The sequence below is a fragment of the Diadema setosum genome, chromosome 2 (assembly GCF_964275005.1).
Source record: "Diadema setosum chromosome 2, eeDiaSeto1, whole genome shotgun sequence".
In the NCBI taxonomy this organism is placed as follows: domain Eukaryota; kingdom Metazoa; phylum Echinodermata; class Echinoidea; order Diadematoida; family Diadematidae; genus Diadema; species Diadema setosum.
In genome coordinates this window covers 21,632,809-21,704,897 of record NC_092686.1, presented here as the reverse complement: position 1 = coordinate 21,704,897, position 72,089 = coordinate 21,632,809, and the positions used below count along the sequence as shown (strand labels likewise).

General features: G+C 37.8%; 1 protein-coding gene across 1 annotated transcript; it reads right to left on the bottom strand.

Annotated features, from left to right (window-relative positions):
* Positions 1-35,734: 35,734 nt before the first annotated feature.
* Positions 35,735-38,209, bottom strand: LOC140240753 (uncharacterized). Its single transcript, XM_072320527.1, has one exon. It carries the CDS (start codon positions 38,207-38,209, stop codon positions 35,735-35,737), a length of 2,475 nt encoding a protein of 824 aa, XP_072176628.1.
* Positions 38,210-72,089: the final 33,880 nt, after the last annotated feature.

The following is a 72,089-nucleotide window of genomic DNA, read 5'->3' as shown; positions in this document are numbered from 1 at the left end:
ACACACACACACACACACACATACACAGCATTACACACACATACACACACACACACACACACACAAACGATCATGACTCAAACCATTTCATTTCACAGAACCTCGCCACATTAACCGCATACAACAAAGACATGAAGAGTTGAAATGGCATGGTCTTGATTTTATTGGAATTTCATCTTTATTTTGTCTTCATTTTGTCGTTATTTTGTGTTTACTTTATGTTTACTTTGCCTTTATATTGTCACTGAACATGATCGGGGCTCAGCATCTGGTGGACGAGCCAAGTGCTTACACCACCGCCCTGGCACCGTGTTCTCATGTTGTTGATTGGTGTCAACCAGTATCTGACTGAGTCCTGCCTATATGTTGTTGCATTTGTGACCCTCTTCCCCAAAGGTCGACCAAGTTGATCCCAAAAATGTTCTATGGGGTTGAGGTCGGGGCTGCATGAAGGCCAGTCCATTTCTAATGATGCCTTCTCTCTCTCTCGAAAGTTGCGCACATGTCTTGCTCTATGTGGTTTTGCATTGTCATCTTTTTGAAGCATCTCAGCTTAAATTTGCCCTATGGCGCGGGGTTTTTGAACATTGCTTACAAGTGGCATGATGTACAACCATAAAACTTGATGAGCTATCAAAATTGCCTGGCATGCCACCACTGAAAACTTGAATGTGAAGTTAAGATGTCTATTGAAATTTGCTTTCATGGCCGACCAGTTGAGAACAAAAGATAACACAAAAGAACATGTTCTTTATGTACTCTTCACGACCATTCTCATTCATAAGGACAGCTTGTTCGTTTTGCAACTTTTCAATGCAGACCTTATCAGACACTTTTGAGTACAGTTCTTTACTTGATAGCATAATCATAATGAGTAGGATATCATTTTAAAGAAAATTTAATATTCTTTCCATTGATATCAAGCATGTATTGTATAGTGCTTACAAACTGGAGAAATTTACAACTGAAGTCAGATTTCCAAACTTTTTTTTGAAGGGTTTATATATAATTATACATAGAGAGAGAGAGAGAGAGAGAGAGAGAAAGAAAGATAAACACATGCACATACATATAATGATATTATATATATGTATATGTGTGTATGGAAGAAGAAGAAGAAGAAGAATATATTGAATTCTTCTTCTTCTTCTTCTTCTTCTTCTTCTTCTTCCTTTTCTTAACCTTAAAGCCTTAAAGCCCCATATGCATCTTTTTGATGGATTTTTGCGCTATAGAGGTATACACTATTATATATATATATATATATATATATATATATATATGTATATCCCAAATAAAGATGGATACACAGCAAATCAAAATGACATCTGACTCATATCGACGTGTGACACATATAACGTTTGACCCCTGGATCAAGGCTATAATCAGCTCACTCTCTGAGCTACAGCTCAATCTCTGAATTCCTTTAAGAATAAATTAAAATCATTTTTATTGAAACTTTATAACATCCAACAGAGTTAGTTTCCCTTTATCATCTCAGTCAAGTCATCATTCTTTTTTACATAAGTCCTTCTATTAAACTATGTCCCTGTTTGTGTTCTAAATATAACGATGTGTTTTTTTTTTTTCTCCTGCATTCTTACCAACATAACTACGTATAAAAAATGTTTTGCATTACATTCAATCCAGCTTGTATTTTATCACTTATTTTACATTATGAAATCCAGATTGCTTGCGTCCACGATGGCACATGCTGTAGTTCCCTCTTTTTTCTCCCTTTTTTTCCTCTTTTTTTCCTCTTTTGCTTTCCTTTCCTTTTCTCTCTTTTTCCTCTTCCCAATCATTTTGATGTCAGTTGACATCGGTTCGTTTATTGTGTTTTATATTGATGTTTTGTGTATTTTTCTGAGGGTCCCATATCGTACAAGCTTTGCTTCTTAGTGGGACCCTCCACTTCCATCCTCATCCTTAGTTGACTTGTATTATACGCTTTATGTATTTAACAAAGATGTAATCACATCTACTTTTCATTTTCATAATTTTCTTATGTACCTTTTCAAATTTTGTTCTATATCACAAATATCCCGTGTATATGCAATGTAAATAAATTTCTTTGTTCATTTTGATGGAGGTGAAAATAAAGTTGAAAGTTGAAAGTTGAAAAAAAAAAAAAAATCATGTCATCGGGGGAAGCATCTCCACGCCGACCGTGGCCGCGACACCTTTATAGTGACCACCCCGCTGTCATCAAGGAACTGACCTTATTTCGTGGTATGCTCAAAGCCCACAGGATGAATGGCCGGTTTGGAATTACTCGAGGGCCAGATGCTTGGTAGGGCGATTCGTCAAAAACGAGTAATGGGATTTTGGATGGGACTTGTGGTGAAGTATATAGAAGAAGGGCGAGTAGTAAGAAAGAGGAGCGTATATAAAAACTGGGGGAAAGATCAAGAGAGCATCTCATCTTCGTATTATTCATCAGAGTTTGTGTTCTTCATCCGCCGTTATTGCTCGACATTCTACATCCCAACCTTTACACCGTTTCTTCGTAATCTGTAATGTAAGCGGAATGTATTTCTGATAACATTTTCAAGAATACCACAAACATTGTAACTAATTCAGTAACGGTTGCAAGCCCATGGATTTGTCAAAGTTATTACATAATACTATATCTATGTCATACGTCGATTGTGTGAATACGTTTATAATAAGTTTTAATATGATGTTGGTAACTGTTTGATATCTGACCTGAAAGAGAAGCTTATTGTCACACAAAGCTGCACAAGAAAAGCAGTAGATGATGATTCAGCGCACTGAAATCTGATGAAGAAACAGTTATGGCGGTATGACAGTTTGTTAAGGGCACGAATTTCGAATGCCCTTCTGACGTGGGAAGTGGATGAAGAGAAATTTTCTTGGAGAAAACGTCCATTTCTTTTTCTTCTGCGCTATTTTCACGGAGAAGAATACATCTTTTGTGGAATGGACATGAAGTTTCACTTGTTACGTCGTTTCACTCATCAACTCTGCATCCTCTGAGAATTTTGATTACGCCTATAAGACTCCTGCCGACGTACACGTCATCATGTTAACATAATGCTCGTCATTTTCGATGATATATTCCTGATGACAATAACCATGGTGTGTAGGGTAAAATTGTTCTTGTAATAGACGGCCTTCAAACAGTGGAAGTCAAGTCTTCTTCTCCACAGTTTGCCGATGAAAAAGAAATAAATCATACCATCGTTTCTGTGTGTACAGAATACACTCAAGTGGTGTTAGTCATCTACCAAAGCATTGAGGTATTCGTTAAACTCTGTCGCACTGTGATTTACCAATATTCGAGTCACAGATCATGTAAACACACACACACACACACACACACACACACACACACACACACACAAACACATACCTACTACATGTATTTTTAACACAATCAATGTATTGCATCAATGTACCTATACGATATCAGCCACACTCTGAGCATATCCGCATCAATGAGTTTCTTGCATTCCATTTGTGATAAGTAATACTTTAATCAAGTAAAGCCAGCCTCTCTTGAATTTGATGCAGCCTTTCAGTGAGTATACTAGTACTACGATAAAGTACAAGTGCATTGTAATATCGTTAATTCAATCTGTATCATCCTCACTTAGGTGATACTCGTTCTCTTGGAAGGTACTGTGAGAGTGGACCCAAGAGTGTGAGACAATAATCATTGAACACTTAATCGTAAGAATCTTAAACGTAACAATACGTCAGACTATACAATGTTGTCCCGCTGTTGCGATAATAGCACCTAGGTGTCTTCACGATAGCTGATCGCTGTGAGGCCGAGGCCATGTCATTCCTTGTCGCCGAAATACTGGAAGCTCCAGTGGCTGTTCGAGTATCCATGCAGTTTTATAAATATCTCCGACCTCGGCCTGATGTTGTTATATGCGTATCAGGCGAGCGGTGCTTTGGTTGTTATAATTAGCGCGAGGCGGGAAATGATTAGCATGACAATCACGTGACAAATTAGCGGCGGCGATGGATCGATGGTGACAGACAATGACTGACGATGGAGAGACAGAGAGTGGGGGGGGAGGAGTGGAGGGGAAGGGGAGGGGAAAGGAGGGGAGAGGAGGGGAAGGAGGAGGAAGAGAACTCGGAGAGAAGATTTTCATACGGACACCGAATTACGATGACAGTTGCATGCATGTGTTAAAGATTAGATACAACCACAACCATCTCAAACTCTCTCTCGGCATTTTGAAAAAGAAACGAGATTTGAATATGGTATTTTTGGTATGAGGGTATAGCGTCATGTGTATTTTATTTCATTCTTGCTTTGAGTATGGTAACATATTCTTTTACATAAAGACATCAATCATATACATTTTCCCTGTGTTCACTGAAAATTTGATACTAGTAGGCCTATGTTGAAAGGCGATCAAACCAATTGAAGGAATGTGAAGAAATGATAATTTGATCGTGTCTTCTGTTGTAAGGTTCTCGTTGTCTGTCTATAAGTTCATGATAGCACCAGTCTTCAACGAAGTCCGGAAATTGGTTCATTTTATTCACTTTCACTAATATGTTTATGCATCATTACAAACAAGACGATATCTGGCAAGGCTTATCCTACAAATAGGAGCGTAAAAAGGAAGAAAGGCTACATAGGCATTTGCTGACTAACAATCCGACATTTCTTTGAAATAATGTCATAAATTGTATAAATTATACCGTCGTATGATTTCTTTTTTTGTTGTTGTTGCAAAGTAAGGATGCAAACCAGGAAGAGAGGTGCAGCCTTTAAGGAGTCTAGGTATGGTGATTAAGTACACATCTGCGTTAGATGTACTTTCCTGGTAGCACCGGATATTCATCAAGCCCCATTCAATGATGGCCTATGATTTGAGGAAGTGTAATGAACGAGGCTGTCTGCCTTTCGCATAGTGGTTGGGGAGATGGTCCGAGGAGAAAAATGGAGGAGGGGGGGGGGGGGGAGAAAGAGAGAAAAGAAATTCTGGTAAATAAGACACAGTGATGGATGAATACTTTTTTTAAAACAGTAGGAATATTGTTCGGTGTGGATACCAGCGACCGTAATAAGCCCATAGTGTGGAGAGTGAGTGGTTTCTTCAAAATACTCCTCCGTAATGTTATTCACAGACAGAGGGTGAAGGGCTGTGCTACGGTTTCAATTAAAAAGACTTATTACGATTTTTTTTAGATGATTTTTATACAGCATGGTCCTCTTTTAATGCAATTATAATGATAATGATCATAATAATGAGAGAGCAAACTTAAATAGAATATTTATAAATTATATTGATAAATATATTAAACCCATAAAATGCATTTTGTATGAAGGGCCTCGGCATCTAGACGGACCAAACCTGTGAAAAGTAATACACTACCCCCATCCTCTACGTGCATTTCGTCACTCTGAATTACAAGTGAAAAATTGATATAAACGAAAAGATACCAAGTAGTTTGAAGTGGACCATTAAAGTCGATGTTAAATTCCCTCCCTGTTGTGTGATCTCACGAGTCTCCTGTTATAAGAGAGAAATTTCGAATCATGTTACTGCCGAAAACCTGCTTGGGATGATTACCTATTGCCTCAGACGACTGACTTTCAAATATTGCGGCTGAATTGAAAATTATGCCTGCTACCACAGAGATACACGACAGTTTCAATGTTCTCTAGCTGTATAAAGTTTACTAGATGCAAACGAAATGAATGTTTAATTTCAACGAGGAGAATTGAGATAAACGGCACGTCTATAAACTTCTTTAGCCTTTGCCTCTTGGGGAGTAGAGCATCGGGTGTAATACATTGTCCCATAAGTAACATGAAAAATACAGGAATAGGACCTCATGTTGCGCATTCTTATACATAATGAAAGCGTTACAGAACGTACTAGGCGGCATTTTCCTTCTTTCCTTACCAAACGTTGGTCGTAAGGCTTCTATAGTGACATAAGAACCAAAAAAAAAAAGACTGAGAGATAGTGAGAGAGGAAGAGACGGCAAAAAAAAAAAAAAAAAAAAAAGAGTGGGCTGATGAGATGGAAGAAAAAGTAATGTATATAGTTTTAATAAAGGAAAAGGGGAGTGAGAGAAGGAGAAAGAGGGTGCGAGAGAGAAAGAGAGAGAGAGAGACAGACAGACAGACAGAGAAGGAAAGGATTTTTCTGACGAGGAAGTGGTGGCCGAGCCAGAGATGAGTAATAATTAAAAAGCAGCAGGAAAGTTTTGAAAACATGATCCATCTTCGGTTCTCCCGTGGCTAACATGGTGTCGTGGATGATTAAAAACGTGGTGACTCGCCTGTAAACAAACCACACCGAGGGCTCCTGGCGTTAAGATAAACGTCCTTTACTCTTTAAAGATGCACGGGTCCCCTCAGAGAATTGCTCTAGTCTCCGTGTCATGAATACACACAGGCAGGAGAAGGGAACCTCCTTGACTGATGTTTACTCCGCATTACATCTTGCCTTCCCCCCCCCACCTCCCACCCCCACCCCCACCTCCGCTGCCTTGTCGGTACTCTGCAACCATCTGTTTGATTTCACATTTCTGCAACAATTCATATAGTTATGATTCAAAACGCAGAAAATCGCCGACGCAGGACATGCTGACGGGAATGATAAAATCAAGAATTTCTCTTACACGAGGACACGCTATGTTATTGATTTTAAACAATCCGGGGAAAAGGGGAAAGAGACATATTGTAAGAATTTCAAAATCATCGGACTCTCGTGAAATAATGACAACATGAAGGACAAAACAACGGAGTGCTGCGTAATACTAGTCCCCATTTGTCTACAATATCCGTTACCAGATGCTGTTATCTCTTTGGCATACGATATTTGATTAGAAGTCTCTAGTAATTATAAATGTAATAGATTTACTAAGCGTTTTGCTTTGTCTTTGGGCAACCCACATTCAAAAATGTTGTTTCGCCACTCATCCCTAATCACTCCCTCTCATTAGACTTTGTTATTATTATTATTATTATTATTATTATTATTATTTATATTATTATTATTATCATTATTATTACTATTATTATCATCATCATCATCATTATCATCATCACCATCATCGTCATCATTATTATTATCATTCAGTTTATTTATTTGGTCAAATTAAATTGCAATATCACGTAGTCGTACAGACACATTGCACATAAAAATAAGATTTAAATGAGTGGCACATGGGCCATGGCTTATAAAAGTACAATTCTTTACTGTTGCATGGAGGCATTGAGATCCCATGACTGCGTCACTCCCTAACGCATTATAAAGGTGTTCATAAAACAAAGCTGATGATTCAAAATTATAAATTAAACCAAAGATAAGAAATTATCTTTGTAAATATCAATTCTCTACCTGTTCATATCGTCAATTGTTAATTATCATCGATGTTAATCTTTTGCTAGTTACAGACATCCTACAGCGTAGAAAGCTGTATTCCAATATTTTGTCTGTGATCCATTGACTTAAAGGTCTCCTATTTAAGACTATGTGACGTGTTATAAAAGTTCTGTTGAAATGGTGCGCAATGAAATTTATATCATCTTTCGTGGATATACTGTTTCGTCTGTTCTCCATGTGTGTAGATATTTCGAGAAATCCTTCATTGAAATGAGACGAAGTCAGTACGCATGACTGCTGACATTTCAGCTTCTCGCTCAGTTCCAGTTTAAGATGAGATCGATGGTAATGAAACTGTTTGTCACCGACGTTACCATAGCGTTCAGATGAAGTTAGAAAATAACGGTGCCAACGTGGAGTAAAAAGGAGAAACCTCGTGATGCCACCACCACTCGGAGAGTCCGGAAGCTTGGTGCGACATGCGACACGAAGGATGATGAAGCACACACCTGGTAAATCTTAATCAATATCACCTTGGTGCTGGATTGAGTGGAGAGAGGGTCTGATGGGAAGATGAGCCCAGGTGACAACCTCATCCCTAACCCGACCATCGCTTCTTGGAAACACACCTGGAACCAGCAACGCCTTAAAGTTGCACTAGCATCATAGTTCTACATAAAATTGTAGTGCTAAATTGGTGGCAGTGCCGACACGCGTGGCTTTACATGGTTGAATGTTCCCTCCCTCTCTAAATATGTATCCCTACTTCTGAGGTTTGATAATTGTTGCAAGTAGAACGGTCACCACGATACATGCAACAAATCATTGCTAACCACAGTCATATCACTGGATGTCAAAATGATATATTTTTCCGTGTACTACTACCATAATCATTTTCACGTCATGTTGAAGATAGATTTCACAACAAACATTTGTGGTTACTGAAATGAAAATTGTCTTTCTCAATATAACCTTTCCTGCAAGGGACTTTAATACTTGAAATTGTATACAACAATGTGACTTCATATCTACCTAAGATGTAACTGGCTTGCGAGAAAGTCGATAAGCATGGTTTGCCCGCCACATTAGTCAGATAGCTATATATACAGTTCTCGCTGCCTTTGCTCTTAGAAATCTGCTTTGGGGATTTTTTTGTTTTGTTTTGTTTAGTTTTGTTTGTTTTGTAGCGTTTGTTGTTGTTTATTTGTCTACTTAGATATGTATGTTGTTTTTTTTAGACGCTTAAGGACAACAAAAGTTTTGACACATCCCTTTTGGAATAAGCTTAGAAGCATAGTACAGAAGGTTAATGTCGTGTGTGCATTCAAATGATCATATGAATTCACACTGAAATTCAGACATCTTACATATGAATTCATTATGCTACCCGTCAATGATGTGCACCTTTAGCACAGTATGTGTTATTATTGCATGAGTTATCTGTGTCCCTCAAATTAGAAATTGTCAATCTGAGTCTGACTGGAGACTACGAATCCTTTCCTTCATTAGCCTTAGAACATGAGTCCTGTCCTCCCATGTTGAAGAGCTATAGGTCATTTGTGAACTTTGACCTCTCACCATGCCCCCCCCCCTTAACATATATATATATATATATATATATATATATATATAATGTTATATGTTGATTAGGTAATCCACGATAAAAAGATAAGTAACAAAACAGGAACAAAGTTCATGCTGTATCACCAACGGTTTATTTCTGCACACAAATTTTCGAGCGTCTCGCCGCCCTTTCTCAAGTGTTGTTGATTCAGCATGAACTTTGTTCCAGTTTTGTTACTTATATATATATATATATATATATATATATATATATATATATATATATATACATATATATATATATATATATATGTTATGTATGAATAGTTTGCTTGGTTTCCTGTGGCTTTCGGTTTGATGTAATTGGCTGACCACGCTGAGATTTCACCAAAAATTTGATTGTTGTGGAGCGAGGACGACTCCACAGCAATTTAAAGGTTAATCACCGCAATCAAGAGACAAAAGATTTGAATGACGTTACCGGTGCCCCAGTAGCAGGCTTTAGGTGCATCGCTAAAAACAGTTCGTAGCTCTGGCTATAAAAGGTCGACCGAGCTAAATTTAGTGTGGATTGTGTTAGGTATGAAAATAGACGGTTTTAGCAAACAACCATGTGTACATTGACTAGATAAAAAAAAAAATGATGAATACACCAATATACAAGGATACATTACACATCATCCCACGTGCATACGCTGTCAGGGAGAGAGATGCATGTTATGCCGCGTCATAGTTTCTAGGTTGAAAGAAACGCTCGTTCCTTGGCAAAAAAAATAACGACACAGGAATTTGGCTCAGAACCCTATTGTCTCTTAAGGCCTTTGTCGTCATATGAGTGTGTTTTCGGCTTTGATTTGCTTTGTTTGTTCTTTTATTATCTCAGTCATCTCGTATTGCTGATGGCAGTGTAAATTTGATGTACGTAACACACATTTTGTGTCTCTACTTTGTATCTCTATTATTTAAAAAGGGGGCCTTGAAATACCGAATACAGTACCAGGGGTAAATAAAAGACTTGCAGGATGAAATCTGATGATGACCATTCTGATGTAATACATCATATAGCTTCCATTTTGGATTAATTCAACCCCCACCCCCCCCCCACCCCACCCCTAAAAAAGGAGGGGGTCGTATCGAGGAGAAAAAAAGGTACGAGCGAGACAAATCCCGTCAAATTCCTAGTAGGATCATGTGAATTTGCAATGATTGTATCAATCCTTTAATTAGTTTTATGCTGATGAAATATTGGTGTGTGTGCCGGTGTGTGTTTTTCCCCGTTTCAGAAAAATGTTGATTTCCTCGCACGTGATAGATATAAGCTATGGTAATGTGCCTATTAATGGCTTAGGAGCGGATCCTTAAGGTTATCGCACAAGTCCGAAGTGATGTTTTTAATTGGGAGTATTAGGTAGCATGGGTAGTGTGGTGGCTTTTCTTTGTATCCAGTCGAAAAGATGCTCTAAAAATGTCTACTATTATTATTAGCAATGATCGATAGGTTTCATACTCATCTAAATTTTTGAACTTGAGCAGATATAGGCAATGAATATTGAAAGACGGATGTGATTATGAACATTAACATGATTAAGGTAACAGTTGCCGTGTTTTCATTTCCTTGGTCTTGCTGTCTTGTCTTCTTGTACTTTCTAAAGTATGAAAAAAGGATGTCTGAATGTTTCATTATTGCACACCGGATGGATTTGTTTTTTCTGTCACCGTCCTTTATGGACTTTATGATGCAGTAGTAGGAATGCGCGTATCTTCAGCCTGAAAAAAAAAAGAAAGCTGGTTCCGGGTCAGTGTAGTCACGTAGGGGCAAGATGGTTTCAATTCGCCCCTCAGTAGTTGGCTACAGCGGAACACGAGGTTACTCCGCCTGCATGGGAATTTAGCTCATCCAATTAAGCGTTTTGTCGCACCGTGCGGCACGCGACCTTGGTGGCCTGCACTTTTCTACTTGCGATCACCCTGCCATCGACCGCTACATCCACTTGGTAGTTGGGTCGTGCGTCTCAAGTGACATCTGTCCCAGACACAAGCGAGCTCGCTGGCAGAAAACTGTATATCAAGGGATGCGGTAAGTGATGCCCGATGAGGCATCGATTTTGTTGTCCAGGGGTAGCAGCGCCGACTATCTATAATACTTACCTCGTTATTTCCGTGAATTTGATCCACCTTTTCTTTCCGCTCAGTCAGCAAAGGTCTGTTCGTCGGGAAAGCTTTGTCTGCCATTTTGGTTTGATTGCAGATCAAGTGAGGGCTATTTTAATAGCCATTAAAGTGAAATAACAAAGTATACTACCCAAAAAAAAAAAGAAAAAAAAATCGCTTTGAGTTTTGGAAGACTGTGTCATGTGTTTTCGCAGAGGTATTATATTCCACACTAAATTCCAAATTTTAATTTCTCTCACGTTTTTATCTAATTTCATTAATCATATCTTTTTCCCTGGAATGGAAGTTTAGTTTTTTTTTTTGTTTTTTTTTTCATTCGGTTGGTAAGCAAACTTGTTCATCACTAACTTTATAAATTGTTCCTGCCGACGAGACAACGCGCTTTCTTTCGAACGAGAACAAATAATATGACATTATAGCTATGCCTTGTGTTGTTTTGGGAAAGAGAGAGAGCGGGGCTGGGGAGAGAGTCATAAACTCTGTGTCTTCCGTTTACGGTTCTGTAGACGGATGCATATTTCCTTCAGAAAAAGCTGGTCCTGAGATGACATGGGAGATAAAGACAGAGACCTTACAGCCCTACCCAACCTACATCCTCCTGTCCCCGCCTTCACTTCCTCCATCTCTTCCACCTGCTCTACCCTCAAGCACGCCATACATCCCCTCTCCTTTCCTTTCATTATTTAAATTTCTTTGATCCCCTTCTTTTAAATGTCCTTCGTGCATCCAATCCAATTCAAATCATTTATGGTCTCACTAAATCAGATAATCATGATTCAATATTGCAAGTCAGAAACTCAATTTATTTTAAGAATTAGTTTGCTCGCAGTTCTAGAACGCCTTTTGAAATGGCGCCGGACAAAACTGAATTTGAAGTAATTTGATGGGGCAATACTCGTCATTTTGTGTGTTCCAATTTCATTAGGTATTAACGACTTTGACCGATACACTGCTAGAACGTTACAACATTAGATAATTGAAATCATCACTTTGTAATAACATCTAGGAATAGCCTGAAGAAAAATACACCGAATCTGATGTGAAATATTTAGAAAAGACACATGGTAATTAGGCCTATCTTTGAGTTGAAAGTAGCATTCAAGGTTTGTGGGATGCATTTGCCGACGTACAGTATCAGTGGGGATGAGGGGATATTTTTGAGACATTTAGGCAGAAAGAGAGAGAGGGAGTTAATGATGGATAGACATTGCACCATGGAAAAAGGTAACTTCTAAAGTAGATGTAAAACAAAAAAAGTTATTGATATTTTAAACATTTAAATGTTTTCACCCCTCCCCCCCCCAAAAAAAAAAAAATGGGGAAAAATAATAGACGCTATACAGACATGCAAGTCAGCTGAAGTGTTGAACTCATAAGCTCATCACCTTATAACTCAAAGCTCAATAAAGTTGGACATCAATCTAATATGAATATTTTTATACCAATTACTCATGACAAATTAATCCTTGTTACCGGGCACGAAAGTTACATACATTTGTCGGAGCAGGAGCAGTAACATCAATGGGTAACATCAATGGTATGAGGTTCCTCACTTACTCGTTCGATATCAATGAGTATGAAATACAACACTTTTTACCTTTCCCGAGCGATATCTTTCTATGTTGTTGTTCTTTTTTTTTCCAATACGATCAGAGGATCAACACTGATTCCTCGAGACACACTTTCGTGCAAGCTGTCTCACGATTCAACATCCAGCAGACTCCAAGGGTGATCCCGCCGTCTTTAATTTTTGTCATCCGCTCTCCAGGAGCAGCACTATGCCAGAAATACCAATCATCTCCGTCAATAACCCTTAAAGAATAAGCGCTCTTCCTTTTTTTTTCTAACAAATGGCTGCCTGCGTGTCTCTTCTCTTAATATCTCTCCGTCGTACTCTCTCACTCTCTGTTTACTCCTTCCTACTTACTGCTGTCGAATGTGCATTCTTGGATGAATCTTTCCTCACACGAAGCGAGCTCATGTGTGGACACTGGGGGAAAGCGAGGTTTTAGCACTCGCTTACGAGCCCAGCATGAAATCCCATAATTCATGTAAAGAACCCAAGCCGACGCTCAGATCGCTTTTAAGTCTGCAGCTGTTGGCTGACTGGCATTCCTACACTACTGGTATTGCCATATTTTGCTGCCATTCGTCCATTATATCGTAACTCGGCGGTAAAACAAGATACCTGTCTGTCGTACAAATTTCAGTGATGTAATGACAGAGCTCTAATACAGAGGCCCAACGCATGTGCAAGGTTATTTATGTTATCATTAAGGGTTCTGTTGTTGCTTTAATAACGATACAGTTTTATACGAACTTCAATTGCAAACCTTCTTTTGACTTTCCCCTAATTTTCCATCCACCTTTTTTCCTCGTCTGTCAACTTCTTCTTTCGATATGATTATCGATATTGTCAATTCTGTTGCGTTGTTCTTCCACTTCATATATCTCCCTTTATCATATTACCTCCTGTTTCGCAGAGACTCTGCCATAATTGTATAACCATTCCTTGTTCTCCTTCACCTTTAACAAAGGCTTTTCTCCGTGCCGTCTTGTTTTCTTCTTGTCTTCTGGAGTTCTGTCACCTCTAAAGACAGCCACGGTTCTGAATTAGCGTTGACTGAAGACACCGTACCATTCAATCTAGATAAAAGCTGTCTTTCGAAGCTCGTTTGTAGCTGAATTGGCAGCTCATTTTTCTCCGATATTCGCCCCGTTTTTCAACCCTTTGTAATAGCAGCTCAAGTAAGACAAACAAATTCATTTACCACATCATGAAACGCTCGGGTGAAAAGAAATCGTCTGATGACCATGTTCGAAAACGATTATTTGTCTCACGAGTCCAAACGAGAAAAACTCATCGGGTAAAAGAGCACAGCGATAGCTCTGACGTCATTCGTACCAACTCGCTCGCTTTGACCTTCTAGATGACAATCAGTGTTTTATTAGTGAAAGAACATCGCTGGATTTTTTTTTCGCACAATTAGATTTCAAACAACCTTGAACAAATCGAAAAGACGGCATAGCAACAATTTCCAACACCAAAAGTTCCAACATATTAAGTTCAGTTCAGTTTAGTTCAGTATATTTCGAAAGAAGTTTATGTTTCGAAAGAGGATTGACAGAATGGACACAAAGCAAACGATTGCGTGATACAGCCCAGATATTTGAATTGCTTTCTGAGATAAGGAGAATCAGTTCATGTCTGAAAAACAGCGGCTACACTTTCGACAAAATGTCATCCATAGATTTCTTTTTAGCTAAAGGGTAGACTGAGAGAGTGATTAAAAAACATGAAAGACACGAACAGTGAAACGGAGAATAACCCTGTTGTTTGTTTGTTTGTTTGTTTGTTTGTGTCTTATATAGGGGTCTTGTTTGGGCTGCTTTGTTTGCTGTGTTCGTGCTCATTTTATAGCAAGGATATTCTTAGGCAGTAAAGACTTTTTTTTTTATTTTTTGCTACGGTTTGCAGGAAGAGCTGACGACATTAATAATTTTTACTCCTTGACCCTTGCAATGACTGCGGTCAGTGTCGAACCTCTCCGTGTCCCCTTTGCGTTTGACCTATAGGACAGGTTTTGACCGATGGCAGCGGTGTCCTGACGCCATGTTGACTCGTGGATAGTATGACGAGGGCGGCAGCTGCCTCTTCTTACTAGTGCTCAAAGTCTTCAGGTTTGGTGTACTTCTGTTATGCCTGTGTATTAACAAGTGACCCGTCTGTTTCTTTGTTGCCCGATTATCAGCTACGAGACAACATGAAGGCACGTTAAACTCTACGAAAAAGATTGTGCGAAATATTGTCCTTGATCATGTCTTTGCGTAGAGGAAGATTTTCAAAATTGAAACTGTTGTTACATGCACTACCAGGTTCACTTCTTCTTCAAAACAAGAAAAAAAAAACAACAACAACAACGAAAAAGGTGGAGAGATATAACAGTCTATGCACTAACCCGTGCCAATGCAAGAAAAAATATTTTCTGTATTGCTCAAATTGAAACGATAAATGCCAGGGACGATATTTTGAGGGATGTTAAAGTTATTTTCCAAAGTTTGACTCAAATTTGACAGATACAATCCATACGTGAGATGGAAGTCAATCATCATTTTGTTAAATTTAAAAAAAAAAGCATATATATTATTTTCACATTTTTTATGACCAGATATTTTTATTTTCCAAAGTTTACCTCAAACTTGACGCACACAATCCATACGTGAGATGGAAATCAAACATCATTTTGTTACATTCTAAAAAGGTTTATTATTTTCACATTATATGACCAGATTCACCATTGTACAAGCTGATTTTGAATGGAAAATAACCATTATTTCAGCGCAGAAGATGATTTATTCAAAGCCGAAGATTGCATCTAACATGGTCGAAGTTCTCATCCAACTAGGATCACTTTTGGAGTCAAGGAAACGTCCTCGTGCTGACACACTCTTCGAACGTGAAGTGTGTAATGCTTTATTATTATTATTATTATTATTATGCTCTAAATTAGTTCTATTTATGTTTGCATTTCACATGATTGTTTTCCTCTCGTCGAAGGGTCCTGAAGGAGGAAAGTTCATTTCCACTTTCGTATCCTCAGCATCTTGAACAGGAGCACTTTCGACGCACTTGTTCATGTGCTCTTAAGTGGGTAACACACAGCGGAGTATGAAATCTACGGGGAGACATAATTCATCCTGAAAACTGACATCGAAAACGTACAGAGAACAGGGAAGAGAATAAAGGGCGAGCTAGAGATAACGAGCGAGAGAGTGCGAGGAGATAAACCGTAGGAAAAAAAAGGGGAACAGAAAGGGTATGAGGATATAAGCACAAGAATAACCTCACTCTTTCCTGCCCGGCAGCTTGTCTCTTAGCGCAGTCAAGGAAGGAAGGAAGCACAACCAACTCTCTCCCCCTCTACCCCACCCCTCTCCCTACCTCTCTCTCCCTCTCTCTATCTCTATCTCTCTCTTTATCTCCCTCTCTGTCTATATATATGTCTCCCCCTCCATCTCACACACACTCTCACGTTTCATGTTCTCGACATTTAACAAACTGCAAACTTTATTGGATTTCTTTCAGTAACATGGAATCATGAATTTGTGTTCTACAGCAACACAGAGAGCAATATCTCTGTCATAAGCCTGGCAGATTTCACGCGTATAAAGGTCGTACCAATACTTGATGTATATCACACTTAAGCTATACAAATCTAATACAATGCTTTACATGATGAATTATGTGTATACAAGACCTAGGGAAAGTATGATCCGCTTACGGGAGATACTGTAGATTTTAAAAAGAAAGCATCATTATACATCATATTACCACACTTCATACAAAGTCTACCTACTCATATAATATTGGTAGATAGAATAGATTTAATCTCATTTGTTAAGTAGAAGATCAATGATATAGGATGTTATTATATGTTTGGGGGAATGCACCCTACAAGCTTTGCTTCTTCAGCATTCCTCCCCCATCTCCTGCATTTTCGCAATTTCAGATTTTTTTTTTGTGTGTGTGTGCTTATTTCTTTTTCACTTTGTTATTTGCATATCTATAAATTCCACTTGTCACACTTTGTAATATTCACATATATATGTATTTATATTTCATGTGGAAGGAAAAATGTACTTACAAGTTCTGTTGGAGATGGAAAAAAAAATAAATGAAATGAAATGAAATGAAATTGATATAGATCAGCAGTAGATGGATAGATACATGTATGTATGTGTGTGGGCTTGTGAACAATACCAGTATCTGTAGCGTGACATTTGCTAAAGGTTACAGTGACCGGAAATGTCCTTTTTATTAGGTCTGTAAAAAACGGTCTAATCACTATGTCCCCCCCCCCCACTCTCTCTCTCTCTCTCTCTAATCTTTCTCTCTCTGCAATGTTGTCAGCTAGTCTTTTCTCTTCCATTCTTTTCTCCCTAGCAGTCTCCACCTCCATCGATCATTATTTCTCTCTCTCTCTCTCTTTTTTTTTTTGCCACCATCATGTTTATTTCAGTAGGATAAATGTGAGTTCCATGGACTGACGTAGGTTGAAGGTATGACAGTATAAGTTGTGGCTTACCGGGATTCCTCGTTACCATTACGGGCGACTTAGCCACAGCTTTACATCTGTTGTCACACTTGCCGTACTTTGGCACATGCAGCAGTTTCATTTTTGATAAGGGTCCTTTCACCAGCAGTGTGCAGCTGATTTTTATAATGTCATCCGTAATATCCTCCCAACATTCATGCAACTATGACGTCGTTATGGCATAATTATATTTGCGGTATAGGTATAAGTGCCCAGAATGACGAGCGATTCATTCGTAGACAGAAATAATGATAAAAGAAAGGAAGACAGAACGTGACTTTGTCAGCCTGTGTTTCTTGCAAGGCATGTTATAAAATGAAGCTAATGGCGTTTTGTGTGCAACTGATTCGTGCTTTTGAGGCATGTGCCAAAACTTCGCAATAAGTTTTGTTGTTGTTGTTTTTGTTATTATTATCTCCTATCTTTGTTGGTAAGTACATGACTATAACAACCTCTTGAAATGTAATTTTAGGAAATGGCTGCATCAGTAGAAAGAGTAGTAGTATAGCAGTATCAGCACTAATCATAAAATACTAATATTTGTAGCAGTAAGACAGGGCCCGCGAACACTTTTGGCTCTTTAAAAAAATCGAATGAAGAAATCGAAACACACACACACACACTTTAAGATTCACAGCCAAACCCAATGCTCTCCTAGGAAATTCTTCCCGTCGACGTGGGGGTACCATTGACCCTTAATTCACACCCCTCTACCCACCCCCCCCCACACACACACATACACTCAAAAGCATTCCTCGGCCCCTGTGAAAATGACAAGCCTATTTGCTAAGTAAAAGGAGCGAATTTATCTGTTGTTAATGCAAAAACTGACAACGCTATAGTGGTTTTGGTTCTGATGTAACTTTCACTTTTAACAGCAAGAGACTCACCACATTATGCGGCAATGCGATATTTCTATCATTCTGGAACCGTCTGGTTCATAGCTTCACATTTTGAGTCTTTGCCGTAGTAGGCTGTATATGGCGTCCATAAGACACTTTACCAACATGCAGATTCCATTTTGATGGGTGTTCGTGGACGTGAATGAGTTTGATTTCATCGTCAGTCTGTCCTTTAAAATACGAACGTCTGAAAGACGCACAGGCAAGACTGCGAGTGACGCTGACATGGCGTTCTCGACCTTCGTTCTTATTTCTTTCATTAGTGATATTTTCTGAGTATTAATGTGACTTCGTACGACGGGCATTCTTCATTCGTTATCATTGCTTTGCTCTGTGGTAGGGCAGTTAACTAGCATGAAAGTTGTGGTACTCAGCAGTGTGTCTTTAACTAGATATTTGCTAGCGAGGATCTTTCGGGAGAGGGTCGAGCGAGTCAACCTGGGCTTCAGCGCCCAGCTAAAGCTCATGAATAAATCAGACTCAAACCGTTCGCTCAATAATACACGCGGCTGTGTGCCTGAATATCGTGTTCGATGAAGTCTTATGGGGGTACGGTAGGATAGTTCGAACATTCTAAATAGGGGTGGGGTGGGTTTGAGATAGAGGGAGTGAACGACAGGGGGGGGGGGGGGCAGCTAGCTGATAATTTGCCTTCGTCTTACTGTTGTTTCTGCCGTACGACCATGCTTTGTGGTATCGCGTATTGACTACCTGTGGGTGGTTTGTAGCTATTATTGTCATAAAGGGAATGAAAAAAAAAAAGATTGTTACAAACAGCCTTATTTTCCATGGGTTCTCTTCCTTCTCACCGAAACGTACAAGCTTGTTTACCTACTGAACGCAACACATCAGTGTATTGTCTTCACCTTAGATTGTATCGATTTCATAGGCAAGATAACTGAATTAAGTTTCTTTCTTATTGTCCTTTTTGGATTATTACGTTTAAGGTATTGTGTATACCACGACGTTGTATAATTCCATCTGTTTCGCGAACTGAATTGTTTTGCACGTAAGAGAGCCCCCCCCCCCCCGAACTTTTGTTATGCAACTCCAAAATAATCATGTTAGTGATGTATATACTAAATATAATCATAGTCCTAATCTTACGAAATATGTTATCTATATGATATCACATAAAATTCATTCTATAACAGGTTGCGTAAGCTCATTCTCTTATAGTTTCTTCTGTACATTTATGCTACCAACAAAAAAGGAAGCGGAGTTCAACATTAATCTTAACCCAGTTGACATGTTTCAGTATAGATCACAGAAATCGGACGGAATCTCCAGCTGGATAATTTGATAAAGACAAAAATGAATTTAATTGAATTGAATTGAATTGAATTGGACTGAATAATATCAAACTGCATAAAGTGTCCTTCGCCTGGTAGAGTAGCGGTAAAACTGAAGAGGATACCCGTGTAAAGAAGGCCATATTACTACTATCTTATGCGAAGTTACCTCCGAAAGATATCCCCATAGACTTCCTGCACAGCAGATACCCGGTTTCCCTATTAAGCAAAAGGTTTTTTAAAAAAAGTCGTCGGCGAGGCATATCACTGAAATAATTCTACCACCGTTTTTAGGTTTTACAATTCATTTTGGATATGGTTCAGAGCCAATAGAAATCGTCTGTGGTACAAAGTGAACAGTTTCTTTCCGTCTCTGACCTAGTTTCCATGGTAACGTCGGATATCGCGAGGCATGTCTCTATGCTCTCACTGTGGCGGCTGAACATTGATTTGAGAGGTACGTCGTTTCAGAATTGGAGCACCGGTGCGCGCAGCATTTCCTATATTTCAGCAAAGTTGAGGAGACGAGCTGACGAGAGGGGCCTTGAAAACTCAAAAGCCACAGTTGGACCTTTGAGGAGAAAGTGCAATTTTTGCCACAGCCTGCCCTCGAGAAGCCTTTATGGGCGACACATTTTCAGCAACATGCACAAACCAGGGGCCGTGAAACTGGGAAAGGGGCTGGGGACTGCTGCTTCCCCCCCCCCCCTTTTTTTTTTTTTTTGTTGCTAGAAAAAAAAAAAGACAATTGAAAAAAAAATCGAAAAAAATCACAACATCCATGAATTTCCAAAGGTTCTGTCTTTAATTGTTCCGTCCTTAGTTGGTCCGTCCTGAGGTTCTTAAGTGGTGGGGAGGGGGGGGGGTACCTTGGACCTTCAAAAAAGTAACTTGTTAGAATACTTCTTCCATTTTAGTTTCATTTTTCCGTGTTTTTTTTTCACAAGGAATATGTACATAGGGTCTACATGTGACGCACATACGTACTGTATATACACACATATAGAATATGTGTTATTCCAATATGTATGATACGATGCACTTTTTTCATGACATGTATTATATTATGTGTATGTGAATAATGCAAGCATATACATGAATACACATTCTGCGTTTAGGAAATACTCACACGCACACACGCACCCTCTCACACACCACACATTCACGTAAAACGCTTCATACTCTCGGTGAAGACTTCTGCTTGGCTTCATATCCGGTGAGATATAGTGTAGAGAAGGCACTTCCTGCTAACCGATAAAGGCGTGTTCACCAGTTGCCTTTATTCGCCCAGCGGCGCGAAAGCGATAGTGTTATACCCCAGGGAGAACATCCACTAGAGCGTAATATATTCACCATTCCGTTTCACGCACGATTGCGAACATTCGTTCGATTGAGCACAAGCCTAAGCTTGCATGTGTGTGTGTGTGTGTGTGTGTGTGCCCATATTGCTCATTTAGACATCCAAGTGGAATGTATACCAATGAATGTTTGTTTTAAGAGATACAAAAGAGGCATTTGTAGAATTTCTTGTACATTTCTCTCTTTTTAAAAATTTATCTCAGCCCTTATTATCACACTCAAATGTATTATGATCAGAAATCTTGCATGATTTCAGCAAGTTCTGATGTATAAAGAAGAAAAAGGAACAACAGTCATCGTCATCTGTTAAACGACTTAAGTGTATTTCGTATGTGAAGAGAAAAACACGAGGATCAGCAAAACCAACACATTGATAAGTCATGTCCGGTATATCACATTAAGATAGCCGGAGACATTTCCACTGCAGACACCGTTGTAAGGCATCCACATGCCCTCCGAGATAACGATTTTGACATTCCAGTAGAAGTTGGATCAGTTTTCCTTCAAAATAGGTTTCTAAACTAGGTCGACTTTGAGTTGTTATTGTTTGTCTTCCCAGCCAGGAAAATCTGGACGTTGACCATCTCAACGAAACATATACTATATATATATATATATATATATATATATATATATATATATATATATATATATATATATTGTATATATATATATATTCACTGTCAATTTTCATAAGCTCCTGTGCAAATGAAGATTTTGAATTACATTTTTTTATTTTCCAAAAGAGATGCAAGCAAAGCAATGGATTGCCGTCTTCTATAACTATGCTCCTCTAGGAGAGCGCGACATAGAAGGGGGAGGGGGTGATAAAAGGGAAAAAAAAAACAGTATAATGGCCCTTAGCTGCGAAACATCAAATTTCCTGTTATTTTACGTCGGCATTCTTTGGCTTTGAATCAACAGATTTGAATATTCTCGTTCATAGCACGCAGTCCACTACGTGTGTTCCGAAGTGTCCTTTTTACGCACTGCAAGCTCTGTAGACACTACTATATGGACCTCACTTTGGCAAAGAGACAACAAATCGTGATTAATTCTCCTCACAGTCTGTCTATTGTGTCAATTGCGTATTACCACAATGCTCAATGCAGATTTTAAATGTTTCTTCATATCTTTCAATTCATTCTACATATGTTTTTTTCATTCTTTTTTCCAACAAAGCATAACGTAGAATAAACAAGAATTGATAATGGGCATACATTGGACTGTGGAAAATAAATCATCGATAGTTAACAAATAAAGATGATATATGCATACCGGGAAAGTACAAAGTTATGTTTTAATAGAGAAGAAGAAGAAGAAGAAGAAGAACTGACAGGATCACTAAACAGCATGCTTGCATACTGTGACCCACTCAAAGAATTTCGAGAATACTTAATTACGGATACATAACACAAAAAATGACTCAAAACAGGAGAAACACAACCACATGATATGACTTGGAAAGAGAGGAAAGAAAGGAAGGGAATGCCTGCACGCTGATCAAGGGAAACCGAAGCAAGAAGTGAGAAGGTGCTTCGGACACTGGTGGCGGCACGCAACTGAGCAAGGATTATGCCGATAACATGGCGTATTTCATTTACTAAATGAATTAAAGATGTCTTCAATGATGATGATGAACCTTAAGAATGTTGTGACCAATCTAGTGAGAATGAATATCTCAGCGAGAATCTAACAGAAAACATTTCAACTTGCGCTTCAAGGAATATAACAATGGAGAGGTTTTGTTTTGTTTTGTTTTGCTTTTTGATTTTGCAGCTTAATGAATTCGCAGCTTAATGAATTCCAAAATCTGGGGTCGGTGCTCGGCTAAGAAGGAATGTTTTCATTTTGTCTGCTTAAGCTCTACTTCTTTTGTCGTCGTTGTTGATTATCATTATTTCATTTATACTTTTTTAGTGCTCAAAGTTTGAGTGTAGAGTGGTACAAGATTGTTGTTGTTCTTGTAGTTGTTCAATGTAACACAAAATATATTGAAAGTTACGAGTATAAAATGAGAATACGGAAAGGAATGACGGCTATGAGAGGGATATATATATATATATATATATATATATATATATATACATATAACTGTTGCTATTGTTTACTTATACAATACTGCTGCTAGTCCTGCTACTGTCCTATTACTTTCACCGCCGTGCATGCCAATGTATGTCACATTACTGTTCTGTTGTGGTGTATATATATATATATATATATATATATATATATATGGTATATATATATATATATATGCTGTCAATACCAACAATTTATTTTTGACACACAAATTTTCGGGCTCACTGCCCTTTGTCAAGTGATTTTGATTTTGAGAGAACAATAGCAGGTCACTATCATTATATTATACATTATACATATATATATATATATATATATATATATATATATATATATATATATATATAAGTAGCAAAGCTGCAACAAAGTTCATGCTGTATTCACCAACGGTTTATTTATTCACACAAATTTTCGAGCGTCTCGCCGCCCTTTCTCAAGTGTTGATACTGAGAGAACAATAACAAAATTAAGCCATAACAATATATTGCAACCGTGTTACCAAGGATGCGCGCTTTAACGCATCAATGCTAGGCATCCTAACACCCAGCGCGCATCCTGGCAACAGTGCAATGTTACGTCATAATGAAATGACAATGAGTATAAAGCATACATGAAAAAAACTTGGCACTACTGATACAGAAGTAATATTTCTCCCGCTTACCCCGCAGCAATAGATCTTATCATTGATGCTGACGCTCCTTTGAACCATTTCTTGGAACCAGTCTTTTTTCCGCTCCGAGACGTATTGTGACGTATCTATTTAATCAAAAGAAGAAAAATGTGAATTTTCACATATTTCATATTCATGCTATAGTCTCAGATTATTTAAAGACTATCTACTCACCAGAATTTGGAAGTTAATGTATGTGTATGCTGAAGTTTGAAAGGAATAGTAAACTGCTTGCACATATTTTGCATAACCATCAGTGTGACGATTCAGTTTGTTTAATCATGATAATTTCAGATTATGTGAAGATTATCTATACACTAGAATTAAAGTTAATTTATAGTGTATGTTGAATTTTGAAAGAAATAATACACTGCTTTTACATTACCACCGCAGTTGCGTATTCAGAGGAATATTACTTCTGTATCAGTAGTGCCAAGTTTTTTTTCATGTATGCTTTATACTCATTGTCATTTCATTATGACGTAACATTGCACTGTTGCCAGGATGCGCGCTGGGTGTTAGGATGCCTAGCATTGATGCGTTAAAGCGCGCATCCTTGGTAACACGGTTGCAATATATTGTTATGGCTTAATTTTGTTATTGTTCTCTCAGTATCAACACTTGAGAAAGGGCGGCGAGACGCTCGAAAATTTGTGTGAATAAATAAACCGTTGGTGAATACAGCATGAACTTTGTTGCAGCTTTGTTACTTATCTTTTTATCTTGCCAACACGTGGACTACCTTATCAACATATATATATATATATATATATATATATATATATATATATGTATACATGTATATTCAATTTTATATATGTACATATTATATATATATGTATGTATGTATATATACATATATATATATGTATATATATATATATGTATATATTTGAATTAGGGTAGAAATTACAGTTGAGCAATCAAATGTCGAATATCTGTTATTTTGTTGCGTTTCTTTGCAACCTGCTTAAATAGAGTAATCCCCTTACTTCTTTTTCTTTTGGAACAACAGAAAATAAGCAGCAAAGTCTCTTAAAACTCAGCGGACTACAAAATCTTCTTATGGAGATATCTAGAAAGAGAAAAGCAACACAAACATGACCAGAGATTCCAACGAGTTTGTAATCGCTGAACACTTGACATTCATTTCCTGCCGAAAAGTGTCATCAAATTCATAAACCCGCTTGGTGTTTCGTTCCAATTTCAGTCGACCCCATCTGCTTCCTGAACTTGCACGGTAAAGTTCAAAGAGAAGAACCATTGCTCTGTGTACACTAAACAGCGCGTTACAGACAGAGAAACTAACACTCACAAACGCACACGCACAACTTTGTTCATTTCCTGTAGTCTACTTTGTTCTCCATGAATCCCTCTCATGTAAATCCGCACTTTATGGTACGGCTGGAGGGGTTTTAAACTCGGAGAAGATGAGAAAATGATAGCGAGGATAACGCGAGTTGATGCAAACCTGTCTGCCTGGAATGTCAGGATTCTATATATAAAAACGTGCTCGCAATAAAGTCCCTGGGGAAAAATCGAGAGCGATTGAAATTTTGTACGGTCCTCGAGAAGAGAATGTTTTTTATGAAGCAGTAAAATGATTAAGGTTGTCACGCCTTGCATTTGACTATCTCTCCTTCTCCCCCCCCCCCCTCTCTCTCTCTCTCTCTCTCTCTCTCTTTACCTACCTACCAGCCTACCTTAAAGGGATGGTATAGTTTTGGTTGAGATGGGGATTCAGGTTTTAACTTTTTACGAGATGATTAGAAACCACTTTTTGACATTTAGAAGAGCATACAATCTAACAGGAATTCAAAGTTTATTTGATGAAAATCGGTTTTGAAAATAAATGACTGAGATATCAAGAAAACAAAGTAAAACAAAGTGGTCCTAATAAAAGGTGGGTCCCACCTTTTATTAGGACCTCTTTGTTTCTGGATATCTCAGTCATTTCAAAACCGATTTTGTTTTTCAAATAAGCTTTTAATTCCTCTTTGATAGAATTGTATGCTCCTTTATATTTCATATAAGAAGTTTCTAATTATCTCATAAAAACTGAAAACCTGAATTCTCATCTCAAATAAAACTATACCATCCCTTTGATGTTAACGAGTTATATTCATCTCTCGTGCTCTATTTCTCTTTCTCTCTCTTTACCTTTCTACCTCTCTTTTTCTCATATTCTCTTATTGATTTGTTTATATATATATATATATATATATATATCTTTAGTTAATCCTGAAAAATGTTAAAATAGGAATTATTGTACTGCTCTTTGGAATGATATCTTACATTAAGATATACATTTATATATATATAGAGAGAGCGTGTGTATAGAGAGACAGACACGCACACATACATACAGGCAGACAGACTCTTAAAAAGAGAGTCAGCGTGTGTTTATGTGAGTGCCTCTATGCGTATGTGGACAATGGTTGGCCCAGATAAAATTGTCATCTTCAATGGTGGCAAGAATGCCTTTTATTCGTATAGTTTACATCAGGCATTGGCGTATGGGCGCACAATATCGCTGCCGACGCGCGTGTAACACAGCTGTATCACATCGACTGCATTTACTTGCCAACGTGATCCCCCATCACCATGACATTCTTTAGCATAAAGAAACTGTATTTGCATCGTTTCGATTGGATGAGGCAGCGCGTTTTGAGGAAAACTACAAGGAAAGAAAGTTCGCTCGACTAAACCGCGTAGACACGCGATAATGTTTTTACTGGGGCTCTACTGATGAAGCAGAAGACTGTGTTTGTTCCTGTATTCTCTCTTTCTCTCTCCAGCAAATCCAGGGGCGGCAAGATTGACGTTTGAAGCTTGCAGAGAAATTAAAAAAAAAAGAAGAAGAAAGGAATTCTAATGTGGCTTGTCGGTTGTCTGACTCATGGCATGGGTAATGCAATCGAGTGCACGCGACTGTTGAAACTCAACGCTTGATGATGATAAAATGCCAGTTTGCGGTGAATTGCACCGGATATGCTGGTGTGCACCTCTCTCTAAAAACGCACTGCATGATTGTGTCTGCACTTTGATATGATTCAGGTTTTTGCTCACTCTAAGTACACAATGACTGATATCTATAACGTGTGGGAAAGTATATTAAAATAACACACACACACACACACACACACAGACATATGTATACATACATATATAAATATGTATATAAATCGTTCTCTCTCTCCCTCTCTGTCTCTGCTTGTCTCTCTCTCTCTCTCTCGTGAATATATATATATATATATATATATATATATATACATAAACATCAATATACATATATATATATATATATATATATATATATATATATATATATATATATATATATATATATACAAAATATATAGCTAGATAGATAGATAGAGGGAGACTTGCAAGAGCCATCAATCTCCCAACCATTTATCATTTATCAAAACAAAAACAAAAAAAAGCTCACGCCGTCATCCTCTGGTTTCCTTACAAAAAGCATGAGTTCTGATGATCCACGACCTTTTTTCTGTCATAGTTACTAGCTCAAGTTCAATACGTATACCCAGTTTGATTATTGTCATTTATTTACAATTACGTTTCTCACGGATTATTCACTAATAACCCGTCAAAGGAGTATCATTTCCCTCCATCCCCGCCCCCTTTCACACCAGTCATATCTCTTGCTAGATCGTAGAATTTTATGTATTTTCCTGGCCTCCCGCCAGTCCGATTCATCAGCCTAAGTTGGCTACAATCAGCCACTGAATAGGCGAGGAGGCCCCGTTTGTTTCCCCATAGGCACATCACATCCGAGCGAATCAGTGTGCCGCCATCTAATACTGCCGAGTGCGCGCCGTGTCCTTGTTCGCAAGCGTTTTCATTAGCTCCGCGGAGGAATTCAAATAGTGGTGGATTAAAGGGATGCTGTATCTTCGTGGAAAGGTTATTTTCGCGCCTTTCGTATCAACCAAAATATCGATGGATGACGGATTTCCCCTTTTCTTCCACTACCCGTTTCCTCTGTAGCACTTTTTTTTCAAACATTCAACTAAGAGTAGTACTTGTATGGTTCTGTGGCAAAATAAATAAATAAGAAAAAAATACATGTCGTATTCCTGCCGTACGATGTAAAAGCGTACACGTCATTTTTGTATCTCATGAATTTCATGGGTTTTTTTTTAAAGAATTTAGTTGACTTAATGTCAATGTAGATCAACTTCAAACTGTAAACAAATAAAAGAATGCGCTTGTCACTACTTACATCTTTATCACGGATTCCTTCCTTGAAATTGTACTCATCTTCCTTTATTGTTTTAACGCGTAATCTGTGCTAAGTTTATTCCAATCTTAAATTCTTTATGCTCAAGTAATGCTGCCTACATATTGTGATGCATCCATTCGTTTAAAGTATAGCTGGCATCATCCATACATGCGCACGAAGTAAACGGTCTTTAAATTTCAGCTACTCAATAAATAAACACGCACAAAAAAAAGTTGCTAATAAAGTTTATTATCAGAAACACATTTGAGTCGGCACATCCGGTCGGTGATAGTGAACCGTGCAGGCGCTGTAGGCATTTCATTTTATGATTAATCCTAGGGATAGATCAGACTGTGACTACTGCCCTGGATTAATGCAGTACAGTTTGCATCGCTGATATCAAATCAACGACTGGATGTGCAGTGAACACGTTATAAGGCATTACAGGGTGTCTCAAATAAAACTATACACTTTTGAAATGGCTGTCGAATAAGAAAGATATGATTATGGGGGAAAAGGTTTATAAATTATGTCTGGATAGCTTATGGACTCAACTTTCATATGGCATCAAAAAGTCTGGGAATTATACTTGAATAAGCACTGCTCACTTTTGTAAAGGGTATGAAAATTAGGCTTCACAGAAATTACCCTTTTAAAGTTGCGACAGGTGAGTCCGTTTGAGCTTACAAAACTGAAGTTGATATGATAAACTTATGGTCAATTGCGATCAGTTTGGGTTTGCTGAGTGCATTTTATGGTTTATTAAACCAAAGTTTTATGCATGAGTAAACCGCAGTTGCATCTATTTTATTGTAGCATTGCAAATTTTCCTGGTACACACAGTGGTGTGTTCATGTGAGTCAGCAAAATTTTTAACGAAATGTATTTGAATAATGAATTTACATAATCCTCATGTGGTTATTAAGTAAATCAATGAGCTATTCTAAAAATCTGAAAACAACTGCAATGTGGGGCGAAGGTCTTCATTCAAGTCACAGATGTAAAAAATAAGAGTGTGTAACATGGAACTTGCAACATGTACCATCACCTCATCCTTACTCACATGAACACACCACTGAGTCTACCAAGGAAATTTGCAATGCTGCAATAAAATAAATGCAACTGCGGCTTACTCATGCATAAAACTTCGGTTTAATAAACCATAAACTTCACTCAGCAAACCCAAACAGATCGCAATTGATCATAAATTTATCATATCAACTTCAGTTTTGTAAGCTCAAACGGACTCACCTGTCGCAAATTTAAAAGGCTAATTCATGCGCAGCATAATTTTCATACCCTTTACAAAAGTGAGCAGTGCTCATTCAAGCATAAATCATTTGTAAACTTTTTGGTGTCATATGAAAGTTGAGTCCGTAAGCTATCAATACATATAAGTCTTTTCCCCCAGAAATATATATTTCTTATTCGGCAGCCATTTCAAAAGTGTATAGTTTTATTTGAGACACCCTGTATAAGAGATGCCGAGAATCGTTGTTGTGCTTGCTAATGCTGTTGTTGTTGTTGTTGTAGTTGAAGTGTTACACATTATGTAATAGTTTGGCAACGCAATGGGATAATCACACACGAGGCGAATGCTATACGAATAAGAATCAGGTTTGTTTCTCTTTATATGTGTAACGGGCCGGCCATTTTTTCAAGCAAAGCTTACAATGGCGGCCCTCTGCATAATCGCTTCTTAACTACAATAAGTTTGTTATTGTAATCCCTGCTGCATAGACATGCATACTGTATATTATATCATTAATTTCCTATTATGTTGTTGTTTATGCAAGTCAAACGACTCTATTTTAAATTTGCTTTGTATATTTCCCACATGTTCATTATTATGTAACTTATGTATATTGATTTGCAGAAAATAAAGTACTTATCAAAACAAACAAACAAACAAACGGTACATACCACACGAAAAATATGACACAATATGATTATAAATCTTAATCAATATAATAACTTGTGCCCTTTGGTGCTTGTCATTGCCACTATTGAGGCAAAAGAAAATAAATGTGAAATCATGAAGCTCTGTGTTGCAAATAATAACTCAGCACTTAATATTATGAAACGGTTCATCCATTTAGGAGCACTAACCGGCTAGCTATCGCCAAAGATGTAGACATAATTACCCGGCGAAAAGCCATCCGGGTATACTACGGTTATTTTCTGGTTAATTTAACTGCAGATGATGAAATAATCATTCGGTGCCCTGGGACGTTTTTGTTTGAACATTGTGAAAAATGCAGAGACGTGTGATGAGGGCACAACTCATCCAAAAAAAAAAAAAAAAAAAAAAATGGTGGTGGTGCGTGGGTGCAATGTGTGTGCATGTGTGTATTTGCCTGTGAGATGTGTGTGGCACAATCCCATGCTTTTTAGAGGGTATGTGAGATGTGTTAAAAACGTTTGAGTGTAACGCGTGTGTTTGTTTATTTATCCATCAAGTGTGTGTGTGTTTTTTTTTTTGTTGTTGTTGTATATAGGCCTACACGTAATGGGCAAGAATGATAATATCATTGATGAGAAGATATAATTAATCTATGCATGGGCATAATGTGAGTTTGTCTGGATCTTCCCAACACTAGACATAATGATGCTGGGAATGTGGTTATTACTAGTGAGAGACGACAGGCGAGGTTGACATGGGAGTTTCCAAGGAGTATTCATGAATATTTCTGACGCTCTAAATAATTTTTATGCATTTGTAACATTAGAAAGCAATGCACCAAACGATGGAATGTCGAAGTGGTTATGTTTACCGTGTAGAAGTTTTCAATTCATCCATATATATATATATATATATATATATATATATATACATATTCTCACACACAAACAGGTACATTGTTGTTATGAAAATAGTCATATAGACTTTGTATAGGTATGATGTTTTTTAACTAGAAATAGGAGTCGATGTATAATGGTCTAATTTTAAATCCCTCCCACATAATGATGATTGTACTGAAAAAGACGATCTTCCATTATGTATTTCTAAGGGGATTTTCAAGGGCCTTGTCATGTGGAGACTTGTTATAATATAAGGAGAATTTAACAAGATAATGTTATATATATATATATATATATATATATATATATATAATTATAGGCGTGTTTGCTCCTGTGTGTCTGTGTGTCTGTTTGTACAAGGAATGGCACACGCATGTAGCCAGCATGTGCGCCCCGTGATTAATTGCTTATTTCAATCGCAACTGTTAACTTACCAAAAGGTAATAAAAATGCAGGATTGACTTTGGGTGTGCAAGCTACTGCTAGGTTTCGGATGACAGGATCAGGGTCTCAGTTCTGATTAGCCAGACTTGTTCAATTTTATGTAAAGTTAATTTGTGTCCGAAAAAAAAAAAAACCACCCCAAACAAACAACGAAATGTTCTCGAATAAGTTACGATACCTCAGGAGTAAAATGAGGGAACATTATCTTCAAGTAGCACTCCTCAACATCATGTTTCTCTACAAACCAGCTTAACTTAACCACAGTGAAATCTGTTCGACAAAGTCAAAGAGAATACAGTACTTTAAACAAGTACTGTTTATCATGCTTTTATATTACGATGTACCAGCATCTGATATATTAGCCATCAAATGCTCTAGCCGTACGTAGATAACATTTGGATAAATGCATGATTTGATTATTGCTTAACGAGTTATGTGCGTCATGCAAGCTCAGCTTTTTGGTAGATCACTCTTTTCCATCCCTATCTTACGTTTTGTCGTCCTTGCAAAGTATGCATTGTTTCTCTCATTGTACGTTTGTTAGTCCATACATTTTGTATTACACTTTATGCCCTGCGCTTCCTACAAATTGTTAGACAATATGATTTGCCACATGAAGACTTTGCATTATGCATTGCCTTTTGTTGGATGGAAATAAAGTTTAATTGAATAATAATTCATTTTAGAATAATCAAACCAGTGACAAAAGGCTCGTCATTTCATCGAAGAATGCCATGTGGTAATGAAGTGCGTCGTGGATAATGAAGTCCATTAGAAACCATTCTTTGATTTATTTATAATTGTTTAACCCTCTTCTGTATGCCACACTAATTACCTGTCCATAGGTCTGTATGTGAAATGTGTGCACAATTGGCAAAGAAAGAGTTAAAGGGGCATTCCATATAAATCGATGACGCCATGAATAGATTTGTGGAAATCTATCGTGATCCTCGAGCAGATAAACCCAGACTCTGAAAAACCCAAAACATAATACACTGAACAAGGATAATGACATAGGGGGTTCACACATTCTAGTAATGTAGCAATGTAATTCCACTACAAACACTTGCTTAACAGCTTCACCTGTCAATGCCTGTGTAGGACACATGCTTCCGTGAGCACACAATCATGTCTTCTTATGCAGTGTTATGTGAAGCTGATATGTCCTCATCCTTGTTTATTGTGATTTGTAATGAAGTTTGTAAATATTCTTATTCCTCATCAAATCACTACAAATTCTGAAACTCTGTACCAAGCATAACCAATTATTAGATGTTCAACTATGCAAATGTGTGAAAAATCATCCAAAAGTATCCTTTAAAGGGATGATATAGTGTTAATTGAGATGAGGGTTGAGCTTTTAACTTTTTGCGAGATACTGAGAAATCATTTAAGAAATGTTACAGAGCAAACAATTCCAATAGGAATTCAAAGTTTATTTGATGAAAATCGGTTTTGAAATGGCTGGGATATCCAAAAACAAAGTAAAACAAAGCGTTCCTAATAAAAGGTTGGGTCCCACCTCTTGTAAGGATCCCTTCGTTTTGGATATATCTCATCCATTCTAAAACCAATTTTTTTTTATCAAATAAACTTTGAAACTCTCCTATTTCATAAGAAGTTTCTCATGGCACACACAAAAAGTTGAAAACATGAAGCTCCATCTCAACCAAAACTACACCATCCCTTTAAGATTTGTCTACAATGCAGTCGATGCCATGAAGCGGTTAATTGCGAGTAGAGATCGTGTTCTTCCTTCCGGTACTTACATAAATCATCTCGAACAAAATAAATTAAGATTTTGATCGCAAACTGGGCTAAGTGTCATTTTTAAACATTTTAAAGTAAGTTTATCATCAGACAGAGCAAAATAAAACCTTTCCGGTGATACCTCACCTTTTAACATAAGAAGGACTGTTCTTGAAGTTATGATTAACAATATTCCATTATCTTCTCTTTATTTTCTGTTCAGCAGCTATAATCGCAAATATCTCAACTGAACAAGAATGGAGTTAAGTCGTTTTTCGAGCAAACTCTTCAAATGATAATTAACCCCCTTCGTGACGCATTGATTTCTTGTCCATAGGTATGTGTGTGAATTTTGTGCACATTTGATTCGTTGGTACAGAAGGAGTTAAACCGTAATATTGAGAAACACTCTCAACCCAAGGAGTTTGAACGGAATGCATTACAGTATATATGGCGTCCTATGTCTTCCACCTGCCCGCGGGTTCGGAAGACGCTCTATTAAACTGAGAAGTCAGTCGGTAATAGATACTTGCCGATCAGACAAAGACGACATCATTGTTCCAGACGACAGCGTGCCGGTCACCCACATAGCGGTGACCTTTACGTATTGATTATTACTTTTACACTGAACACTGAAGAGAGTGGCCTCTGCTGTGCACATATAGCACAAGAGACAATAGAAAGATGACCGCAGGACCTTGTCTTCTGCTGTGGCTCTGAGATCTTCCACCTTTTGAATACATCGACAAGAAACATACCCACGCATTCATGTACATGTACATGTACATATTATACCAGCAGATATCAGTAAAAAAGGGGCATATTATGAATGTAAATATATAAATGTATACACATATATGTTTATATCTACAAATGTGTATATACATGTATATCTATGCATTAAAACACATATTCAAACTTGTGCATAGCGACCTATCAAAGCTATTATAGTAGGTTTCAACTACACTTGCGGACAATCCGAGTCATCGCATAATCATATCCATAATAAACGTCAAAGCGTGTCTCCCGTAACTAGATATACATGCAAACGGTCATCAGACGTCAATTGACTTATCACAAACACACACACACACACACACACACACACAAACACACACACACACAGGTGCAAGTGTTTCTTTTTGTTTGTTTGTTTGTTTGTTTGTTTGCTTGCTTGCTTGTTTCGTTAACTCTACGTTAGCAAATTCGTTCGTCGTTTCATGTTGCGTTTTTGCTTTAAAGGGACCCAAGGTTATATGAAATGCAGAAACTCCTGCAGAATAAAGAGTATAGGTCAAGTCCAGCGTGCAGTATGTGGTCGCTGTACATAAACATCAAAGTAATGCCCATCTGAGACAAATAAGGGCGCTCGCAGCATTCATACACCTATTTATATATATATATATATATATATATATATATATATATATATATATATTTATTTATTTATTTATATTTATATTTATATATATGTATACATAGTATACATATATATATATATATGTATATATATATATACATTTATACATATTTTCTTTGATGTATTAAAAAAACGCGTATCTCATTTCACTTTTAGGACGATAAGAAATCGTGATTAATGTTCTTTGACTTTAATAAAACTAACGTCATTGCGTTCCATCCATGTATTGATTCGAGGAATTTTTGGTTCCTAAAGCACAGGTTGTATGTTACTCTCCTCATCTGCATATTCAGAAGGTTGCTACGGCAACCTACGAACTGCATCAAATAGCTTCAAGTGACCAAATTGTAATAATACACGCTTGTCATGTGTAGTATTCGTTTGTGTGAAATGAGTAAATTCTCCCTTCTGTTTCTATAGAGGAACATTGAACTCTCACAGACCCAAAATCCCCAGCAAGTCAGTTGAAATATGTATGCTATTGATTTGATTAATGAATTTGATAAATGAATACGATATTAGTCATGCTCCATCGTCCTGTACATAAACAATCCCGCTTTATAATAGATTTGTATCTTGTGGTATACGAAATAATTCTTGTAAATGTAAATGACAAAAGATACTGTAGAAGAAATAGCCATGAGTGATACATTTGTAGGTGGGTTCATAGCCATTTAATGGGTGAATTAGACAATGCGTTTGAAAAGTATGAAAAATCTACATCTTCTTGTATAAGATATGTAATATTTGTTTCTATATTTTATACTCTTTTCTGCGCATACACATGTACAACCAAAACCGTACGTATTAAAAAATCAGCTTCTTTTCAACAAAGCGTTATCAAAATATATAAACAATTTACGAAATACTTGCACAGTTATTGGAAAATATAGTTGGAGAAGAATTTATATTACTAGCATAGATAAGTAAGTTGAGAAATGACGCCCGTGTTCTGAAGATGTCCCCTGATGATTTAGGGCTCTTTGTCTTTGTTTTGTTTTTGTTTTTTTCGAAATCCAGGCATTTTAAACTCTTTTTTTTTTCGTTGAAACCTATTTTTGGCTTCTTAAATCACACATGGTTTTTCGATGCCGTCTGGACATTTTATAGATAGAGTGTAGTCTGTCCGAACAAAGAGGAGACTTGACATTTCATAGAAAGTGCACTCATTGCGTGAGCCAGTGTAATTTCATCACGCCAATCAACTCGTGTAGATCCTTGCGAATACGAGGATTACCCTCATAACATGGCAAAGAAAAAGAAAAGCAGCTTGTCTTCTTGAACACGAGCAAACATTGTAGTACGTTACTGAGAGAGCTGCACGTACACTCAAAGCATTTTGGAGAGATAATGTTTTTTTTTTCTTAAAACAATCAATAGTTGGTGCAGTTCTGTCCCTCTCTGTTTCTATCTCATTCCTAAAGCTGACAGAAAGACAGCTAACAGTTTACACACACTCTGAGGCAGTATTGACAAACTACACGGAGTATAAAGGAAAACAAGAGAGAGAGAGAGAGAGAGAGATTCGTTATAAATATGAGTTCTTTTATCCCTCTTCGTTTGAGCTCAGGTCATGTCAATATCCGACTGTAAATAATCCAGAGTTAAATCAACGACGGCGGTACGCTGCAGGGACGAGGAGAAATCTCCTCGCGGAAACAACACGCGCATATGACTCGGCGAAACGCCCTCTGGAATCTCAAGTTAAACATGGCGTAAAGAATGGGATTGAGGAAAGAGTGCGCGTACCCAAGATACACCGCGATCGTCATTGCCTTCGTATTGCCAATGTCGTACATGAACGAGTACAGCAGTACCTGGAAAAAATAGGGTGTCCAACACACAATGAGACAAGTTAGAATGATCCCCAATTGTTTTGCTGCCTTGTCTTGCTTCCGAAGCAGCATCATCGCCTTGCTTCCTCTTCCGCTCAGGGCCGAGAAAGAAGTACTGAATGAATGGCGAACACGGCTGCGAAATCCATTCATGGAAGCGACGTCCATGGGAAATGTGAAGGAAGTTCGCTGGTCACTCTTTGGGTATGATAAGCTCCTCATTGAAGGCCGCGTGTCTGCGATTGTGGCGTTGCAGCGACAGTGCGTGGTTTCATTGATGAGATCGAACGAGAAAGAAGTCCTGCGTTTGGATGGTGCCTGCAAGGCAGTTTCGCTGTCAACGTCGGACAGAATAGCGGGATCGCTCTCTGTAAGAGAGACCGATGCATCGTCTCGGGGGGAAGCTTCAATATTCTCACTTGACGTCGTAAAAGAACTCTCCTGCATCGTAGTAATAATTGATTCTGGAACTGATCGTTTGACTGTACCATTACAGTGGATGACATCCCCATTTTGGTGAGGGGGCATAACTTGATCCGGTTTAAGTGGCAAGCTTGGTACTTCCGATTCGCACTTTTCTGGCGAGGAAGGAAACACTGGGCTCGGATTTTTCCCTGGTGATCGAGTCAAATGATTCACACTTTCACACGCACTTTCCATGCTATTCCCCAGTCGCCTACTAGGACTCGAGCCGCGGCTAGACCCCCTGCTGCTTGGACTGCAGTTTGGGCACATGACCATCCCATTGGAAAATAAATCGCATTCGAGGCGTTCAGGCTTCAAGGATCGCGGTGAGAGATGAGGTCGAGGCTTACTCGTCGGAGAGTCGACGGACATACGGTCACTCCTTGGTCTCACTTGCAATCGTGGCGAGGTATTAAGGTCATCGTGGCCTTTAGATGACTCATTGTGCACCCTCCTCTCATTTTCAGCACTTTCATTGCGCGTCATCAGCGCTTCCCTCTCACTCCCTTGAATCTCGAAAGATTCTTCACTACATCCGTCATCGTGTTCCACATCGCTTGACTCAACATCTGCTAGCTTACCATCGCTCGACGGGGCCGAATTATCATTGACTCCTTCGTAAATACTACCGTTCTCTGCATCAGTGTCCTTGCGAAATTTCTCCTCACACTCCGCGCTCTCGTCTTCTTCGCACCGAGCCTCGTGGTCTTCCTCATCGATGCTGGCGTACCGTCGCACTTCACGTGCCCCCGTTCCATATCCTCGACTACGCCTTCTAATCATCGCCATCAGCTGGCGCTCGCCTCGCTCTCTGCGAACGGTCTTCTCGTATATTCCTTTCAAACGTTGCAACTCATGTTCTGTAATAAAGTTATGCTGCGACTCACTGTCACGACGCGAGCTGCCCGGTCGAGTCGACATAGCGCTGCTCGCGATGCTCGACCGGCCAACGTCCATCTTGGCTCGCCGGTGAATGGCTCGGTAGATTTGGGAGTAGATTGCACAGAGAACAAACAGTGGAATGATATAGGTAAAAACAGCTCCGGCGGCCATCAACCATGAGCCACCCTTGTAAAACACGAACATGGTACGCGACGGGACGGGGACAGACTTGAAGGCAAGTTTCCACGTGGTAGCAGGACCAAATATCAACACGACAGGCACGCCCCACACGCCCGCAATAAGCATCATGGCTCGTCGACGCGTGCGTTGTCGAATGTATTTGATAGGTGACGTGATCGACCAAAATCGATCGAGATTAAGGAGCACAAGGTTCATAATACTCGCCGTGGTGAAGAAGAAGTCCATGGTGACCCAGATCGACCGGGCCGAGTTCGGATGGTCCTGCCACCGTGTCACAGAAAGTATGTCAAAAATATTGAAGGGTATCACAAATACACCGACAAGGAGATCGGCCACAGCGAGACTAGCCGTGAACATGTTACCAACAGTGTGCAGCGTGCGATCAAGTCTTATGACGTGTAAAACGAGCACATTGGAAAGAGTCACGGTGAGGGAAAGTATCACGACCATGACGATCATCATCACCACCATGGTTTCAGAAGGTTCGACATACTGCTCGTGTTCGACAGAGGTGATTTTGCTTCCGGGTAGAAGTTTGTGACGTTCGATGTCGATGAGACTAACCACCAGTGAGGCGTTGCCATCGATCACCCTCTCGGGCAGTGTAGTAGACAACATGACCGCCGTCGAGCTGGCGATGGGGGACACGGACTCCCACCTGTCACTGTCCCCTGGATCCATGATCACAGCATGCATCGGAACTTCGCTGAGTGCTACAAGCTCGTCTTGCCGGCAAAATATACAGACAGCAGCACCCTGGTCACAAAGCGGCAGTACAGGAGCCGAGCGTGGCGCTCTTGCGAGCCGGTGAAATTGGGTACTTCAGCTCTCAGAAACCACCTCCGTCGCCTACCAGCACCGCTGCTGCTTATGAGCTGGAAGATGCTAGTGATGGTGGTATTCCACGAGCATCTCTTCTCTCCTCATTTTTGTTCGCTCTCTCTCGCTCTCAACTGTCAACTGCTCTGCGCCGTCCGCATTTCATCCTGAAAGGCAGCACCGCATCGTTGCCATGCCTGAGCTACTTTGCATTCATTGTCTCCGCCTCAGGGGGATTTCAGCCCCTTTTATTCTCTCTCCCTCTCTCTCTCTCTCTCTCTTCCGCTCTCTCTCTCTCTATCTCTCTCTCCATGCCGTGCATCCTGAGACAGGCAGATGACGAACCGCGGAGAAGGCACTGGTCTATGGCAATCGTGTTGAATTTCATTTGACCATACTATCATCGTTTAGCGTTTGCGAATGGTCATACGAAATTTAGTTCATTGGATTACTAGATACATTTCTTATTAATATTTTTTTCGCTTATATTTGCTTAGAATCGCATGCACATTGCCATGGTTTGTATCATTTTTTTTTCTTGTTCTCTGATGAGCACAATGTCAAAAGGTCTGAAATGAGATACTACGTTTCGGTCAGCCATTCAGCGCTCTCGTCCGTGGTTGGCCTTACAAATTGATGAGTTTGGAGCAGGCGCACTGTTACCCAGAGCACCGTTAATGAGATGATTAAATGTGCTACTCTTCAAACACAATTTCTACTATTCATTATGTAGTTGGATGAATTTGAGATCGTGCATGCACATGAGACACATCGTCCCCTCCGACTCCTCCCCCCTCCCCCTCTCTTCCTTCTCTGATATCTGTCACCAAGACTTCACAATACGAATATATAATGGAATGTATCTACAGACTGCAAGAGTGGTTCAGTCTATAAAAATTATGTTGTCCCCCAATTGCCTCTCTCATTATGATCATATGATTATGTATATGCATAATGCTCACATGTCTCAGTTCAATTTCAGTTTGATGTATTCCTCCACTTGTACACTTTTGACAAAATCAACAAGTTTCATATCAAAATATCACAGAAAACAGATATAAATAGACGTATGATTATATACTTACATAATACATCGTATCTTCACGTGTACTGGGTGAGGAGAAAGTAATCGATCAGTAATTCGCTTTACTTGGCATGACTTGGATAAAGGCCCCTGTTTGTGTGCGTGTGTTCGCTTGTTTGCCTCTCTACATGCACGTATGTGTGTATGTGCAGATATGCAACAACATGAGTTGCTTTTCAATGCCAGCCTAGTATGATGTATGAGCTGTAGAAGGACAGCACGAAAACGTATACGTTAAAGTAAGATATATTATGTTCCCTTGAGTAAATGGCGCCCTCATCAAGTCTCCTACACTGAGTTTCAACCTTAATTCGCGCTAAATAATGAAATCTTCGTCCTTTGTCATCTGCTATCAATGATAAAGTAGGTCACGTTGGACAGTTGCTGGTATATTGAAGTATTACGGAGGGTTGACCATTTTCTTCATTTGCATCATCATCGTATGCCATTATCAGGTAATATCAGTTGAATTAATCTGTTCATATACATTTTCTTTTTCACTGCAGACAACATATTGTTAATTTTGTTAATTATAATACGCTTTATAAATGTGAATTATTATTATTATTATTATTATTATTATTATTATTGCTATTATTATTATTATTATTATTATCCTCATTATTATTATTATTATCATTATTATTATTATTATTATTGTGTCTAAGTTAGGTGCCTTTCGAAATTTCGACACGGCTGTAAGTCCAGTGGTTGTTTGTAGGGGGAATAACGAAAAGAACTGATCAAAAGTTAGCCTATCTATCACCAACCTCGTCAACTCAGTAATATACATGCATCATGAGAAGAACATCTGACCTTTGTTAGTTAAATAGCTGAGTAAAATGGCTTCATTTCCTCTGAAAATGAGGATTAGCATTTTCCCCGACATCGGGAAATGCCGTGAATTACCTGCATTGCTTTGCACGGTCGATATAATTGTTTGCAGATCAACGGGGGAACGACTATCTACTTATTACTCCTACATGTGTTAAGTCCAAAAGATTAAGTGTCCAATGAACCACGACTGACAATAACTCAGGCCGCAATAAAGTCGAATGCCTATATATCAGGGCACCTGGCGCGACGAAACAATTATTGATCGAATCCAAATCAATATCTGAGAAGGAAAAGCTGGTTGTGTGTGTGTGTGTGTGTGTGTGTGTGCGTGTGTGTGTGTGTGTGTGTGTGGCGTTTAAGGTGTTACAGGAGTCACACTGCGTGTAAATTTTGCTACCTTCTGCATGATAACCACCTGTTTTCTAACAATACATTTGAAATGTGCGCGCCTGCCTTCAGTATAGATTTGATGAATGGATGCGTGTGAAAGGATGTACAATACGTGTGGAAGCATGCAGGCAAATTAAAATGACATTTTAAAAGAAAGAAAGGAGCAGAAGAAATAGCACCCATAAATTCAATAGAAGCAAAGAATCAAACATGACCTGAAAGCATTAAATGATAGCTCTTTGGTTGTCTAACCAATCACAAGAAACATACATAAGACATATCACTTATTTCTAAAAGCATCTTAAAAGCACCTACTTATCATCAGAACAAGGACAAACTTTTAGACAGGTTTCACTTAGCAATCGGATACTGACTGGTTATAAAAACCAAAAGATGAATCTATAGGAATGAAAATTAGTCAGTGAATGAGATGCAACATCACAGCTGATTACCATAGACAGGTTACAAAGTGAATGTCGTCAGTTCTGATAACTCTAGGTAATCGTAAAGAAAATCTAATTAAATCAAGTCAAAAAAAAAATCGTTTGTGACTGGTCATTATTTGGTTGTGCACTAGCTGCCAATGTTTGCCGGTCGCATTTTCAAATGAAATGTACTCTACCATCAGTTGCTGTGTACGTATTTTGCACCCCGAATACATCAGGTAACCTGAATAAAGAATCACCATCAACAGTTAGTACATGTAGACACAGAGAGGACAATGAAATTCATAAGTCATCAAAAGAAAAAAAAGAGTAAACGGACAGTGCTAGAAATAAATTTTACTATCTGATATTCACATTTATCATTCATACATCTCTCCCTCCCACACCCCCCTCTCTCTCGCTCTCTCTCTCCTCTCTCTCTCTCTCTCTCTCTCTCTCTCTCTCTCTCTCTCTATATATATATATATATATATATATATACAGTATATGTGTATGTATGTGTGTGTGTATTTATGTATTTGTATCTTAAAAAGTTTACCTAAATGTCTCGCTCTGTTTTGTGTGTGTGATAAACAATAACGTATTGATTCCCAATCAGTTTGGATTACAAAAACAAAACAACAACTGATGACGCAATTCTATGTTTGTATGACAAAATAACACGCTTTTTGAAAAAGAGAAAATTAGATAGCGGTATTCATGGACATCAAAAGTTTTTGACACAATTGACCATGACTATTCATTAAGATTAATCATGGCGTAAGAGAGCAAACGTTATTTTGTGTTTTTGGACTACCTGCATAACCGAGCGATTCGTATCATCACTAGCGCCAATTATTTGTCCCACACAGAACCCTTATTTAGTCCTCTAAGAATGCAAGATTTTCATACTTTAAAAGATATACATTCATGTTCGAATATATTTCAATTTCAATTTTTTTTTTATTTCAATTTATTTTCGCATTTCTCGATGGAAAAAAACATGGTATATAACAAAATATAATACAGAATGTCCAGCTTGGATATATACATGAAGAAATAGGAATACAAAAGTAATACATAATGGTCGATGTGTCATTTTCAATCAAAGTAAAGGATGCGAAGAGAAATACGATGGAGCATACTAAAAAGCAAAGCTTGTTGAGTGTAGGTCCCAACAAAAGCCTAGTAAGGGGAACAGGGTGAGGAGCACGGGTACAATTAAGACCAAAAGTAAGGATAAACAAAAGAGAATGACTATTACTCGGGGCTCAGAAGATTCTTCTCACATGCATTTATGTGTGTGATAAAATGAGAACAAGTAACCACATGCTGCACACTATAGCAGTTGCTCTAATAGCAATTTAGACATGGGAGTGATAATGACGTAAATACTTAAGTACTATTAGGGTTCAAACATTCCGGCTTCCATAGACACGGGGAAAGATTTGAAAAATGGATAACATGAATCAATTGCAATTCCTATATGTGATATACCAGCCAACTGCAATGATGCATAAAAGAAAGGAAAGAAAGAAAGGAGGGGAAACTATGCGACACGACCAAGGTCTTACTAGAAGTGGAAGGAAAAACACCGATGGGAAGGAATTTGAGAGAGCATGCAACTAAAATGTAAGTCTAATCAAAATATAAGTCTAATCAACTTTATTTCTTTTGTCATCACACGTACAATTTTAATTCAAACATACACACATATCCGACTTGCTATTCAATTGATTATCCCCAAATAGTCCTAAACTTATTTTAGCTTAAAGACCAATCAGGCACGTTTTCCACGGATCGGACGTTTTCAACGCCTTGCCCCAATATTGATACCAATGTCCGTCCCTTAATAACTTGAAAATATTCGTTAAAAGATAATTTATTTCTAAATAATTTCTCATCCACAGTGTGAGTGATAGAACAGGTTTTCTCAAATTTTTGCATACCAGTTACATCCTGAATTACTTATTCATTTACCTTTTTAAGAAGAAATCCATCCCAAAAATAAAGAAAGAGAAAATATTCCCTACAGAATGATACAAAAATGACAAAAATCGGGTAAGAAATAAGGAAGATATGACTTTTTGAGATTTCATATTTTTCTCGGAAAACATTTTCTTGACCAGTCCTTGTGAATATTCAAATGAGCGAGTTGATGATGTCATACCCTAAAAATTTTCTTGTATGTTATATTTGAAATTAAGGGGGAAAATGGTATTCTTAGCTAATACAAGTAAAAGCATGCATGCTCCCATACCAAGATATATCAGAGTTAACATTTGTTCTTTTTTAATTTTGGGTGGTTTTAAGACAATATTTATATTTATACAGCTGAAATATGAGATTTTTGTCATTTCTGTATATGAAATGAATAAGAAATTGTGAGAGCATGACATCGTCAACTTGCTGATTTGAATATTCATAAGGACTTGTCGAGAAATGTTTTCCAATAAAACGTAAAATTTCAAAATGTCATAACTTCCTTATTTCTTACCCGATTTCTGTCATTTTTTTATCGTTCTGTAGGGAATACTTTTCTCTTTCTTTTGAAGTTTTATTCTTTGGGTGGATTTCCTCTTTAAGACACAAATCGCTTATTTCATAACAAACTAAAAAGAGCCCTTTAAACTCTCAAATTATATACCAACCCACAAACACACATATATGTACACATACAAACAGACAAATAAAAAACACACACTCAATATTAACACATGCACAGTCACAATCATACGTACGTCCAGAGGCATGGGTGTACCCGATCTCTCACGCATGCATACACGAAACGAAGATGAACATGTCTACTTGTGCAATACATTCTCATTTATCGCCTGTAATGATATAAGCACAACTTAAAATGCATCTAATGCACTCAATACACCACTCTACACACTTAGCCTCTCACGTTGCTTCTTTTTCCCCATCGCCACTCCTTTGTTGACTTCATTAAGTTTGCACAATACAAGTTTCGATGGCAAACTGCCCATTTTCGTGTATGTCTCTGTGTGTCTTTGTTTTTTCTGAGTCTGCCATCACTGTCAAGCACAATCTTATTCATCTTATCTAAGACGGAAGACTCATGCATTTTACTTTTTGTTCTCAAACTGAAAATAAGTGTATTGCTAATTTCTCTGATTTCATTGTATTCATTCAAAGATTTTAGAGATTATTATCGTGATTATTATGCTTTAATTTCATAGTGCACATATATTTTTTTTTATAATTAAAATACGTGTACCGTGAATTATGAATGATTTTTATAGTAAATGTAGAAATGAAATCAAACTGAAACTGAACTGATACTAATTCTTAAATCATGCTGTTGGTGACAGTGCCAGTATTAGGAGGAGGATTACAATTGTTATTGCTGTATTGTGGACTGGGTGCAATGCTATCAGACTGCTGGAAGAGTTGAAACTGCATGCTGGTTTAACGCAAGCAGTGTGTAATATTTGTTGAGTAAGTTTAAATCATACATAAACACACATGAGCAAATAACGTGGCTGCCAGAGGCTGGGGTGATCCTCTCGGCACGCCACCTTAATGCCCCTGGAATGGTGACGCAACGTCCGCATCATACACCTTGGAGACATGATTCGCTCAAGGCACCTGCCCTTTTGCAGACAACAACGTCTTCGTTACAAAAACAGTGGGTGGAGACTGTTAACAGAAAAAATAAAGAAATCATAAAGAGAATCTGTAGTTCTAAAAACAATAGCCTTACTAAAATCCATCCCTCAGGTTAAGCAAAAGAATTGTATATCTTAACTATGTGGATGATAACGATTTCCGACAAATGTAATAAAGCTGCTGATGTGAGGAACGACATGAAGGAAAACGTACCCTTTTATGATACTTTAAGCGAAAAATGAAATTTATTTTGGAGATTGGATTAGGTCTTTGATGGTAAGGTTGAAATAAAATGTTGATGTAAGGAATAATGAGAGTCATTTCTAAGATCAGTCACTTCTGTGCATAGAAATGAGTGGGAGGACTACATGATTATTAATGTCTTTTTTTTTCATAACGTTGTCTGATTCTAAATGGAAAACTGTCATGTTTCACATGTTGGAACTCTTATTTACTTCACTATCCCTTAACCCTTTACCTCCTAGAAATTGTAGTAAACTTTTGAAAATGTGACCTGAATTATAGATAATAATTTAGTGATTTGTCTTTCAGCAATATATATATATATATATATATATATATATATATATATATATATATGTATACATATATATATATATATATATATATATATATATATATATATATGATTAAATAGTTTTCTTCATTTTCTTCTTTTCATTGTAGTTTCTTTGTTGTAGGGATTTTGAACAAAAGTTAAAAGATGATGTTTTTTGTCCAAGTTAGTTTTGATTCCTGAAGTAATGAAGGGGAAACGTCAGTAAGATTGTGTAATGAATATGTATGTATGTATGTATATATATATATATATATATATATATATATCATTCATCACGTATTTTCTTAAATGCTTTTATGATTATTTGCGTGCGTATGAAATCGTTAAGAGTTTCTAATCATGCGAGAGTAATGTATCATCACGACCGGATTATCTATATATAGGCAGGGGAGTAGATTCACTTATAGAAGGTACTCCTAACTCTCTACGTATAGAGATGTTGCGGCGTTAGATCAGTCCAGCAATAAATGAAGCGATCGATTTTCTCTCCTACTCCTTGATCAGTCGATGTTGTGTTGGATAGTTGTAACTCCAATTGTAACTCCAATTGCCCCTTGACAATGGCGGCGAAACGGGGGAGGGGTGGCTTAAAGGAGAATAACGACATGCTAAAACCAAGTTCTCTTTCTGAGAAAAATGTTGGACGAGTTTTGCCCACGACTAAGAAAAATGACGCCTTGCTCTTTCACGGGCGTGCTTTTTTTTTTTGTTTGTTCCTGAAGAGGAATTTTCTTGCACGTTTTTGTTATCATTCTCCCCTGATGGGAAACATTATGCAGGAAAAAAGAATACAAAGAGGGCATGTTATACAAGGCAGGGGTTGCGAATAAAAAAGGGCCTTCCATTTTGTGTGTGTGTGTGTGTGTGCTTGAAAAGTGGCTCTTGAAATACATCTTAAGAAAAGTGTTCCTAATGGGTACTATTTCTTCTCATTTCATTCCATGAATTCATTTTTATATTTCAACAAAGAATGTAAGTGTGCAAAAATATCATGCAAAAAAAAAATATGCAAATTCTACAACAAATCTTATTCTACAAAAATTCTATCAAAATGTAATATAAACATGCAGTAAATTGTGAAGCCTAAACAGTGTGTTAATGCGATGCCTGTCCTTATCTTCTGTAGTAAAAAAAAATAAATAAATAAATGAAATCTATAAAGGTAAGCAAGAGTACAATTCATCCATCGCAGGATGAGAATACTAAAACAATTTGTGACATCACTGCCGGACAACGATTTACAGAAAATAAAACAGAATTCATCATATGTCATATTTCCAGCAAAATGAAAGAGCATTTGACGTACCTCCTTTGGAAAGCAGGGGGAGCAATATTACCCTTAACATGTGCCAGTAACTAGTGTGCAATTTTCATTGAAAAAAAAATGAAATTCTGTTGAGCTATCTTTATAAATCATCTTTCTTAATATCGTTGTCCTGCAACGAAGTCACAAACTTTCGTAGTCTTCTCACCCAGCGATGGCGGCACTGAAATTTTAAAAATTCATAACTTTTGAACGGATTGTCCGACTATCTTCAAACTTCACTGATGTGTTATACTACTATTGTTTCATTCATTCAATCCACACAATTATATTTGGGTGAACTTTTTCCTTTAATTAGCCTCTGTAATAGTGCTACTACTCTTTGCTTTCTTCGGCCTGACATTGCATCAAAACGTGCAATTTCACGTGACGTCTTTGAATTCTTTCTCTTTCTCTCTCTCTCTCTCTCTCTCTCCTTCTCTCTCCTCAATGACGTCATATTAGCAAACACAAACTTTACTGCACAGAAGTAGATCACAGACATATTCTTTTATCATTTATGCAGATTTATATTTTTTGAGACTGTTACAGTGTAATGGAAAGTGGAAACTCTAGGCCTTACACACTTAATTTGCACATCATCATAATCGTCGATAAACATTACTATTACTGTTACGAAAATGGTACCTTTCTCGACACGTGTATTTATAGGGGATATGTGATCTTCCCCATCTAGGGAAAGAATATCTCATAACTTCAATCCATGCTCTCACAGACAGCTGTTCTAAGATGCTCCTCGAGTATGTCATTACGGTGTCCACGTGACTCGGTGTTATCGATCGCTTTTATAAGCAAAAGTAAACAGTGTGCGTCAACGTGGTGTTAATCTAGGTATCTTTTCCACGAATCGTGCGTCTTGCATGGCAGCGTCTATATATCTTCCTAATTTTCACCGATTCCTAATTCTGCTACTCTAGCCAGGTTTATAGGGCAATGAACGATAGATTCATGTGCATGTTGTCTCGTGAGTGCTTGTGTGTTTGCATTAAATGTTGGATTCCCATTGAACAATGTACTTAAACAAGTAACACTTTACAATATTATGACATCAGAAAGTGATGGAAAATTATCCGTATTATTATCAATATCATCATTACTAAGATCCCTATCATCCTTGATATCTTTATCAGTTATATCACGTCCATTTTAGGCCTTTGCTGCTTAAATTGTCCTCATTTTATTACTCTCCAGTCATGTAAAGCTGCAGAAATTACACTAGTTATAATGATTAACAGTAATTCCAGTCTTCCTACACCTTTCTTGCAGTGACAAAGAGAAAAAGTATCCCAAGAAAATTGAACATTGAGTTGAAAATGAACCTTTCTTGACGAATATTTGATAAAAACAATGATGGTTTCCCACATTTCTTTACGCAGAGTGAAATTGAATACATGTAGGTGTGTTTTGAAACTATCTCGAACGTTCAGTAAGTATTTTGGATCATTTCTAAAGTACAAACCGTGTACAATAACCAGTAGCGTCAACAACTGGGAACCATTTCTCACAGGGATCACTTGTCTGCACGATATTTCCAATGAAATAGTTTATTTCATTTTCATCAAATCAACAAAGCACAAGATAATACAAGATAAGTACATGTGTCAATTTGACTTTCATCCAGCTGGGAAGGACAGTTCATTGAACACAATATAAAATCTATGCACGAATGGTATTTGTCTGCATCATATGCCTTTTGAAGTCTTTGCTGTGGGACTAAGAGTGCTCGTCATTATTCCACGAACAATAAAATCGTCCAGGAAAAGCGTTGACTATTTTTGTTTGTTCTTCTGCAAACGAACATTTCGGCTCTTTATCTGCAACGTAAAAGTACTTTCGTAAAGATAAAGCGAAACCAGGCTGATAAAGCAGTGTAACAACGAATAAAGTGGCGACACGACCAAGACTGATCTTGTCTTCATGTGTCGCAGGTTCTCCACCCTTTCATTCATACTCTACTATATTGGTCTCGAGTGATATTACGTACATCCGTGTTTCTTTTTCTCTCTCGAAGCTCTTCACAATTGTGCAAGTCCCGGCATTACGGGGAAAAATTAAATTGTGTCATCACAAGCTAGACACTAGTTCTCGAGACAAATGGCAAACTGTGTCAGGAGTACTTTGTATCTATCATAATGACAGACGACACACACAAGGTCTGTGTTTATCAGAGATGCATGATATGGATGGAGAAAGATAGTAACAGACGATAACTTCCATCATACAAAGAAGTCATCCCTGCGGATCTCTGCTTGCTCTTCTTGAATCAAAGCGATCTGATACATCCAAAGACAAGGGCGTCTTCTTCTTAAGTGAAGCATATCATTTGATCATTCGCAATTACATTTCTATATATATAATTAGATCGGAGGATATGAAAGTTTTAAATAAATGCTAATGTATATAATAGGAAGCTCCGAAAAAAATGTTCTACATCTGGGCCCCGATGCATATTCTATCATTTACCGCTGTCCAATATTTGAGCTGTAAGTCAGAAATCAGCGGTAAGGTGGAAATACAAACTGTAACTTTCCATTGCATAAAAGGTTACCACTGATTTTAATCGTTATAAGATTCCAGATAACAGCTGTAAGTTTACAATAGCTCTCAGGGGCGTGGTAAGTCAGCAAAACTGCGATATCTGTCATTCGACTATGGCTGCCATTCTGTATGCCTGCAGCACCGAGCAGCTTTCCAACTAAAAGAGGGTATAATTTGAGGTCTTAAGACATCCCCTGTAGGTATACTTTCTTGACCTGCACTAAATCAAGATAGGTAAGCCGTGAAGCTTATTGAATTCAATATAATCTGCCAGTAGGGTTTTATGTGCACCAATCTTTTCGTTGTCATTCTACAAACCAGAGCTTAAACGTGATCAAAACTTGCAACTTGGTTGAAGTGTCTTCCAGCGGAGCGCCAGAGGAGCTGGCAGGACATACAAAATGTGTTCGAAAATTATAATCGTAACGATACTAACTCTACTTTCTGAGCTAAATGTTCGTGGTATCTTATCAAAACAGGTGTCCTTGTTATTTTAGAAGAAAAAAAATATATGTAGAAATTAATACTCACAATATTCTGCTAGAAGACTGGTAGCAACATAGAGATTTGCTGTATTTTCAAGTTCCTGCATTCGTGTTCCCTTTTTATCAACACATCTGTCTGAAGGGTTCGAATTTTATTAGTTGCATTCTTCATTCAACAAAGCTAGTGAGGTATATTTCCGGGGGAAACGTAAAGTAAATTTAAACATTGGACCCAAACGATTCCTCAACGTCTTGCGACAGGAAATCATATTTATCCTCTCAGGCGAAAGATCACTTTTCACACACTAGCCGCAAGGCTAGCGATCCCATTCAGGAAAAAAAAAAATGTAAGGTAGTTGTCTTAATATCACTTCTTTTCTCCAAAATTTGAGACACTTGCAGAAAAAATACTACGATGGACGTAGAAACTGTCTTGAATACTCTGTCTCGATCAGGTCTCTTTGTATACCTTTTTCTTTTGACGAGGTTGCATATATATATATATATATATATATATATATATATATTGTGTACATAGATAGATAGACAGACGGATAGGTAGATAAAGATTTAGATAGATATGTAAATATAAATATGGATGCATAGATTGCCGCACAAAATATTACGGCAGGAGAGTAGATGTATATTCAGTTACTGAGTCTGAATAGAATGTATGGAAAAATATGTAGAAATTTAGTGCTATCATTCCACAATTGCCAAGCACAAGATGTACCAATCTTTACACCAGGTTGAAGATGGATAGTGATATTATGTTAAAGCACGCAAATATGTGGCAAGTTTTGAATTGAGAACCTGTATGTGCAAATTAAGAGCCTCATACAATATGCCACAGCGCCGCACGCTATACGTGTGAATACCAGCATGATCTTTCGCTTCACCAATGAGCAATGCATCAACAGTTTTGATTGTGTTATGTGAAATCTGCCATCAGATTATTGCGTTAATCATTGCTTGTTTTGAGAAGTATTAGTCGTAGCCTTTTTTCATGCCCGAGATTGACATTGGCGTAGTTTCTCTAATTACATGAAGAACTGCGCCAATATTTCGGTAAGTCGCTCTCTGAATATATACGTTTCAGTTCCTGCTCTGCCGACTTTCTCTCCCTCTGTCTCTATGTCCGCACACCCGGGTGTATCTCTGGTCGAATTGATACCTTTATAGTTTCTTGACATTTCCTTTATTATGTCTGTGACATTCCAGCAAGGGCATTACGATTCTCGAGGCTGGAATCAACAAAGTGCAAGTGCACTGCAGCTTCTTTCTGTCAGCCTTGAAAAGTGGCACAGATTCCAGACCTCTCATCCTACCCACGCACGCTCCCAGGTACGCGCACTGGCTTTCACACGGATCAATCTCTGTTAAGCTAAGCACGCGTAAAATGAAGAGCGAGATGCCGTGTGTGTGTGTGTGTGTGTGTGTGTGAGTGTGTGTGTGTGTGTGTGTGTGTGTGTGCGTGTGTGTGTGACAGAGAGATAGAAAGAACGTAGAGAAAAAAGAAAGAGAAAAACTCAGAACATGAAAAACGATAAGATTTGTGAAGTCGGGCAAGAAAGAAATCACGACGTCTTATACATTGATTACAAAATTGCGATTTTGTGAATAAAGTACATGTATTGCCACGAATAGTCGAATCAGGGTGAACAGTAAATATCAGGCCAAATAATTCACTCAAAACGATACCTCATTAAGTACCCTATCTCATCGAGAAGAAACATCGCACTCTCTTCCATACGGTGACCTTACTTACTGATGAACTGGTACAGAACCTTAGAGACCAAAACAACAATCAGTCGAAATCAGAGGTGTCACCGTTTTCCGTGAAACCACGCAGGTTCACGTGAAAAGCATCTGAGAAAACACAGGCGGAAGTTTGGCGTGCTAATTATAGCACACTGTCTCGATCGCAGGAGCTTTGCTTCCAAACGAGCCTGCCTGTTACAGTTCCGGCAAATGAGAACTTTTATAATCAAACACCAGTTTCACGGGGGGGGGGGGGGGGGGGAGAGGGGGACCCATTATTAATGAATGCAACCAATTGGCACAATAATATCGATTTTAAGATCTCTATAGTTTACTAAGAGGAGAACTAAATACGATGCGTTTTGATGAAAACTGAACATTCTTGTTATACATTTCACTTGTTATCAACTTCCATTTATCAACTGTGAAATGCAGTGAATTATCATACAGACACACACACACACACACATATATACTCACACACCTATTTTCCTTTAAAATCCAACAGCAGATGTATTTTTGAGCACCTATTTTCTGTTAACAGCCTATCTTTATATTCACCTATTCTGTATCATGCACAATGATGAATCCAAATACCACTGTTAACTCGAACGCCGCTGCTTTTAGCATGCTTTATCCTCAGTCACCTGCTGATATGACACCAGTAATTTCAGAAAACAGCGAAGAGGGCGAAGATTCCGACATCGTCACTTTCTTAAATATGCAGACTTCTGAATTGAGACTAGATTTCGACTGTAACGATGCCGCAGTCCAAAATGTATTCACTCACTATCACACAGAGGATGAACTTCTTTCACTCACTCATAATGACGTAACTCAACTTTTTATTTCACATTTTAATATCAGAAGCTTAAATAAAAACTTTGATCAATTTCTTTCTTTTGTGAGCACGTTGAAAACCGAATATAATATTATCGGGCTCAGTGAAACTTGGTTAAAGGAGACATCACCCTCTTCGCTGCTTACAATAGACGGCTTTAGACTCATAACAAATAATAGAACATGGAAGAAAGGAGGAGGAGTCGGATTTTATGTGTCACAGAATTTAGATTGTGTTTTTTTTGGAAAAATATAGCGTGAAGTCAGAAGTTTTTGAGAGTGTATTTATTGAGGTCAAAACCTTAAATAAAGGTAATATTATAATTGGGGAGATTTATCGACCACCCAGCTCAAACCCTGCTGAATTTTTAGAGTCATTTTGCGGCCTTATTTCAAGCAGTTATTTTGATAGTAAGACATGTTTTGTCATGGGTGACTTTAACCTCAATCTTTTTAATTACAACGATAATCATATGTGCGCAGATTTTCTGAACCTTATGTTGTCGAAATCATTCATTCCCCTTACAAGAAAACCGACTCGAATAACCGATGATGTATCTACTCTTATTGATAACATTTTTGTAAATGACTTATTTTCTGACATCACATCTGGCATAATAGTTTCTGACGTTACTGATCATTTTCCAATCTATGCCCTTGTGTCAAATTTTATGACTGCTAATGTTTCTCACACCCACAATCCGGGTATTCGTGTAATGTCTGAATCTAACCTTAATAAACTTAGGGAGAAATTAAGTTCAGAAGATTGGTCCACTGTATACTCTCAAAGCGATACTGATTTAGCATTTGAAAATTTTATGAATATTTTGACCACTAACTATGAATCTAGTGTTCCTCTTCAAAGACCTCACCATTTAAATTATAAAAAAGTACCTCGACAACCATGGGTAACAAAATCTCTACTCAAGTCCATTAACCGCAAGAATAGTCTTTTTCATAAATATCGCAAAGATCCATGCCCTCAAAATAAATCAAGATATACTCGATATCGGAATATATTGACATCCTTAATACGTGTTGCTAAGCGGAATTATTTTTCGCGACAGTTTGTTAAATATAAACACGATGTGAAGAGTACGTGGAAGGTGATTAACGAGACACTCAAATACAAAACCAATACTGATCTTCCCAAATATATTTCGGCGGACGGCCGGCAGATTAACGATCCGGTTAGCATGGCGGAATCTTTTAATAATTATTTCGCAAGTCTTGGTCTACATCTTGCCAGTAAAATCCCGAAATCCCCAACTGAATATCATAGATATTTAGGTAATAGGAATCCTCAATCAATATTTTTTGAACCTATTGTTGAAGAAGAAATTGTTGATATCGTCAAGAATCTAAACGATAAAAAAAGTTCAGGATATGATGGAATTACAAATTTTCTTTTAAAAAATGTTTTGAATCAAATCATTTCTCCTTTAACATACATTTTTAATCAATCTCTAGTTAATGGTAAAGTCCCCAATAAAATGAAAGTTGCAAAAGTTGTCCCTATCTTTAAGAAGGGACAGAAAGATTTGGTGAATAATTACCGACCAATTTCTCTATTGACTTCGATCTCTAAAATCCTTGAAAGGTTAGTTTACACGCGATTATTGAAATTTCTCACAAATCATAATATTTTATCAGATTCTCAGTTTGGTTTCAGAAAACATTATAATACAACCCATGCTTTACTCACTTTTATAGACAAGGTAGCTCATGCTATAGATAATTTTGAGCATACAATTGGAGTTTTTCTTGATTTCTCTAAAGCTTCTGATACGATAGATCACGAAATTTTATTTTCTAAACTGTATCATTATGGAATTCGCGGGCCACCTCTCGAATGGTTTAAGAGTTACTTAACTGATAGAAAGCAATTTGTTAACATTAACGGCTATGATTCGCAGTTAAAACTTATTTCATGTGGAGTCCCACAGGGCTCCCTCTTGGGCCCACTTTTATTTATTTTATACATAAATGACCTTCAAAAATCATCGCCAATTTTATCATTTATTTGTTTTGCTGATGACACAAGTTTGTTTTGTTCTCATCGAGACCCTAATACATTAATTGATATGATGAATACTGAGCTTAGGTCTGTGCAATCCTGGATTTATGCCAACAAATTATCCCTGCATATAGAAAAAACTTATTATATGGTATTCAGTAATTCTTTGAATGTTGTCCCACATGAGATCAAAATAAATGATATATGTTTAACGCAGGTCAATAACGCAAAGTTTTTAGGGCTTTGGATTGACCGAGAATTATCCTGGAAAACTCATATTAATTTTGTAAGTAAAATTTTGTCCAGAAATATTGGAATTTTAAACAAGCTTAAACATTTGTTCCCTGTTTATATTTTGCAGAGTATATATTCTTCTTTAATATCTCCACACTTTAATTATGGAATTTTGGCGTGGGGAAATGCAATCAATTTACTATTAGATTCCCTTCTTCGTATTCAAAAGCGTGCAATAAGAATTATAAACCACGCCGGATATTTTGCTCATACCAACTGTTTTTTTCATCAAAACAGAATTCTGAAAATTCCAGACCTATTTCATTATAATCTTGGAATTTTCATGTATAAACTAACAACTAATGAGTTACCGTCCGTTTTTATTCACATGTTCAAAAGAAATCGCTCTATTCATTGCTACCCCACTCGTCAGAGTCACGCTTATCACCTTCCCCGTACTCGCACTATTTTTGCAAAGAAAACAATTATGTTTACTGGACCCAGATACTGGAATGACCTCCCTCAAGATATTACTTCTTCCTTATCCTTATTCACCTTCAAACGCAAACTAAAACGGCTATTACTTAGTGGATACACACTACCCGGCTCTTAGCAACATTTTTTTTTTTTTTTTAATACCCCCAGTCTTTTGTCTTTGTCTGCAGCTCCAAGTTATTTGACGATACCGTTATAGCACTTTTTGTGTGAGTGTGTGTGTGTAAACACGGCGAAATATGTACAGTCTCGTTTAAGCGATACTAAAGTATTCATGTGGTTCGATAGTTCGTTTTTAATACTGATTTTGCACTGGTACAATTTAAGTTGGTCGAGATAAACATGTCCGTTCTCCGTATAATTTCACGCCTATAAACTCGGGAACCTACAGTTTTTACAAGCATCTTTGCTTTTATGTAGGCCCCATCATATTTCTGACATTTATTTGTGATATCCTCAGATGAAAATGACCATTTATATTTGTGTGTAATGTTTGTTTGTCTTTTTTTTTCTTCAAACATAAGATATGGTTGTATTATTATGTTTTGTACTTTTGTTTTATTGTCAATCATTTTGTAATCCCATCACTGAGAAATGGAAATATGAAATAAACTTGAAACTTGAAACTTGAAACACACAGCACAGACAACTTCAGCCTCACATAAATTCACATCATGCATGGACCTCATATCTCCCCCATGCACACTTTCTATACCACACATCTGTTATTATATATTCATTCCTTCATAAATTTTGTATTACACTTTATGATGTGTACGTTATAGCAAATTGTTAACAATACGATTTATCAAAATGTATACTTTGTATTTGTATTACTTTTTGTTGGATGGAAATAAAGCACAATTGAATTGAATTTAGTTGAATATATCACAAAATAAAGATCAAAGTCATTATATTATATTTGTAGTGATATTCGAATTTTGTTTACTTCCCAATTATCCTGTCGCTAATATTGGTATTACTCCTCTTTGTCTTATTTAATCATAATTCATCTACTGTTTCATTAAACAAAATTACGCGCCTCCGGGATTTGCTGATCGCTGTGAAGTACAGATTATACCCTTGCTGTGACCAAAATAAGGTTTAATATTTCTGGCCCTCTGTCCTAATTACTGTTAATCATTCACCCCTTTCCTTTGTTAAAAATCTAATAGTATGAATTTTGAACACTGTTGAATATATTTTTGTTCAAATTTTCTGACGGTGACATCCAAGAATCAAGAAAGTACATGTACAGTTGTCTGGTCGACATGGTCAAAGGGCATGCCAACGCTTATCGCTTCTATGCTTTCTGGATCTAGCTAGTTATCATTTCTTCAACACTACAAGCCTTAACCCAAATCTCCCTTCATGGGCAGCCTTCTCACCGAAGTGTGTGTCTATTACACTCAATTCAATTCAATTCAATTCATTTATTTCATTCTCATTTTCTTTCCAACAAAACATAACACGAGGTAAATCAGAAAATCCATCATAAGCATGTATACAGTACAAAGTGCGAAGGATTAACGATATACAACAAACTAATAGAGATGAATCATGTATACATACGGGAAAATACAAAGTTATATTTTGAGGAGAAAAAAAAAACTCAACTTACTCACAGAGATATACTCATGATATCGATGGCTGACCTAATTGCAGATGCAGGCTTGAAATAAGGCAATCGTTTTAGGGCTGTCTTACCGTCATAATCAAAATGGAACACAATTCGATATCATCGACGTGATATATAGATCTATATCTTCGAAAAATCTAGGGCAGAGTTCGATCGACTCCGGTGTATTCTTTAGAGAGAGTTCGTGCTCGCTAATATTGATTGTGACAAAAAAAATGAGTTGATCAATTGTTCAAATATTTCCTTCGTAAATTTTGCCTGCTGTCACAAAGCTAATGTTGGAGTTTACAGTTACATACCATTGTGATCCCCATACCAATAAATATATGTATATATATATATATATATATATATATATATATATATATATATACAATAAAATAAAATACGTCAATAAATATTCCTTCATTTCGGATTTGTCTTCTCATCATAGAATACATGACATCAACTCGAACAGTATTGAACGAGTAAAGACTGACATATATTCACTGATGTGCGACATGCATGCCAGACAAAATGCCAGAATCATACGGTAATCAAAATGGATTATAGCAGTTGTCAAGGCTCTGCTTTGCATGACATATGTGAAGTAAAGACAGAGCTGATGATTTCTTTATTAGGTACGGTGACCCCTCCCCTCTCTTTCTCTCAGTTTCCAGTAAATGTGAGCAAGGAAATGTTTTGATGGGGTGTGTTCTCTCTCCTCTTGTCATTTCATTCTGAAGTGACCAGCAGGAAATCGGATGTATATTGAAATGAACATTTTGACATGAAAATGTTCAGATGAAACAAATACAAGGTCTATAATGGCAGTGTGCTACTGGTCAAATATGACTCCAGATTGAATCTCACATTGTCCAAAATTGTGACGTTTACTATGTGAACACCGTGCCAACATAATAACCGAGCACTTCAGAAGTAACCTTCAGATATCTTGACATGTAAAACACATATTCAGTGTGTCACAATCAAATTAAATATGTCAAACAGCATAACTTTTCAGAAGATACGTTGAACATATGTCACTTGGGAAAGGGAACATCTGTAAATTTAATTTACAACTGTGAAAAGATGTAAGTGTCGCAGCAAATTAGATCCACACTACTTTCGTGTATAATCAGATACTACAAGATGCCCTTGTCAGTGTGCTCATTGTCTATTAGAACGCATGGAAATGCATTCTATTTATGATGATGTTTAAAGTAAGTGAGAAATTTGAGGTACGTCTCATAGCATATCTAGCATGTAAGCCAGACATCAAATATGACCAGTCCCGTTGATGATAATATAGAAGGTATATAGCTGCTTTCACAGTTCCATCTCTGTTTCTCTACAGTCCTTTCTAGCAATCTCATTTTCCCTTCACTGATCGATTTTTGTAAATACTCTTGGAGCTGAAAGAAGTCTGCCAAGAGAAAAGAGAGACCTATATTTGGAACTAGTGACTAAATAATTTCATACAAGCGTTACTACCAAGTTCTTCATTTGCCAAACATTTACAGCGAATTCCGAGAGCTTGCAGAATACCGCGGATGTCCAGAGTGCGGCAGGCGGCATGGCGTTCAATCCCTCATTTCATATCCCTCGGGCTGATCTTCAGAGGAACGACCGGAACGATTAGCAAAGCTTGAAAAGGGAAAGGATGAAGCAAGAATCGGGTCACACTGACCTGACCGGGTTTTCTACGGCGGCGTCAGAGACCCTGGTGGCTAGATTTCCGGTAGAATTCGGGTTTTTTTTTTTCTTTTTGAAGAGGGATTCTCGTTGGTCAGTTATGTCATGACAATCAACGTATTTACACACTCAGCGTGTGCACACACACACACACACACGCATACACACACACACACACACACATATATATATATATATATATATATATATATATATATGTGCAGTAGGATATCTGAGGATTCAAAACATTGTGTGGCGCCCAATTTATATATCTGCTTAGAAACATTTAAGGGCGCAGACTCCTCCAAGAGTATTGATTTTGCATTTTGCATTTTACAATTTGCAATTTGTAATTTGTGGTTTTTTTTTTCCTGTTTGTATTCGAAAATAGTTGGGGGGGGGGGGGTTATACATGAATTAATTACGGATGATATTTAGCACATATAACGTCTCAATTGCACCTAGTTTTACAACCTTTCCTTCTCATTGGGCCACTTTTTTTCCATGGTAATATATACTTTCTTGTCAATCTTCCAAGTGTACATTGACATTTTTGGTTAAATGAAATTGTATGTATAGTTTATTTTACTTCATGATACTTTCCTAACGTTTTGTCTACAAAACGATGAAATGATAATTGTGTAATGTATACTTTGTATTTTGTTACGATTTTTGTGGACGAATGGAAATACTAATGTCAATTGAACTGGAACTGGAAGAGAGTTAGCGATTGAATGGTTCGTGAAAATGCTAGTCTTGAGTGAGGCTTTGAAGTGCTCCAAATTGTCGGCTTAAATGATAGAAATGTCAATCGTACGTGTAAAAATTTTCAATTGTAAATTGCCAATTTCAATGATAGAGATATTATATACATTAAATGTGATATGAGAAAGGAATATATATATATATATACATATATATATATATATATATATATATATATATATACATATATATATATATATATATATATAAGTACATTCTTAACGATGTAGATATAGATATAGACAGAGAGATGAATAAATATATAGAAAAAATATGCATCAGTTACATGGTGATAGAAAACAGATTGATTTCACTTTCTGTAAAAAAAATCAAAGCAGCTTCTAAAAACTCCTTTATAAAGAACATGGTATACAGCCCTTCCTCTTTCCCCCTCCCTCCCCCCCCCCCGCCCACACACATGTTTTTGGCTCTTTAAAAAGGAAAAAAAAATATTTACAAAACCCCATACTTTTTTTCGACGAAAAGAACATTATCCACGTCCACTATCCCTTTCAGATTTTCAAACTGCATTTTACTAATATTTGGCGTAAACAAAATCCTTCGAAAAAAAAAATCAGCTACAGAACAGCTGTGAACGTAACTTCGGGAGCGTGTACGTCAAGAGAAGTTCAGAGACATCGGCTGCCAAAAGCAAAGAAAGAATTTCAGCGTCAGGGTGTGATTTGAATTCAGGATATACACTATGATTGATATCAATGCAGTTAGTAATAATGGAGTTAGATTCCAAAGTGACGTTGTCCCATTCAAAGTAAAGGGTGTGGTCATCCCGTCAAATCTCTGGTGATCATGTGAACATGATTATCGGGGTTTTAATTTTATCCAGCCCTACATTATTGATCAAGTTTTTACTAAAACCATGACATACGAATAGCCAATGTGTTGGTCATCGACCTTTCTTCCCCTGTTGGTCGATGAGCATTATTTGTCCTTTTTTGCAATTTAGCATTGGGTTGAAATATAAATCGGCCCTAATTGAAACCTTTTATAGCCAGAAACAAGTAACAAATAAGAAATATCGAAGAAGGGCATATGGTCCACCTACGTTGCCATGGAAACTGAAATAAAGACAGAGTCTCGGGAACAAAGAAAAGAAAGGAAAAGAAACACACTGAATCTTTAAGGATTGGCAGAAAATAGACAATTGAGAGGACAGACGTCATAAGATTATTATATATTTTCACAAACGACATATTTAGTGACGCAAGTAAGATCAAAGACAAGAGATATGGGAGCTATAGTCACAGACAGAATGGAAACATATGGATATAGCAAGGAAAGAGGGGTGGAGCTAGCCATTGAAAGAGAAAGTAGGAGAGAGAAAAGGGGTTAGAGAAATCAGCTAAGAGAGAGGGGGAGAGCGAGTTTTGTATTTATTTCAGCTTGATTTCAGAAAGATTTATAGTTATTTCAGCTTGACCAATCTATGTTTCATTACAAGTGTAAGTACCTGGAATATTTCATAATCTATTTCATTCAAAGAGTCACATACACAGCTGTCCCACAAGACAATCCACTGAATTCTATCACCTCTAGTGAGAACTGTATACACTCAAAATATATTTGTTTATGATGGACCCAGATTTTGGAATATCCTAGATAACAGCTTCAAATATTCATTTATGTTAATCACATTTAAATATGAATTGCAAAAAATATATATTATATTCCGCATATATATTAGATAGTTAAACTTACTATATAATAACTCTTATACTTTCACCTCCTTTCTCCTCGTTCCTGCTGTAATGTTATTTTGTTCTTGTTCCTGTTACAGTTTTACGTCTTTTCTTCATGCGTGTATTTTCTTATTTTCTTCTTCATCTTCTTCTTCTACTTCTTCTTTTCATTTTGTGTGACAACCTGTGTGTACCGCATTATAGTGTTGTTTTGTCGCCATGTTTTCGTGATACACTTAGCTTAATGAACAGTGTCCGTACCATGGCATTATTGTGTTATTCTATGTTTATATTTTCTTGTATGTAATAATAATCATCATACCCTACCCCCATCCCCATGCATATGAAACCCATACATACACCAAACCCACCCTTTCCACACACACACACACACACACACACGTACACACACTATTTCTCTACATAAATAATGAACTTTTTCTGTTTCTCTCAAGCTCATTATCTGTCTACAAAGCTTTATCCCTTTCTCTCTCTCTCTCTCTCTCTCTCTCGCTCTCTCTCTCTCTCTCTCTCTCTTGAACTATTCATTTGATACATAATTTCTCACATCTAATTCACTCGCACGCTTTTTTTATCCTTAATTGATATAAATTAACATATCTGAAATGGTTGATGTAGTTCCATAAGCAACAAAGTATTACTTTAAATTGTAACTATAAATTATGTTGATAATGAATGAACAAATGTGATAAATGTTCCTTGACAAACTCTTCTGAGACTTAAAGACCAAAAATACAAGTTTAAACGGAAAAACTCGAATCCGTACCACAGGTGATTAATGTCACAAGACCAAAGTAACGAAAATGCATAGAAGGTAAAAGGAAATATGAGCTGGAAATAACAATTAACAATAAATCAACAATAACAAACAAGTACATCGCGTTCATAAGCAGACCTCAACTTGAATCCTAGCCCAATGAACAGGGCCACCTGTATATTGTTTTGAATAATTATTTAGCAAAAATTATTCGTTTCCATACCCTACATGAATTCTGCAGAATTGCGCGTTCAAATAATCAGGTGTCAATACTAATCTACTAACTACGGCAGCATGGGCACCAAACACACACACACACACACACACACACACACACACACATATATATGTATATATATATATATATATATATATATATATACACATATATATATATATATACACACAATGATATAAAATAGAACAGAGCTCAAGCTCATGCTGTCAATACCAACAATGCATTTTACACACATTATATAGATAGATACATACATACATACAATCATACATGAATACATGTACATAAATACATACATAAGATGGATAGACAGACAGATACATTCTACACATGAGGACGCACGTGGTGATGTCTACCATCAGTATTTTTTCTTGTATCAATTTTGCACAGGTTTGTGTTGATCGTTAAATGACCTTCCATGATGGGGGAATAGATGCATCAACTGGTGCCTGAATTTATTTTCAACTCACTTTCACAGTCTATTTAAAGATGCAAAACGTCCTTCAGCCGGATGAGAGGTCCGGCGTGGTGCCTTGGAGGTTCAAGAAGCATCTTGGAACACCAGCTGATGTTCGCATGGTCCCCTCTTTCCCAGGGCACCACTTCTAAAAGAGGGAAAGAACGTTATCGGTGAGCTCAGGCTGAAGACAGAACGTGCTCTGACTTCATGCCATACGTAATGTGTCCATGATCCTCGCCGCTTCATCCCCCTCGATGAGCATGCGTATGGAGAGGGTGGTTTAGGATCAAAGGAGAGAAAGAAAACGAATGCAGGGATTTTGAGGGTTTTAGGAGGAGGTGAAGAGAAGGGTGAGAAAAGATGAGAAAATGATAGACCGAGAGACAGGAAAGAGAAGTTGAGATGTTTCTAACGGGAGAACGGCAATGGAACATCTGTAGTTGAGACTAAAGAGAAAGGGAGAAAAAAAAAGTAGTGGAGACGGGATTTTCGATACGAGGAAGGAAGGAAGCGTAAGGAAGACACGAAGAAAAGATGAGAATGTAGATTGGGGTGACAGCCGTGCGAACCAGCAGCCAAGAATATAAGAATTTATCGCAAGAGAAAAATCGTTGGCTTTCCAAACTGTGGAGTCACACTTTTACAGTTTCTTGTAGTTGTGCCTCTGTAATACCCAAGCTTTACCTATCATTTACTTCAGTATTCCTGATCAATATTTGAAAGAAATTGTAATAAAAATGTCTGAGTCAGTCACGTTATTGACCCAAAGAACGATGATGGGCGAATGCTTTAAAAGTCCTTGCGTAATCTAACGGAAAAAAAAAAAGTGAACAGCAGCAATTTCATAACCAGTGACCCTCTCGTTCTGTTTGATATAAAGAGTCCTCAGTGGAACCTGAAACATTACAGACGTATACTTCCACACTGCCCAGACCTCATCGAAGGAGAATGTGCTCTGTTTACATCCCGACCTTGGTTTTTGTTGTTGTTGTTGTTGTTCATTTTCCATCTGTGAAGATGGCTGGATAGCCTATATTCAGCTACACTAAGCTGGTCTTCCATGGGGTCCAGTTGGATGTGGGGTAGGACCACTTCACCGGGTTAGACACCCTGCTCTTTGCGATGAATGAATGAAGCGGGATCTTTTACGTGCATGAGCTGTGACTCTCTCATACACGGGACCTCCATTTTATGTCCTATCCGAGGGACAGAGTGTTTTGCCTCTTGCTAGAGGGGACGGTATGTTTACACACAACATTGCTCAGTCCAGACTCGGGTTCGAACCCGGGCCGCGTGATCGTGAGGCAGACGCGCTACCGACTGAGCCAACTCACCGCCTATTTGACTATAGAATAACAAGATTAAGTAAACTTACTTAATTACGTGCGGCTTCGATGACATTAAACTATTTACAATCCACACAGTAAACAAATAACTGAGGTAAGATCACGAAAAGATCACAATATATGTATTATATATATATATATATATATATATATATGTTATATATGTATACACACACACACACACACACATATATATATATATATATATATATATATATGTTATATATGTATACACACACACACACACACACACACATATATATACATATATATATATATATATATATATATATAAAAGTATATATATTTCATTATGGCGGGTCCAGCTTTATCTTATTGGGAGACATTATATGCTCATAATCACGTGTACGACCGTAAGGAGAGAATTTGTGTCTCCTTAACGTTTTCAACTACAAAAATTATATCCCATGCAATCGCATGCTTTTGCTGCTGACATTGCTTATCTACGCGATGCCTCTCTAAAGCTGGATCTAGAGTCATATGTGTGTGTGTGTGTGTGTGTGTGTGTGTGAGAGTGTGAGTGTGTGTGTGTGTGTGTGTGAAATTTACAGTCAAGAAACATTGTATTTTCTTGACTGGAAACATATTTCAATAATATTTCATGTGTACAAACCATGTCTTCATGTAATTTTGTAAAAAATGACTACTCAGCATTTTCTGAGAACATGAGAGATTTAGTAATTTCACATCTTTCACATTTTTGTTTTATTTGCACTAAAACTTTCTCTGACCTAATTAATGACATTTTTCCCTTTCATGTTAAATATGCGGTGAAATTTCCCTTTCAAGTACATCTACTCACTGAAAGAGGACAAATCATGATTATTGACCATTGAAAAACGGTCCTCACTTTACCGCTATTCAACTGATATTACTTAACGTAGAGTGATTTCTCGACAGTGAAAATTAATGAAGCGCTTATGGTAATGAAGGTACGTCTTGTCGATGGCCACGAAAGCACTATCGTTCAAAGCATTATTTAATGCACAATTTCACAAAAGCACTCCCCCCTTATGAGGATATAACATACTGATTGCACAGATAAAGATGAGAGGGGTGGGGTATCACACCGCGGCGTTGTCCACAGACTTAAAATGATGTACGAATTTCGCATACCAAGATTTTACATTAAGATTCAGACGATTCGTAATTTGTATTATGCAATACATGTGTATTAATTTTGTATTGCGAACTCTTGACCCCGTGTTGTGAAGCGCCGAAAGTATTCGTGATTAATCAACGTTATATACGTGTTCACAGTTTAAAGCTAAATCTGTGAAAACATGACTGTTGTGAGAGTCCCTTTAAGGCACAGACGATATATTAAGACACAGAAGTGTGAAGTGTGAAGAAGATTTTCAGCACCTAGTACTAATCCGTGTTACAGGAAATTGTTTTGTCGGTACGCCCAGGAGCCATTCAGTGTAAACGCCAGCGAAATATTTAGCGATAAAAACGAACGAGAAAACTAAGAAGGACGCAACACTCTGTTGAAGCTGGATGGAGAACTCACGATGGTGGAGACGCAGGAAAGGCAGACAATTTCACTGTCTGGCAGGGAGAAACGCTTTAACTTGCGATTTACAGTAGGTGCAATGGGTAATTACAATAGTGCTTGTATTAAAAAATTTGTATTGAAAACTCTTTTATAACATTACATGGTGACCGCGCATGAAGTGGAAGGGATCATAGTACATGATTATCATTGATCCATCCGAATAAAATGTAATTCTACTGAGGGATTATTTTGCAACCTTATGTAGAATAAATCTGTGTATTTCCTGCAACAGAAATCATCACCGATATAATATTTTAAACATAAATGAACAGCCCTTTTCAATGGATCTGCAGAGAGTCATTGATAAACATAAAGACTTTAACTTAAACTGGCTCGGTTAAAAAAGTCAGAAAGTTTCTTTTTCTGTGTGTTTACCTACCTACCTATACCTGCTCCTTTTTTGCTTGGCTCCCCCTCCACCTCTCTCTCTCTCTCTCTCTCTTTCTTTCATTCTCCCTCACTTTCTCTCCATAGTCCTAGAAATCTCTTTCCCTCTCCCTCCCTTTCTGTAATTCTAATTCGTCTTCCCAATAATGACGGAATGTGCAGAACGAACGTGGCACCCAACGTGTCTTGACATTCAATTGGACGATCAGCTTTTGAATAAGAGGAGCACGTTCGTGCCTCGACCGCCAGGGTCCAGGGCAGGTAAAATGTACCTGGGAGAAATTCTATCCATCTCCCCCCTCCCATTCTTCCTCTCCCTCCACTCTCCCACTTCAATTTACCTGCTGTCGATGAACTTTGTCAGAGCAATGCATCATATCACAGGAGAGAGGCGACCAGGTACGCGGGACTTTTCTTCCGTGTAACAATATTCTTACGTCGTTAACAGTGGTAGATTGGTCATAACCACCTTCGACATCTGCGTCACAGAACTCGGCCGGGGCACATACATTTCTTTTAACGTTTTACTGAGAAATCGGAAGCGAGAAATGCACTTCTTTGTCCTTGAAAAGTATAAGTCTGTTCTGCGAAGAAACCGTCTTTCCAAAGTATATTGACACGTATTTTAGATTATGCTCTCCAGAATCTCCTCAGAAAGTAGGCCCTCTAAACCTTAATCCCAGAATCAATTTTATCAAGAGCATGACAACAGACAGGAGGGCACCCAAGTCATAGATGGATGGTAGTGCAAAGGCCTCGCCAAAACTACCGCAACAACAGTGGCGCCACTATTATGACCAAGGGGTACATAATGGTAAAGCACAAAATGCTTATGAACAGCTGCAATGTTCACACTCAAAAAATGACCACAGGGGCCTATCTTACTATCATTACTAGAGTATCGCATCCATGCTGTCATACCGTTTTGTCACTTTTCCCATTGTCGGTCTTCTTCTTGTCACACTTATCTACTGCGAAGTTTCTGTAAGAAGACATCACTAGGATGAAAAGATGCCTTCAGCCGGAAGACTGAGGCTGATGCAGTTAAGCGTTGGTGGAGATCGCCACTTTGTTAATTGTTTCTTAATTCCTTTTTTGATTAACCTATTGAGTAATTGCTTCTTGATTCCTTAATTGATCAACCTATTAAGTCGTAACGATCAAACAGAAACCAATCGCTGCTGCCATCGATCGGGAAGGCTGTGTGTCACTTTCCGACATAAGGATAGACGACTTATTCAGTAAAACCTTTGTCCGTAGTTTAACATCAGAGCAAGATGTGAAACTGCAAGTGTGTATGTTGTGAGTTTTGCTATGGCATCCTTTCAAATGTCATTGTATTGTTCTACCTTATATATATTATTATGTTCGTGTTGACGACGGAAATTTCATATGTACATAATACGCTGAAGATCTATAGGAATGTTCAAGTTGTCGCTAGAGTCACACATGCTTACACAACCAATGCACCAGAAAGATAGGTATAGATATATAAACATTTTAGATAGATAGATAGATATATATATAGATAGATATATTATAGATAGAGACAGACAGATAGATAGATAGATAGACAGATAGATAGAAAGATAGATAGATAGAAACATACATACATACATACATACATACATACATATACATACATAAAAACCGTATGCAACGGCCACCAAAAACCGTCTGTATGGGTCACCTTATACCTCACGTGGCTGCCACAAGCTCCATATTCTATATAAGAGAGACTGTGTTACAAAGACTTCGTTTGTAACAGCTAGCATAAACCTGTTTGATTCGACTGTCTTTGACCTTATCCGTCTAGTTTAGATTTTTACTGTAACAAGATTTAGTGGCCACAATCTCCGATTTCTAGTCATGTCTGTCGGCATACTCAATAGTTATTTTCCTTTCTGCCAGAGTTTCGTCTCACAGTACATCCTTTTAACAGTTTTATGACAAACCACACTGCATGATAAGCAGGTGATAAAATTTAAAAACAGGAACTAAAGACAATGTATTTTCAACTCATTTTCCTGAGATACCACGGTAATAATAAGGTCTCATATCCTGTCATGTATATGAGAGACATATTGTAAGTGGTGTTGTGCATTATAGGTACTGCGGAATAAAGTCGAATTGGCAGCCAAACTGTCTTAATGGCAATTGTCTATCCTGTGTTTTGAGTGGTCGCTATGTGAAGGTTTGTATATAAATAGAGATGAATGTGCATTAACTTAGGTATTTCGTTCACCTTCCATGAAGGAAATAAAGATACATAAAAATACTAGTGCATCATTCACGATTCACCTCCTCGAAACTAAGAAATCAGAATAAATGCCTCCGCCAGCCGAATGCTTATACCTCATGGCTGCATCTTTATTCGCATACATGTTAATGGAGTACTTCTACATTTAGACATCTATGTAACCACCTAGTTCGATTTCTCTGAAGCGCCACCTATTTGAGGAGTCGATTTGCAGAGTTTGCACAAGCCGGTAATCAAACAAGACCATTATCACTCATTTCTACTGACTATACAGACTACTAAAAAGCGTCCTGCATTCCAGAAGGGCGAGCCCCCGACCCCGCCTTTCCTTCCGCTCGCCGATTCTATACTGGGCAGGAAGCAGCTGGCTACCTCGGACCAACGCTCCGCTCTTCAGTCCGCTTTTGAGAACGGATTTCCGTTTCGATCTGTCCTTCGGGAAAGAAGCGAAGTGGTTGCTCAGTTATCCATTTCCAACCTGCCCCCCCCCCCCCTCTCTCTCTCTCTCTCTAACATTTCTCCTGCTCACATCTCTCCTTCCATCTCTTGTCAGTCTTTCCTACCTGCTGGCAGTATTCCTTCACGAGCACAAAATTAGTGTGTTCGCTTCTTTTTGAATTCGGAACTCATCACAAATATCATAAAGAGGATTTTTAATTGTTGATTACAACATGAAAAGAAAATCATACAATCATATCACGTGCAGGTAATCCTTAAACTCGGGTAAAAGGACCTATGCAATAAGTGAAAATTTTTGACATTAATGATACATAATACGAAGCATAATTCTGTTTTCCTTCAAGTTTTGTTTATACAATGTATTGTAATCTCGTATTAGTTAAAATACATTTCGTTTAAGTTACAGAAGGTAAGAAATATGAAGATTGGCGTCATCCCATCAGTCAGATTATCATAAACAAATAACAAAGAGTGGAAAGAAGAAAAAGAAAACAGGCTTCTGCGGTGCCATCTGTCATACACACTCTCTGTATCCCATGCCCTCCACGATTTCATTCATTTTCATGCATTACACAGGGGTAAAGATTATACTTTACCGTGGGTAAAAACTACTTTTCAAAATTCTGCTGACTACTGACTATGACTGGGGTGAAAATCTGTGTGAAAAGCTTGCTTTGCAGATGAGTTCCTTGCATCTCGAATAATGGAGAATACAAATCAGTTTTGTTTAATATATTGTTTTGTTCTTTAAGAAGTGTTGTCAAAAAATGTAAGTGGTACACAACATGTACTGCCACGTGTCCTGCTGTATGCTTGGTCCAAAAGTTATTACTCGTGTTGTGGAGAGGACTGATCTCGCTAGGGGGAAAATCTCTCTCCGGTCAAAAGTCACACAATCACATGTCGTGCATTATTCAGGTTTAATTCTAACTATATCAAATATTTAAGACATGTTACACGTGCCACCTCTCACTTCGGGGAAATTTCAAAGAAGAAGAAAAAAAGTGTGAAATACTTTGCGACACTCCCTATTCCTCCAGTAAACATATTTTGCCATGTTCCATTTATCTCGTGCTCTACAAAGCTAATGACAAATTCAGTCAAATCCTCGTAATGAACAAAAACTGCTTTAGAAAGTGCATTCATAAGCCGTTAGCTTCCTCTAATTTGGTTCAGAAATCAGAAAATGTCAATTGAAGGGGTTTTTTTTTGTTTTTTTTTGTTTTTTGCTTTCTTTGCAACTAAACATGGGGCTTTTTAAGCATGTAGCATGCAATAAATCAAAGAAGGCGACAATTAATTCAATTTAGTGCATTTCCTATAGAAAAAAAAAAAAAACGTCTTTCTCTTACTCCACCCCATGGATTGTTATCTCAACCAATGGAATTCATCACCAATAACATACAGCGTCGTATGCCACCCGAAGCTGTATGCAGCCCCTTCCCCTCCCCCAACTCCCATCCCACATACACACACCAGTAGTACTTCATATTTGAGGGTACAGGGGTAGAATTTATCAAGGATGTCGGTCACTTGAGGGATAGGATAGATACAACGAGAATGCCTTAAAAATAAATATATCATTGGCAATCTGGGGTCCGCTGTGTAAGCCCCCGAAACCCGGCCATCTCGTATGTATGTATTCATTTGATTTGACAAGGTATCCCTCCCGGATGGTGGGACGGGACTCTAGACGAATTACTATTTGACAACATACAAAACGAAGTTTAATCTCCCTTGTTCTTCTGGGATTGTCCTGGAGCACACATTGGGGAGGTGCCTGGTTGGGATCCTTTGGATACTCTCCATCCAGTGCACAGGTGAACCTTGGACTTGGCACCTTTCTCAGGGGAGAGCAGGAGTGTGTGTGAATCTATATATACACGGAGCGTTACTGGTGGTGTAGAGGCCAGATGCAAATAGCTGATAGTTATAAAGTAGTGAGGGCATACTCCAAGGCTTATCAAGGATATAATAAGGACATCTCGTATCAGTGAGCTACTTTTGTTTGTTGGTTGGTTAGTTTGTATGTCTGTCTGTCTTATTTTTATTTATTTTTTTTTTTACAAACAAATGGCAGTATCGGCCAGAAGGACATCGACGCCACGGATTCGGTCCCAACCTCCCACGCACGTGATTGACCGCTATCGCCTATAAACTTCCTCTAGCATTTCCTCTTTTCAAACCTTGGATGATGTCCAGGTGTGGCTGATACCTTGATGATGACATAATGTATGACATCGTTGATGATAGCATCGGGTCGATGTCATTGCTCCTACCGAGGGCATAACTTTTTTGTTGTTGTTGTTGAAAGAGCGATGAGCTGATACAATCTTATGCTGATAGCAGTGAAACCCACACTACATTATGACGTCAGCATCTTTCATCCTTCCTTACCGTCTACATTCTGCTAGTCTTTCAATTTTTTTTCATCCTATTTTCGAATGTATTTGCTAAAAGAACGAGGAAAATCCGATAACTATATGTAGACTTTTGATAATGAGCATGCCGGTAATTTTACATACTGAAATAACAGAGGTGGGTGTAATATCACGCAGTTAGATACTGTAGATGAATGGACATGACATACTTCGGGTCTGGCCTATGAAACACTGGTTTCAGGAGGAGCCTGTGTTCATTCACTCCTAATGAGCCCCAAATTAGATTCATGAGACAATGATTGTTTTAAAGGGTGTCATGTATGTTCCGTCCATAAATAGGATTAGGTAATTGCAAAGGCTGGAATAGAAGTTCGGGTCTCACTCTTGAAATTGTTATTTCATGAAAGTTGATGACACGATCGATGCTGTTATATATATAGCTGCTTTCCGTATGAAAGACTCGAAGTTAAGACTACTTCTTCTGCATTTCCCTAAAATGTTTATCCTTTCCCCATGTCGAGTCTTTCAAGAATACGTCGTGAATTTCCTATTTCTCTCTTCTCCTCATACATTTCTCTCTTGTTAAATTTTCCATCTCTTTTGACCCCATCCTGCTTGTGATCACATGTCCTTGCGTTTCCGCTCGCCAGCCCGTTTCTGCGTTTCCCAGTCAACCATAAATATTAGACCCATTCTGCCATGTCAATAAAGGGAGAACCGTTTTTGGCGTGCAAGGTGAAATTAGCCGCTGTTCCCGACAACCTTTACCTGCTTGGCTCTCAGGAGGTAGGAGTGATATCATCGTTAAAGAGAAGATGTCCGCCAGAAAGGAGAGTAAATGTGAACTTGAAGGGCTATCGAATAAAAAGGTGTCTCTTTAACCCTTTGAGCATGTTTACGGTGAGCTGATTTTGCTATATAACGCACGTTCTTCGAAGACACCTGACCGAGCATACTCGCGACTAGTCTTCAACGGGTTAATGGTGACAAAGCATCTCAAATGTCCATTGGCAGCAAGGACTCAGCGTACTTTTTCTGGCTATTGGTAGTCTCTTCCGAATTAAGTACTAGTAACCTTTAATTTCCGACACATTTCGTCTAAAAATCGTTTGGTATCAAAGCAACATTTTCAGATTTAAAAATCAAAGTGCTATTGCGTTTAGTGCAAGTGGTGAAAACGAGAACTATCTATGATACCATATATGGGTGTGTGTGTGTGTGTGTGTGTTGTGTGTGTGTGTGTGTGTGTGTGTGTGTGTGTGTGTGTGCGTGTATTCAGGACATGACATATGGAAAAACAAACAAATATTTCGTCGTTTGCCCGAAGCTACATAACTGATTACAGCCTTCAATCTTCTTCCTCGCTCACATTCCCCGCGCACTGTAACCCACTTCTCGTGATGTCTCCCGGCACCATCACTTTCTTCTTTTTTTTTTTTCGTAAACAATGA

Excerpts from the sequence above, each read along its gene's own strand:
- LOC140240753 (XM_072320527.1), bottom strand. The coding sequence starts at position 38,209 with ATGCATGCTGTGATCATGGATCCAGGGGACAGTGACAGGTGGGAGTCC.